The sequence below is a fragment of the Acipenser ruthenus genome, chromosome 16 (genome assembly GCF_902713425.1).
Source record: "Acipenser ruthenus chromosome 16, fAciRut3.2 maternal haplotype, whole genome shotgun sequence".
Lineage (NCBI taxonomy): Eukaryota > Metazoa > Chordata > Actinopteri > Acipenseriformes > Acipenseridae > Acipenser > Acipenser ruthenus.
Genome location: NC_081204.1, coordinates 23843737 through 23903643, shown reverse-complemented (window position 1 = coordinate 23903643; position 59907 = coordinate 23843737). Strand labels below are relative to the sequence as shown.

Below are 59907 nucleotides of genomic sequence, written 5' to 3'. Positions count from 1 at the left end.
CCAAAAAGCCATACCTCCGACGTGGAAACAAGGCCAAGCGACTCAACTATGCACGAAAACACAGGAACTGGGGTGCAGAAAAATGGCAGCAGGTGCTCTGGACTGATGAGTCAAAATGTGAAATATTTGGCTGTAGCAGAAGGCAGTTTGTTCGCCAAAGGGCTGGAGAGCGGTACACGAATGAGTGTCTGCAGGCAACAGTGAGGCATGGTGGAGGTTCCTTGCAAGTTTGGGGCTGCATTTCTGCAAATGGAGTTGGGGATTTGGTCAGAATTAATGGTCTCCTCAATGCTGAGAAGTACAGGCAGATACTTATCCATCATGCAATACCATCAGGGAGGCATCTGATTGGCCCCAAATTTATTCTGCAGCATGACAACGACCCCAAACATACAGCGAGTCATTAAGAACTATCTTCAGCGTAAAGAAGAACAAGGAGTCCTGGAAGTGATGGTATGGCCCCCACAGAGCCCTGATCTCAACATCATCGAGTCTGTCTGGGATTACATGAAGAGAGAGAAGCAACTGAGGCTGCCTAAATCCACAGAAGAACTGTGGTTAGTTCTCCAAGATGTTTGGGCCAACCTACCTGCCGAGTTCCTTCAAAAACTGTGTGCAAGTGTACCTAGAAGAATTGATGCTGTTTTGAAGGCAAAGGGTGGTCACACCAAATATTGATTTGATGTAGATTTTTCTTCTGTTCACTCACTTTGCATTTTGTTAATTGATAAATATAAACTATTAACATGTCTATTGTTGAAAGCATTCTTACTTTACAGCATTTTTTTACACCTGCCTAAAACTTTTGCACAGTACTGTATATATGTATGTATGTATGTGTATATATATATATATATATATATATATATATATATATATATATATATATATATATATATATATATATATATATATACAATGATGCGTTATACTGCCCATAATCATTGTCATAAATAACGGAAAATTGTCTTTATTGCAACTTGTATCTACACTTTTTAAATGTACTATTCATGTATAATTGGATGTTTATTTCTTTCAGCCATTGTACACGGTAAACATGTGCTTAAATTATTATAATAATTAAAGTGTTCACTAGTCCTCTTCTCACTGTAATGAATATATTTGTGTTCTTCCTGGTACCTTTTTACTTCCTGTATCCCCATTGGCTACTAGAGGCCCTTTAGCCAAACCATGAAAATGTACCTTTACCACAGGCAGTGACAAGGTACGAGGAACATTCTCATGCTGGTATATCTATGGTCTGGCCAAGAGCTTCTCTCTGGTAGACCATGTGAGTAAGTTATCACAATGAGTTTTAACAACGTACCTGAGATCAGCATATGCTTCCTAATACTGCACAGAAAATCTGCATATTAAAGGATAAAAGATAGGACACTTTTATTAGATCGATATCGGATTGGGTCAGGTTGCTACAGCATTCGTTTGGCCATTCAGAGTAATCAAAAGAACCAGGGAATAATAGGACGCCAAAACCAATCAGGTAGACAGGTCCTTATAAAATTGCCAGGGAGTGTATCTCCAGTGTATCTACATCTTTATTTTATTACAGCTGCATCTAGGGGTTATCTAGATGTAAAAAAAATGTAAGAGGATGGCATATGTAAGTACTAATGGGCACCTCCTCTTTATCCCCATATACTATTTGTACACAGATTACTTGGGTATGTATAATTCCAAATAAAGACACGACAACTAACTCTTTCGTTTTAATGGTTTAAAAAGACTTTCACAAGATTTTTTTTTTTTTAAAGTTGTTAAAAATGTAAGAGGTAAACCAAAACATTTTGTTTGTACAGCACTGCAAGTCTCTAAGTAACACAACAGAAGCTCCTCAATAAAAAAAGGATCAGGCACTTTCCCATATTGATCCATTTGTTATAGCAGAGGCACATTAACTAGTAAAACAATTTAAAATCTTAAAAACATAACACACAATACACTCTGAGAACTATTGTTGTACATATTAAATTATAGCTGCTGAGTGAGATGCATTTGAAGGTACTATTGTAGCTCTATAACCCTGGAACTTGCAGCCTCACTGTATTTCAGGAAAGCTTACAAACTCAGCCCCCACTTTGCAGCTACACCAGTGTGATGCCTTCAAAGATGTCTGTATTTCATAACTGAAACAGGCAGATACAGGAGTCTTGGAGTGTTACAGAACACCCTGCAACGTTTTACAAGAAACATGCCATTACGTTTGCGTTGTCTGTATCACAGCAATGTATTTTTCAAAGTAATAGTCTGATATTTTCTATTTCCACACCATGGGTCATTAATCAACTGGGGAATACATTTCTCAGCATTATGATTAAAATATATTTATGTGATACAGACAACATAGGATCCCGCTAATGTTAAGTAATGTGTTTCTTGTATCACTTAATTGTAACAAAAAAACAAAACAAAAACAACTAATGGAAGTCTTGTCCTAACCATGTCCATCTAAAAGTCAGTGCAAATGGTAATCAAAGAAGTCAAGTTTAGTTTTATCATGGGCTGATCTATATTTTACTGATTTTGTGTATCTCTACCTTCTCTAGAAAATATCTAATTGAACTGCATCTCAGGATAACTGTATTCACATCGAAAGCCTTTCACATCATTCCTTTTCATGGAAATACAAGCAACTGTTCATTCAGATCTAATGTGACAGTCTGATAACTGTCTAAATACCACTACAATAAAACATTCAATGTCTTTCAGGATCATGCAGCTCATGTTGCAGAAAACGCACAGTGAAAAAACACAAAGATAAAAGTTCCTGTTTTATTTAAATGAAAGAAAGTGCAAACTTGAGCCTGTCTTTCTTTTATAAACCCTCAGATGCCAGTGGTTTGGTTCTCATGTTTCATTGCATTGCACAGCCACTGCTGGGTAGGAAGTCCTGCACATAAATTGCAACTGCTTTAGTGAGGTATGTCATGGTACCAAAGCGCCCGCTGGGAGCACTGTCGTATAGCAGAATACAGATTCCAGTGGCTGGATCTTTCTTCAAGATATCGTCACCTGCACCAAGAGCTTTCTGTTGAACAGAAACCAACAAGTCAGCAGTTATGTGGGGCAGTTTTTCTTGTAGGCACTATTGAAAACATTTAATAATGTATTTCATTTTTTCAGAATTCAAGTTACTTACACAAGTCAAACATCTCAAAATTAATCTACTTTTTTTTTTTTTTTTGAAATGCAAGCATATCATTTATTTGCATAACATTTCACTGCCATGCAAGTTATTTCACTATACACGTCTCAAATGTGCTACATGTTGTAGCAAACATGCATTTTTTAATTTTAAAACATATCTGGTACTACACTAGGTTAAAGAAATCTGTGTTTGCAAGACATATATCCACAATACTATACTTTTCCCACTTATCATTCATTGCTTTTGTTTGTTTTCACCCTTAAAACTTTTTTAAAAATATGAAATGTTATCTCCTGAAAACCATGACAAGATGCTTCTACTTAGTTCTTCAAAAGGTCTGTGTAAAAGTCCTTTCACACCATGCGCGTCACATCAAAGCGTCAGCGTCCACCGTAACATTCATTTTGTAGAATACATTTGTTGGAATACATAACAAGAAAAGTACAGAGAGAGAGAGAGAGATAATGACCTGCTCTTCATAGAATAAGTCATTGGCAAGGTGTAAGATCCTCTCCACATGGATAATCCCCCCAATGCTTTGGATCTCAATGTCTGCCAGCATGGTGAGCACCAGAATGACCTCCACCAGAAGCTGCCGATACTCTGGCTGTGGCACTCTGTTCAGGACTGACTCCACGTGAACCGAAAACTTGATTTCTCCAGGTGTCATCTAAAAAGGAAGGGGAAAAAAGGTCACTTTTCTGGCTAATAGAAGCCAACCGATGTTTTATGTGCAGTTCTCAATTCATCCGCAAACTGTCCCAAGCAAAGAAACAGAAACAAAAACATAACCATTAAAGAACAGGAGATTTTACAAAAGAACAAACATAAAACATTTAAAGAAAACATTAAAGTCAATATAAAAGAGGGACACAGAATAAATTCCTCCTATGGGCCTGTAAGAGGCGACTCGTTACACGTGATGAAATGATGACTTGGATAACATGGACAGGAGACTAGAAGGTTGGGATTGACACGCGCAGGTTTCAATTTACATATAGTACAGATAGGAACCCCACCAGACGCTACCAGCAATGGTAGCTCACAGGTGACATATGGCTTAGCGTACAAAAGGCAAAATAAACACTGCACAAAAGCTATCAAAAGGTGCCGTGAAGATGGCTCGCGCTACTCCGCTAAAAAAATGGAGGTCCTGCTTCCACACCTATCTGCTATACTGGGTGGGATCTACTATCCCGAAACTAACTCCCTGTTGCTCGGGCAGTTCACCCAACTCCAACCATGGACACACACACAGTCGTCGGCAAGTTGCAGCTTCCTTCTCCCGGAACAAAACCCCTGTCCACTTCCCGACCTCGGAATATGCACACGATCGCCGTTAGAGGTGGTCACTTCACTTCCTGAACCCAGTCGTTCAGAAGCACAGATGGACCGATGCTTCAGCAGCAGCAGTCTGACCTCTATGGCTTACAGCAGCCTTGATCTGTATAATTGGGACCCTTTCATTCCTGGCGCTCTGCTGCACAACGCCCACCTGCTGATTAGGAGCTTGCAGCTGGTAAACACACACACACGAGCAGCAGGTTCCCCATTAATACCAATCTTGTTCTTATTTATACACAATCACAACACTCTTATTTACAATCATCAATGACAGATGCCCCTTCCTGATGTGCAGGTTGGAAATTAACAAGAGATTGAGAGTGCTGAGGGTATGGAATGGGCTACCTAGTCCTCTTGTTTGCAAATGCTCTTATGTTTTCAATTTGCCTGTACGGACCTGGAGTGATTGAAAACATGGAGGTGGATTGATACCAAATTCAAACAGATGCAGGTGAGTGTCATTGCCACTCAAAATGCTTTTTGTCCTACCTCTCGAGTTGTTGATGACGGGAGAACAAACCCTTCAATGGAGAGTCCGTGGCACTGTAGGAACAGAAAAAGGGTAAAGTTAATGTACAGTTACTCTTTCTCAAATAATATTTTTTTTGCTCAAGAAAATCTTATTTTTATACATGCAAACAACATCTTCATGTGAAAACAGGAGTAGTATTGAGGCTGGGGTTGTTTTCAGATGAATTGCTATGAGTAAAAAAAATATTTTGTTGAAACCTTTCATGATGTTTCCCTTTAACAAACAACAATATGTAGATCAATAAAATCCAAGCAGGACACCCAACCATCTCACCTTCTGTAGGATTTTCCACACTTTCTGATAGAAGCCCACTGGCACTCTGTTTAGGGCCCCATCCAGCCTCCTCCTGCGTAGCCACTGCCCCTGGCGGCTATCGGTGGCTGCTGAAGCTGGGAAGGGGAGCCCATCCATACTGGGAGAAGAACTGAATTTCTACAGACACAAAACAATAAGAGAGCTTTTAGTACAGAAAAGTACATTTAGATCAACAGCAAGACCAGGCAATTGACATGTACATGCTATTTCTAGTGATCTGTATCGTCCATATACATTTATATACAGAAAAAAAGTTGTTTATGGTTGCGAGTTGCGTTGTGAGTTGCGTTGGCTAGCTTGTCAGCTCTTTGGAGTCAGGGAGGTTGTAGAGTAAACGCTGAGCCAGTGCTGTCAACAGCCGTCATCGTTGAGATTAGAAAAGTTTTTTGTGGCGTTGCTATTCAACGTTCTGTGCACCCTTATATAGTACTAGGAATGTGATTTGTGAACAAAAAAAGCATTCCCCTGTCATCATTTGCTTTACCAATGGAAATGATGTAAACACAAACTAAAATCAACAAAAACCTTTTAAAAAGACACTTACCATTGATGAAGACTCACTGATATCAACGTCTGTGACTTGTAAGTTAGAGGACTGCAAGGTAAAACAGGAAAAACAATTAGGGAATGTACACAGCACATGGTAACCCTTGAAATGCTTTGTTAGTTGGCAAAGCTGTTTAACATTCAAATAGCACAGAACAGCCTTTGATTTGAAAATGATCAAACATCTTTAAAAGTCACTTTGTTTCTCAAAATGTTAAATTGAGAGCGTTGCTATGTTAGAAAATACAAATTGTTACCGTTTGCTTGCTATGAGCTGCTAAAGCTGTACGGTCATGATCAGGGTATTCCCATGCCTCTCTGGTCATACGTACCTTGAATTATTTTATTATTAATTAGTCATTAGCAGACGCTTTTATCCATGTAAAATGGAGATACTGGGTTGGTGTACAGTTACTGTGTTGTTCTACTCTCATAGTAACTAACTTGGTAGCGCAGCTCTGCAGTAGGATTAATTAAATAGAGAATTGGTGAACTCACTTCTGGTGTGAACAGTGAGAACAGCAAGTCTAGCCCAAGGAAACTCTTGCTGCCATATTAAAGCCTACTGTACTATAGCTACAGTGATTATAAAAATAATTATTAATTACAACAGCAGCGCTTTAATGTATTAAACAGCTAGACAGAAAACCTGCAGAGAATTAGAAACTGATTGAAGTTATTGCTCAGTTATAAACCACAGGCTGATTTAACCATTTATTAGCCTGATGAACAGAGTACCGGGGTGCATGCAAACGCCAGAGATGATGCGTAACAATTAAAAGATGGGAAATTAACCCCTATCCCAACAGCTCATGTGTGCCAATCACCTTAAGGTCACTTGGCAATGACAATCTACGCATTTCCATCTGGAATCAAAACACAGTATGAATCACAAACTGAACTCAGGAAAATATAAATGCGAGAAACTTCATTTACATATTTTATATACATACAATAGACCTCAAAAATAAAAGGGTAATGGTTAACAGAAGCTCTTTTGGATGAAGGTTTCACACCACCATGCTTTACTCATCTTTTACAAAACCTGTTAAACGTACAACAGGTTGCAGTGGATTTAATACACAATAACTTTCAATCTGTAAGAGTCATTTTGATGAGTTACACATTCTAGATATGTAAAATGTCTCCTACACTAATAAGATTACTACACCCTCTCCCCACTTAGTGAGGCACAGGGTTTAATGCAGCAAAGAATACATTCAAATGTATTGCATTAAGTACCCAATTCACTGCACAAGTAAAAGATTTGAATTAAGTTTCAATTAAGTACCCGTTTCTGCTCAACATATACACAGTATTTTACTCCAAAAAACAGAGTGATTTTATCACAGTATTTTGGGCACAGCTGAAAAAAATTAATAAACCAAAAACCAGAATCCCTATTCATAATCATGAACAAAAAATATAATACAACTAGTGAAAATAGTAAAGTAAAGGGCACACATAATGAGGCTGCAAATCTCTTTTCCTCTTAATCTCTTTGCCCAGACGTATTGGTCAGTTTCATTTCCAGCCAGTGGCACCAGTGTGATTTAGTTCTGGTGGTCACAGATTATTGAGTGAATTTCCACCAATTCTCACCCATTTCCACACCAACAATAAATTGGACAAGAGACAACACGTTTGTACAACATGACTTCTGCATTTCACCTCAGAGATCACTAGATTTCAGCTTCCCTTCACTGATTCTGTGTTCTGTGTGGAGGAAACGTGCTGTATAATTTAAACTTCTATTACATTCTGACAGGGTAATAAATAGAAAATAACCAAGGTAAGCTACCTGCTTCATATCCAGCTTGAGTTTACTGATTCCTGCTCTCTCACTCTTGGTTGCTCCCACATTGCCCACCTCGTGGATTGATATGACAGGGCTGATTGCAGAAACAGAACGCACTGAAAGACACACAACACAAGCATGATAACTACTAAGAGAATTTCTTTAATCATTTTTCCTGAATCCACAACTATAAATTCCACAAAATAGCATCGCTTAAAAGGGTTGCAGCTTTGCAGCCAGTGACCCTGAAAGACATTTCGGAGGTGAAATGACGCCGGTAGTGAAGCAGTAACAGACTACCGGAAAGTAAACTTAGCGCTCTCTTTGACTTGGTGTAGTACTTTAATAAAGGCAGCCCTTTATATCATGGGGCAGGTTATAAAGCAGTATGGTCATGGCTCCCATTTGCACCACATTGTAACACCATTACTGTAGTATTTGTGTTCTCTTTACATGGTAGAACACAAACTGCTTATCTGTGGATCCTGACTTTTTAAAATGGAAATACATGTTTGCTATAACCTGTGCCTTTCAATACTGCACATTTGAGACCTATATAGTGAATAAGAGTATTATTTCAATCGCTATAACCACTTAACTACAAGGTTTTTGTCACTACAAATGTGCTCCAAGGTGAACCTCTCTCCTCTGTATTTTTCATTTGATTTAGTAATGTTAACAAGCAAGTTACTAAACAAACCCTAGGGTAAAACATGCAGTCCCAAGCAGGAACCCTAAAATGGCACATGATATGACAGCTGTATAATGTCAGGGGTTAAAGTGAAGGGAAGCATTACATATAATAAAACACTTAATAATAAAAACAGATATTACAGTACTTACTGCTTCTTTCAACCCCAAACTCCTTTCCACTCAGGATATGATGCAGAAGATTCTTCAGATCTGATGGACTTAAACTCATTAAACTCTCCGTGGCCTCCTCGCCTGAAAGAGGTGAAAAAGACTTCAAAACAGCCCTGGCAAACTCAGCATTTAAAGTTTAAACATACAGATGGAAAAAAAAAAAAAAAAAAAAAAAAAAAACTACCAACATGCCTATTGCAAAGGAGTAGGAGTGTCAGTACGGTCTTTGAATTACAAAATGTTATGCATGTTACTTGAAACTTGGTTTGGAAACCAGACTGCGTTCTATGGGAAAAACATGTTTGAGTTAAGATTTGAAGAAGTCCTTCCTGAATATCACAGATGATATTCAAACTGCATTATAGACAGGCTGACGAACATCTAGGGATGTAGTTCCCATTAGGATTCTCACTATTTACCTGAACAGTTGAGGGACTGGGCAAGCTCTGTTGTCATCACCTGAATGATTAAACCAATCCTCAGACGGAACATTTCAGTAAAAAGTGATGGCTGGGTCCTAATGTACATTGCCAGGTACACCATAATTTCCTGTTAATAAAACCAGCATCGTTAAAACACCTTTGAAACAAACACTCAAGTTAATTTCTTGGAACTTAAACATCAATGAAGTTAATCAAAGCAAATAAATATTGCTCCACAGCCACTTTAGTTTAGCAAGCATGTGTCTTTTGAGTATGTTAGCAGAAATGCTCATTTTGACTTGAAAGGCTGTAATCTGTTTGTGCATTTCAAGTGCAAAGTAGCTATGCTAGTACTTTGTCATGTACACGTACACAACTCAAAAAATAATGTATAAATGGGTAAGGTGGTTCTACCGAACACTGCTGACCTGGGTAAGAACTGCTATGTTGATATTCTGCTCACTGGCATCATCAATCAGTTTTGTCAACTCATCTAGAGGCAAAGGTCTGTTGAGAGATTTATACAGATCAGTTTACTTTGCTTTAATGCTAGTAAACGTTTCCTGTTAAGCATGTTCAAAGAGAGTAACTACTCACGCTACAATAGTCTTCTCACGAGGTTCTGGAGGCAGACCCACTGTTAAGTGCTTCTGGTGTGACAACAGATCTGAGCAGGCCTAACAAAACACAAAACAACTTGCACTGTTACAACAGGAATAATTGCTTAAAGCGATACACAAATAAACACTGGGGCACATTTCTTTAGGCCAAATATACATTTTCCTATCCCCCCCAACTGTTAATGTTACAGAAATAAACAAGTAACTCTAAAGGTTATGTAAATTACTCAAAATGTACATTTAAATGATATGCCCAAGGTGTTTGTTACGGATTTTTAGATTTTTAACATTAAATAGTGTTTTCACATATAATGGTTGAAACTGCACTTTGGAATTCCCTCTACTAAAAAGACCATAAGGAGAAACAAGAGTGCCAACATTTTCGTAAAAAAAGAAACGGCTGCTAACTGCTCAGTGTGACCGAGAAAGAATCCTTGAATGACGTCACCTCGTCTAGTGCCTCCACTTTTTTCTTTAACATGCCAGAGATCATGCGGATGAGCCCCCACTGACGCATGGCACCCGCCTTGTTGTAGAGCTTAGTCAGGAGATCCTTCACTGTGGTGCCGGGCTCGCCATAGTACTCTGTGTCCCAGTCCGCACCCCTGCATGAAGGAAACAGCAAACAGCAGGTTTATGGCTGAAATTTAGATATTTATTTTTTAGAAACAATTATATTTATTTATTTATATATATATATATATATATATATATATATATATATATATATATATATATATATATATATATATATATATATATATATATATATATATTATATATTAGACACACACACACACACACATTTATATACGGTACAAAATATCATATCCGATCCTGTAAGCTACAATACCATTTATTAATTGATGGATCTCTGGCATGTGAAATTTACACATGCTGCTACCAACTGAACGGTACAGATGGAAACTGATCAGTGCACATTTTATCAATAGGATTTACACCAACAAGAAAATAATGCTATGCCTCTTGCAAAATAAAAGCCTCACTTCAAGTTGAAGAGAATGTAGAGAATGTCAGCCTGATCCTGCAAACAAGGGCATTCCTTCAGCTGGTCAATCAGAGCCTTGAAGTCAGTTTTACCGGATGAATCTTTGGGCAGATTCATTTCAGAAGTTATAACCATCCGAGGAATCTGTGAAAAACGTCCTTCTGTGAAAAACTTGCACATGGCATTCTTGTAATACTTCAATTCCCTAGGTTTCAGTTTTGATAACAGTATGGATAAATATTAAAGAAAAATTGAAACACCTGGAATCGATTCTTACAACAAATGCTCACAGGGTTCATCAAATCGAACAAGCATCCAATAGCAAATCCTACATTATGTGAAATAATGTCTTGTAACAAAGGTTATTACAAAAGCTCATTACATACAGGCAAGCACTTGAAGAAAGCAAAGCATGCCCAGAGTAACAGATGGGTTTGTAAACATGAAGTAAAATACCTTAATATCCTGAGCTGGCTGAGGCTGAGTTGAGTCCAGAAGGTTGAACGAGGGCTGAGGGACACGGTACAGCTTGCTGGGAAGGTACATGCTCACATCTGGAGGAGAACTATGTTTTAACACTTAAAAAACCCTGCATTTTCAGAAACACATGCAGTCTTTAAATCTTTTACATATTTTATAGGAGCATTCATATTGCATCTCGATTTAATGAAAGTATTTGATTTCAAGAAAAATGGAACTCACTCTGTATGTCCAGTTCTTTTGCCTTGTTAATCAGAGACACCATTTCACAGGTCTGGTGCGCAACCGCACGGAAACGACTCACTCCTCCTTTCTTGGGACCCTGCGACGGCGTGGGAGCTGGACTTTTCAACAGCTGGTCTAAATACTTGGCAAGATCATCAATGGTGTCCACTGGAGAAAACACCCAGTGAATATCACAAAAAAAAGTTTATATTAGAAATGCAAGAATATAATGCACTTGTATTTCTCTATTATGTATTAGGTTTCTTTTGGTATTTCTAACTTTGGTGTTTTTAAGTAACAGTTATGGAGCTCATATCTATGGAATCACCAAATCCACAAGGAATGCTGCATGGGCTTTTACATTCCCATGGGGAGTCTGTGGAGAGGTTACCTCACCGCACTTCAGCGACCCCTACTGGTCAGACACTCAAGTACAACAGGAGACATCCTTGGCTGGGTTCTTGCTTCCATGGCTTGGTCACCTGTTGATCTTCAGTCCTCCTGATCAGTAAGTGAGTTACAAGGGTGGGTTGAAATTTGAATTCAAAATTTCATATTGGGTATAAAAGACAGATCGGAAATAAATCAAAAGAAAAAACAAAATGATGAGAAAATGATCTATTACACATTCGAAGCTTCAAACATACAAGCTACTGTATAGCAAGTAAGCAGGCACTCAATAGCTTCATTAAATCAAGCCCAGTTCATTCGCAGATACTAGATTGCATGAAGTAGCACATTTACAGGCATGCTATTAATAAATTATCCAGCTTCATCAGCCAAGTATGTTTCTTTTAATTGCAGAAATGATGAAGAATGCTTTCCACACAACCAAACCACAAACCTCTTTACTTCCTGCAATGATGGCGAGGATGCCGGAGTAAGCAGGTGTTATTTTTTTTATAACTAATGAAAAGAGTTAGGAATAGGTTAGCAACTGGTAATGCACCAGTCAAAAACTAGACAGAATGATATGTCTAATACAATAAACGTGATGAACATTAACCAGTTTTTATAGCTAGAACCACTAATATATAGACTATACTTTTTTTCCATCAGTACATTTTACACACTATTTTTATTTAATTGCCTATTTAGCTAACCACTCAAGATCAAAAGGGATATGGGATTTTGAAGGCTTATACTGTAGACTTCTACATGGGTCCAGTAAAAGGTAGCAAAACCAATTTTTGTTACAGAAATGCTTCTATTACCCTCCTGGGGTACAACATCTCCAATGGAGAGCCTGCTGGGTATTATAGATCAGTGTGAGAGCCGAACACAAGGGCCCTTTGAACCCTGGATTTGAACCCTGGATCTCCTGGGTTAAAACTTGACTGAACAGAAAACCAATTACGTGCTTCCAAAATAGGTTACATACGTTATTTAAATTTGTTTTGAAAATTGTTACTGACTTTGACGTGAGATTGTTATTTTAGAATGAGACATAACCAAAGCCGAAAAAGTAATGTTGTTGAAATGTATCCGAATCACATCCTTACCATGATCTGCAAAGTGAAAGGCATGCAGAGACTCCACCGCGTCTAAAACATCATCATCATCATCATCATAGTCCTGATGAAGCATCTTACCGTCAGGTTTGGGGTCCATGAAACTAAGATGTGCGCAGCAGGAAGTTGTCATGAACTCTGACAACTTGCCTGTCTGAACCCTGCCAGGAAAACAGAGAAGGACATTGCCACTCGGTTCGGCACTATTACCTTAAATTATTTTACCTAAAATAATACATCAAGTACCATAAAACAAAGAGTCACTGAAATCCATTAGACAGGCTTTTTGCTGTGTAAAATGTAACCTTTTATTTTTAAAGCACTACCAATGAATGGAATTTATATTAATGTGAATGTACTTTATTTGATTTACACATGAGTATGCTTAACTCTATGCTTTCTTAATTTAACAAAATAACCGCTTTGTATACTGTGTTGAAAATAACAGGTTAGTACAGCTCATCATCTAAAGAATCACAGGACTAACTTAATACCTTGTTTTACAGTCCTCTAAGGGGCAGATAACGGATACATTGTGTTCATTGCAATTGAGAACCTACCTGCAGACTATCTGGAGGAGTACGATTTGTTGCAATTGAAACTATGCTGCAGACTATCATTAGTACAGTCCTCCATACTAACCACAGGATCAACTGACCAATTCTGACAGTGACAATGTCTGTTTTTTTTCATACCTAGCTCCACCAAAATATCCATCTTGTAGTTTCCGTAGTGTTGCTAAGATAACTGGATCCAAATCTAACCGATCTTCAGCTGCAGGACAAAGAACACAACATTAGAAAACATATTAGTAGGATCAACAGTAAGTATGAGGCCCAATCTTGTTTGATCAAACCCCCAAAAAATCTTGAACTTGACAGCTCCCATGTGGTCTGCTGCACTATGCTTGATTAATCGCAATGGGAAAATTATAATAAATGGCAGAAAATCACACCAGGGTAACTGTTTGAAAATGCTATAGAAATAAAAAGGATATACATTTCAGGAAATTAGATTTTCATGAGTGAAACTTTGCAGGACCAAAAGCAGCGATCTAATGCCAGTATTTAATATTTTCAGTAAATCTCAGGACACTTTTTGGAGTAATAAAAACCACACATCTGCCTGAAACCAATGCACTGAATTGTGTCCAAGGCTAATTTTCTATATGAAGTGGTTTAATCGAGGGACAGATATCGTTCCATCTGGGTTGATAAGGCTACACTTACTCAGCATGGTTTGTGAGATGGGGAAGGTAACTGTGGGTCGACCGGTCATTCTCCAGCGGCAGCAGAGGTAGGAGAGGTCAGTGCGGAGCATCTCTACAATCATCCGGCTATCCAGGGCCAAATAGAACTGCTGCTGATCTATAAACTACACAGCCCACACCAGTCACAAATAGTGCTTTGAAATGCAATACAAGAAAATGCCCATGGTGGCACTGTAAAAGCCTGAAAACCAGACACGGACCCCTTGTAGTGCGGAGGTGGCAACTTTGTAAAACGATCCCTCTGGACCCAGACAATCATAGAATACAGACTTTACCAAGTATAAAGAATGTCCATGAACTCATTCAAACAATCTCATTTACAAGCATGTTACAGGCATAAAGAACTGATCTATGTAACAGCGCACTGGTGCCATCTGTTGGTAAACAAAGGCACTGTAAGAAAGCAAAGATACTTGTTCTTTAAAATGTGTCTTAAATAATATTAATTTCTTACCAGGACTGTATCTCTTATAGAACATATTCATAAAAGTTAAACCTGCCATTTAATTTAGAAGGAGTGCATTCTGAGAATAAAACAGATCTTTCAGGGTTGACAAAGCTGAATAAAACTAATACAGAGTCTTATACTTAATTTATTAATTTGAACTATATATATACAGACGTGCTCAAATTTGTTGGTACCCTTACAGCTCATTGAAATAATGCTTCATTCCTCCTGAAAAGTGATGAAATTAAAAGCTATTTTATCATGTATACTTGCATGCCTTTGGTATGTCATAGAATAAAGCAAAGAAGCTGTGAAAAGAGATGAATTATTACTTATTCTACAAAGATACTCTAAAATGGCCTGGACACATTTGTTGGTACCCCTTAGAAAAGATAATAAATAATTGGATTATAGTGATATTTCAAACTAATTAGTTTCTTTAATTAGTATCACACATGTCTCCAATCTTGTAATCAGTCATTCAGCCTATTTAAATGGAGAAAAGTAGTCACTGTGCTGTTTGGTATCATTGTGTGCACCACACTGAACATGGACCAGAGAAAGCAAAGGAGAGAGTTGTCTGAGGAGATCAGAAAGAAAATAATAGACAAGCATGGTAAAGGTAAAGGCTACAAGACCATCTCCAAGCAGCTTGATGTTCCTGTGACAACAGTTGCAAATATTATTAAGAAGTTTAAGGTCCATGGAACTGTAGCCAACCTCCCTGGGAGCGGCCGCAAGAGGAAAATCGACCCAAGAGTGAACAGAAGGATACTGCGAATGGTAGAAAAAGAACCAAGGATAACTGCCAAAGAGATACAAGCTGAACTCCAAGGTGAAGGTACGTCAGTTTATGATCGCACTATCCGTCGCTTTTTGAGCGAAAGTGGGCTCCATGGAAGAAGACCCAGGAGGACTCCACTTTTGACAGAAAAACATAAAAAAGCCAGACTGGAATTTGCTAAAATGCATATTGACAAGGCACAATCCTTCTGGGAGAATGTCCTTTGGACAGATGAGTCAAAACTGGAGCTATTTGGCAAGTCACATCAGCTCTATGTTCACAGACGAAAAAATGAAGCTTTCAAAGAAAAAAAACACCATACCTACAGTGAAACATGGAGGAGGCTCAGTTATGTTTTGGGGCTGCTTTGCTGCGCCTGGCACAGGGTGCCTTGAATCTGTGCAGGGCACAATGAAATCTCAAGACTATCAAGGCATTCTGGAGCGAAACGTACTGCCCGGTGTCAGAAAGCTCTGTCTCAGTCGCAGGTCATGGGTCCTCCAACAGGATAATGACCCAAAACACACAGCTAAAAGCACCCAAGAATGGATAAGAACAAAACATTGGACTATTCTGAAGTGGCCTTCTAGGAGTCCTGATCTGAATCCTATCGAACATCTATGGAAAGAGCTGAAACTTGCAGTCTGGAGAAGGCACCCATCAAACCTGAGACAGCTGGAGCAGTTTGCTCAGGAAGAGTGGGCCAAACTACCTGTTAACAGGTGCAGAAGTCTCATTGAGAGCTACAGAAAGCGTTTGATTGCAGTGATTGCCTCTAAAGGTTGTGCAACAAAATATTAGGTTAGCGGTCCCATCATTTTTGTCTATGCCATTTTCATTTGTTTTCTTATTTAGAATATTATGTTAAATAAAAAATCAAAAGCAAAGTCTGATTTCTATTAAATATGGAATAAACAATGGTGGATGCCAATTACTTTTGTCAGTTTCAAGTTATTTCAGAGAAAATTGTGCATTCTTCGTTTTTTGTGGAGGGGTACCAACAAATTTGAGCACGTCTGTATATATATATATATATATATATATATATATATATATATATATATATATATATATATATATATATATATATATATACACACACACATATATACATTATATATATATGTATATATGTAAGTGTGTGTGTGTGTATATATATATATATATATATATATATATATACACACACACACACACACACATATATATATATATATATATATATATAATGATTAGAGCGCCAATGCTCACGAATTTCAGACATAAGTTTGGATGCTACAATATAGACAAACTGATAAGGCACCTTGCATCCAAATGTTCAAGAAGATATCTTGAGTTTAAAAGGTAGGCCTCTACATTACAAATGATGACTTTTTATAATAATCATTTCTTATGAGGCAGTACCAAAAAAGTAGCAAACGTCACAATGTCGAACACATAACTTTTTTTACAATGACAAAATTTGTTTTTACTCATTAAATGCCTCCATGAAAGACACTTTCTGTCCCTGCAGCTAAAGGACCATAGATATGGTAAAAATAAAGAAACCCCTTTACATCAAATGAGTATCACATATTCACAAAACATCCATAACCTAACATAAGGGTGGCGTGATAGCTAATGATATTTTTTTAATTCAAAACATTATGTTCAATGTCCTTTACTGACTGCCAGACCTTTGATCGAAGCTTACTAATAAAGTCTTCTCACCTGTGGTGTGAAAGAGAAGATGGTGTTTCGGATTATGTACAGTTTGGATGTTCCCAGGACGCCCATGCGGCGGTAAGGTCGCCCGGTCAGGCCAAGCCTCCTGTTGCGACCTGAAACACAAGGTCTGGATTAGCCATCTTTAGAACACCAAACAAAGTGGGGGATGAGCCTGGCCTGCTGCTACCACTTGACAGAGGGCCAAGGTTTTTTCCTCCCAGAAGATTCAGGACTCAACACCCACACAGACATGCTGCCTGCACTTTAAATATCCAGACACTTTACACGCCACCAATATTAGAAAACAACAAAGAAACAGCTTAGTTGTAGTTAGGGGCAGTTACATGATTGCCAAGCTGTTTCTTTTATTCCATTGGAAAAAAATGGAGGCAAACTTTGCAGTTGCTTCAAAATATATTCCATTGTGTTTCAGGAGACCAGAAATCAAAAGGTATCTATACGCACATCCATTACTCAAAAGAGATGCAGGGTACGAAGTAGTCAAAACAAGAATAAAGAAATTAAATGAATACCTCCTAGAAATATTTATGAAAATTAAACTGAATATTCCTTGCGCTTTAAGGACGTTAAACAAGCCTGCTGTTTATTCACTAAAATAATCCAGTACAAAGTTCCTGATTTTTTTTTTTTTTAAGAACCACATTTTCTCTTCACACAACATTATTTGGCTCATATGCAGCATTTAAAAACATACTTACCTAGCCGTGCATAGATGTGGCTGAGGATCCGAGAGGGCTGAAGTCTAATAGGGTAAACATCAGCTACCGTTTGTACATTAAACCCATGCTTCTGTAAGATGGCCTTTATTTCCTCTGTCTCTGCTAGTATGGACACTAAGCATACAAAAGAACACATAAGAGAAAAAACACATTAACTGGGATGCTTACTGGTATAAAATACATTATAAAAGCAAAGAATTCAGGCAGTGGCTGTTCATTTTAAACCATGAGCACTTTAATTTGTATCAATATTAAAATAATAACAAAAAGCCTACCTAGGGGCATAAGGGTAAAGCCATCTATGATGAAAAGAGTGTAATGTGTATCACTGATATGGCATTTCTTTGGATAACACTGGTAAATTGAATTTAACTGAGGAAGCCTTAGTATACAGCTTTGTACCAAACATCAATAATATTATGGCAATCATATTAACTCAGAGGACAATGTTAAGGTCACCAACACAGTATACAGTGTTAATATAATAAATTATCTATGACCACTAGGGGCTTGTGAGTCAACAGCCACCATAGCAGCACCATTTCCCAGGATCCACTTTGAGAACAGGTGTAGCTCAGGTAACAAACCTTGGACAACCACATCAGGCTTTGGGACTGTAGAGAACTTCCTGTTTAGTGGATCAATTTCACCTGGAGCCAGGAATCCCTTAAAAAACAAAGGGAGTGATGAGCCAGGGATATGTGACCTGACCGGAGAAAGCCTCTCTAAATAGTAATGTGGCAGTTCACTTGTCATGCTTACAGTACTTATTTTTAGAACGATATGGTTAAAACGCATTAATAAAACCACTAGAGGCCAGCAACCAGGCCTGTGCTAAACTTGCACTTTATGAAGTAAAACATTTCCCTGCTAGGATCAATAAGACAAATCACAAAGATTTTCCCTGATAAAAACTGATAAAAAAAAAATCTCCCAACACTAGGTTTCTAAACTAAGTAACAGAAACATATTCTTGCATATATTAAAACGGTTTTCTAACCAATTTCAATCTAATATTGATTTCATAGATCAATACAGTACAGTGTACAGATAGATTAGATACAAAGACATAGGAGTATGTGTAACACAAGTGAAATAATTCTGTAATCCATGAAACATCTCTCAATTTTCAAATACTAGCATTGCAATTCTTTAAACAAAGAAATCTTGCCATTACCTCTGCCAATAAGCTGCCCACAATATACAAAGATTGTCCCCACATAATGGGCAGCTTTCCCATGGGAACTCTGTCAACGGTGTGAGGGTTCCTGTACTCTTCCTCCACCTGCAAAAGGGATCAGAATTAATGTTCACTGTGTACACAATATGAATGCTGCCATTTAACTCTCTCTATAAAAGAAGCATTACTAAAAGCACCACTAGCTGGTGCTACATATAGTAAATAAATTTGGATACATAAGTGTGATCAAATCCTATTCTACCAACCAACTTTTACTTCATTCAGAATTTCATGATCATAAGCTCTGAGATTGTACAGATTTCTTCGCAGCGTTCCAGATAAGCTGCGTACTCAGTGTTTTGCGCACTGAAAAATATGAATTATGTATGATATTTAAATGCAATACGCATAGGAATTTTGCTGCACAGCTTGAGTTTGCATGTTATCAAGCTTCTTGTACTGCGTTGGTTCCCAGCGTCTAAATGGTCAATTGTGAATATACCACATGCGGTAACTTGAGAATGCACATAGAAGTGCTGGGGCAGCTAACTGTAGCCTGCCTGGGAATTGCAGGAAACACGTGACCAATAAGTCTGGGTTGAATCCACTCACTTGCAACGCGTGTTTGCACCAATTCTCTCGTTTTTTAATTGATTTCTAACCTTGTCAGGAGGGACGCTGTAAAGCTCTGGTACCAGTCGTATCCCATTCTTTCCTTTAATCAGAATCCCTTCCAGAGCATCTCTGTACTCCTGAACCTGTATGACAAAAACCAGAACAACTTTGATTAGCATCTAACATCATTGCAACAGCAAACAACAGCATTCAGAAACACTGTTAAAGCTGAGCACTGTTCAATGATTTAGCATCTAACATCATTGTAACAGCAAGTAACAGCATTCAGAAACACTGTTAAAGCTGAGCACTGTTCAATCTGGCACGATTCTTAAAAGCAGGAATGTTTACCTGCTCAGGACTATTACTGAAGATGCCATCCAGAATGAGATAGGTCCAGAACAAGGGCCATTCACACTCGATGTTCTCAAACAGCTTTAGTTCAGCAGGCTCATAGTACAGCCTATTGGGGTCCTAGTGGAAACAAAATGAATATAACAGTTTCTAACATTTTTTTCAATAATGACTGGAACAATAGGGCTGATTTATTAGTTACATTATTTCATTTATTTGTACCTCTTTTGGAGTTTTGTGTCCATCTCTAAGAAACCGGCAGCAACCATACCGGCCCTGCAACAAAATCACAAACAATAAAACAGGGGAAAAAACAACTAAAAAAGGTAAATGTTGTATGTACACTTATGAAATACTTGAATGGCCTGTTGATATACACAAACTGCAGATGACTTTTCCAAAATTGTACATACTTGCCAATGTTAATAATTGCGTTGATACAAATATTTCCAGGATAGTGCCCGCTAATAAATTACCAACTGTTCTTTCATTTATTATCAATGGAAAAAGTCCAATTTTAAAAATATATTCAGCATAAACAAAAAAAGGGTTCCACTATTAGCTTTCTGATTGCCTGTTGGCGATCACATGACCTTGGAAGAATGCAATACCACATAGCTCAGATCTAATTTAGTAATCACAGCGAACACTGAATTTTGTGATTTTAAAATCCAGGGTGTGCAGCAGCTGTGTGCCTCACAAAGTACCAATGGCATGCAGTAATTTAATAACTACTGCATACCCTGTCGTGTGATATTACTTACTTGGACAAAGTCAAGTGATTTGAACAATGGTAGTAATACAGTAACAGCCCTTACAAAAGTTTACCAGTCATGTTGCAGTTCTCCTGTGCTTTTGCCATGGTTATAATATACATATACCACAGGTTATCTTAGTTTACTAGGGTTGATTATTTGCTTTCCCGTTCCTCTGTGGATTTCACAATGCTTACCTGTGCTTTACCATGGTTTCACTATGTTTTATTATACTTTGCTATGCTTTTACTATGGAAAACTTTTATAAGGGTGGAGTCTCCAATGGCAGAAAAGTGGCATAGTCTCCGATACTCTGAGGAAATATCACATTATAACAGCCAGGAAGCCAGCTTGTGGTCTGCAAGTGTCCATTGGAAGGGCTTTACAGACTAGACCAACTTTTACTGAAATTAAAAAGGTGATAATGAAACCCTGGAACAGCACACACAAACTGCACCAAAACTGACCTGTAATTTTGAAATGATTTCCTCCTTTGTTATATTTACAAGCTGAATATCTTCCACTGCAAAGGCTGGGTAGGAGATAACTGAAAGGATGCCCGCGTCAATTTCTTTTGAGTTTGAAGCCCTTGGCAACATAGAATGAAGAATTGACTGGAATACAATGAAAAGAACATAACCCTATTAACAAATGGGGATTTGCATAGCGATTCAAATTCCACAACTTTACTAAGTCAAGCCCTGCTTCCATTATGAAACTTCATCAGCTACTTGATCTATTTAGCTTTGTTTATCTAATATGAAGAGGGTATTACACAGAAATATTATGTACAAGTACTCTATAAAGTGTATATGCAGACAGAACAAATGCTCCACCCAGTCATTTAGCATTGTTAGTAAAGTAATGATATTTAGAGTAGGACTGAACTTGAGATGGGATTGCTCATTAAAATCCTTAGCGTGTTCTTAAAGAGGAGACAACGATCTATTCGGGGATCCCAAGATATTTAGTGAGCTAGCAGTCTCTAAAAAGTGAAGTTATCTGAAAACAAACTCCCCATCCCCAGTTGTACTGCTTTTCTAGAAAAAGGGGAACATTTCACTGGACCATTCTACTTTGAGATGTCTTGCTCATTAAAATGTTTAGCATATTTTTAAAGAGGAGACAATTATCTATTCAGCGATACCAGGGTATTTAGTAAGTTAGGGGTCTGAGAGAGGAAATATATAGTCATTGAATTATAGATTCTAATTATAAATTAAGGCCATTCTGGAATATGACATCCTAATAAACTTGTGCTTAAGGCAGTCCATAAAGATTTTCCTGACTACTAGATATTTGATTCTCAGTATATAACTAAAGGTGCGACATGTGCTTCCACATTGGTAAGACTTCCTTTGTATCAGAGTCGGAGCCATTATTGATTGAAAAGACAAGTTGCAATATGGTACGTCATGGTATTACTTTATTCACTGTATTGCTGTATACATGTTTGTAGTGCTGAAAGAAATCTTAATGTGAAAGCAGGACTTTTGCAACAGTATAGTGTAGTCGTTACCTGACAGTGCTCCACTTCATCAGATAAAGCATGAACTACTGATGCAGGCCCACCGTTAGCACCAAACAGGTTCAGTTCATCTAAGGCCTCCAGTGCTGCCTGTAGATAGAGAAAATACATCTAATGTATTCTATAGCACTTACAAAATTCCAAAACACTGATTCATCTGGTGTAAATGGTCCGCTGCCATGTATTCTGTAATCTATCAAATCTGTGTGCCTCCCTGGCTGCCCTTATTGAAAGTACTGTGGCTGGTTTTTCTCACTTTTTTGTCCAGTCCTTGTATACATCTTCAATGTGAAAAAGTTCTTTAAAGTATATGTTGATGGGCTAAAAAGTTTACTCCCGTTTTGCTCGCCTTTGTTTTGTGCACATCTAAACTTTTCTTGGATGTGTTTAGTTTCCTTTTGGCCATTTCAACATCAGCAATGATATAACTCCCTAACATCCAACATCAGTACTGCAAGCTTTGTTTATCTTTTTAAAACTTTAACATATAATGTAATTTCCTGGTGTACCAAAAATTGTCCCCTGCTTAAACTGTTTTTCTCAGAGAAGAGAGCATTCTGTGCAGACTAGTCACGTGCCGAGCTCTGCAACCTTGACAAGAAATACAAGCACTGATAGATCACAAGGTAGATTCATTTGTTTCAAGTTTTATATTAAATAGCACTTTGATGTAGTATATCTTTCTATATACTGTATATTGTGTCATTTTAAGGTCATTAATATGCATCACAGGAAGGGAAAACTTGCACGCAATGTTGGTAAACTTTTTTGGTTAAACTATAACACCTATAAATATTCCCTTTAAATTAGAGTTAGCTTACTTTAGCCATGCCTACTGAACTGGCATTGAGTTCTGGGATTCCCTGGTTTGTCTTGTCTCCTCGTTCCCACATCCCATAGTCCTGTAGATAAACAAAGAAAACCAGTGTCTTACCAATATATAGTGCAGGGATAAAGCAACAAGCAACAGTGCAGCTAAATATACAAATACAGGGAAATGCATTTCTGTACAGTTCCCTCTAATTGAGAAACAAATGTGTTCAGCGAGTGATTGAAGCATGACATTTGATACAAGGGTACTTTTGTGTGTAGATTCATAAAAAATCCTCCATGAGGGACACAAAGTACTCCACTTTTCCTACGTAATACATTCATTTGAATAGCTGTCAGTTACAAAATAGTCTGAATTGATGTATGGCCTTCTGAAATAGTACAGGGTCAAAAATATCATCTTTACTGATAAAAACAGATGGTCTCACAGACCTGATTAGCATTAATCTTGGACTACCAAATGTAAGCGCCAGTCGGATCTGTGAAACCAGCCGTAATACTTCAATTAAGTCTTTGGTAGATATTGCTGTAAATTGTACTATGTATACATATACAAAACTGCATGGGGTCATGTGATATGGGCCCACTGAAAAAAACTGCTCACTAGTTAATATATACAGAATACCATATAGTGTACAAGCTATGATAAAAGATAATATCTACCCCAGGAGAAGTCATAGTGGGATTTTTGGCTGCTTAGACCTTGATGATATGATGCCACTGTCCTTCCAGTATTAAAAAATAAAAAAAACCATGATAACCAAGTGCAGTGTTTAATGCTAACATTAGAGATGTAGCAGACACTGCTTTATGCCATCAATGCCACTCCCAGTCAGTGAACATCAGGCCCCAGGAGCGAGGACACTAAAACAGTACTGTCAGTGGGGAGCTAAGCTGAAACTACTAAAATCAGAAGACACTTCTTCCAAAATGCATTCAGTTTTTCAATTTATTTCTTCAAAAAAGTTTAAGTTTTGTAATAACATCTGATAATGCCTCTCGCAAACTACAGGCATACTCACTGCAATTTTATAGGCAGCTTCTATGTAGAACATAAGATTCTGGATGATGTCTACTTCATCCTGAGTGTATATTATGTGAAGACCTAAAAAAAAACAGCTTCCAGTTAAGACATTTAAACCATAAACACAAATTGACTGCATAGTTCATGAACCCCTGTAAACGCAGCGCTTAAAGGGATGATAACCAAGGCTTTACAATCTATTGTCTTACCTACTATTAGTAAGGCTTTATTTTTTTCAGTTATTACTGATTTAACGATTTCTGTGAAATGTACCCATTGCTGTGTAATATGTAGTTCCCCCGTCAAAATTCCCACTTGTGAAAGAATAGTATAAATATATACATTTTTATCACTTAAAAATAATCACAGCAAACGTTTGCCTTTTTGATGCATTACCTGTTGCACTGCATTTAGGAACCTGGCAGCCGGTTCAGTTTGTTTTAGGTAAATGATTGAACACTTTGCATAGAGCTGAACGATTTCTTTCAAATGTCTTCAAAGAAAAAGACACCAGCTGCATCAAAGATCGGAAATATTTGTGCTAAACATCGGTCTGTCCAACGCAAGATGAGGACATTTCATGTACTAATGTGCTAATTTCTACATGCATGCTTGTATTCATACCTGAAGCTGTCATCTGGGCTACGAAGAGCAGATAAAGGGAGGTGGCGTCAACTTGTAGGTGGCCCCACTGATCGTCCCCCACCACAGTGGCACATGTTTTGATGTTGTACTTCGCATGGAGGGCATCCATAGGGCTCTGACTATACTTAAACTTCTCCACTTTCTCCAGCTTTTCAAATGAAGAAACAAAATAGTAAAAATCAAACAAAATGATTGAAATGATGTATCTATTCATTATTCATTATTCATTGTCTAAGCTCAATCCAGAAAAACAAACAAACATGGGAACTAAAAACAGCACTTTTTTAACTTTATTGAGAGAGTCATAGAATAGAGCTTGTAAAGAAAGAGAGTAGTCTGTATCATTAATATGGTCAGGACGCTGAGAGACCGTGACACTGAAACGACAATGACAGAATTGCAAACTCATACATCAAATGTCATTTATACCTGTGTTCAATTACACAGGTACAAAAGCTTATACTAATCTTTGACTTCCTTGAGCACTGCTCACCACTGTTAATGTTAAGGCAAGCCAGTTAACTGCACTTGCCCTGTAAATGCACCTGCCTAGCAATGTCAACACTGCAGACCTCTGACCTTTCAGAGTTTATTTGAATACTGAGAAGGTAGAGACACATACTGAAAACTGTGGCTATATTAAAACATATCCTGCCTTGAATCCCAAGAGGTTCCCTTTAGAAATCAGAGGATGGACAAGTCAGAAATGCTTGCAATAGCACTGTCAATAGGGTGTAGGGCCACCATGGGTAGCCAGGACAGCAACGATTCAGCTGGAAGGTGTTGAAATTGTTCTGGAGAGATACATGACCATTCCTGAATGCAATTCCCCTTATAATTCATCAAGGAACATTGGGACGGAAAGCTACAGGTGAAGTCTGTTCTTCAGAATGGCCCACAGAGTTTGATATTTTTTGATTATTCTAAAAAATATACAGTCACTGCCAAATTAGCAGAAAGGCCATTTTGAATTACAAATGAACTAATAATGTTCGGGATTGACTATTACTTAAAAGTGTGCCTCTAATTTTACTCTAGATACTCTTCATATGAAGTTTTATTTGCATTTCTGTATTGGTGTTTCGTTTGTGTTTAATTTAGTAAAAGTTAGTGGGGGGGGGGGGGGGGAGGGCTGAGTGTGCAGAAAGGCACAGGTCTCACTTAGACATGTTGCATTTTTCTACTCTGATGCATTATGAGCATCAACAATTTACTCAAAGTCTCCACTAGTGTTTTCTACTATTATAACAACCTTGACATGCATAAAGAAGGAAAAACATTAAATGAAATAGCTTGCATCGCTCGATTTTCAAGGTGTGGTATCTGAAACATAATCAACAAGTACATAGAAACACCATCTGTAATTGACAGACTCAGGACTGGAAGACCCAAAAAGCTGTCTAACAAGGATAAGCAACACTTGAAGATAATATCCTTAAGGAATAGAAAGAAGACAAGCATTGAACTGACAACAGAACTGGCAGAAGGCACAGGTGTCGTTGTCCATCAAATCAACAGTACGAAGGTCACTCTTGAAATCAGGACTTAATGGATGTGTTGCAGTAAGAATACCTCTGTTAAGAAAGGGGAATAAGACTAAAAGGCTAAAATATGCACTATGGAATATGCTTACATATAAAATACCATACCTGCCTCATCATGCACTGAAGAAGCCCCCTCATCAGTTTCACGACGCTCTGTAGAATGAAACACAAACCAGTTACAGGGTACACAGATCTCTTAAGTCAGCAACTGTGCCCAGCAGTGACCTTTTAGCTGACCGATGCTGTAACATTATACCGGGCTCACTTTATTGCATGGCATTTCCCCATAATGTTAGTCACGTCAAAGCAACACACTGGAGAGGATGGCTTTTCTCAACAGATACATTCTGCTTTAGTGCATCAAAGGAAATGGTTACTGAAAAAAGCATTCTACATGGGTTGAAAAAGGACAATTTTGTCAGCACTGGTCATTTTGATTTCAGAAGAGAGAGAGTTTGGAGGAGTACTGAATTTTATAAATAATACAACACAAGTTTTACTGACTGCTTGAATCAAGTTTAGCCCTGCTGCACTGCAATGCGGATGTTATTTCAGCAGTTGTGTGCACCTGTTCAAGCTCGTATGCTTTTGCCTTGTCCTCGTCCCGGTCTGCGTTTTTCCGGTAGGCGAGCGCCAGGGCCCACACAGACAGAATGCTGTAAACATTGTCTCGAACCCAGGCATGCCTCTGCTCTTCACTAGCAGGCAAGAGCCCAGTCACTGGATCCTAAACAGAAAAAACAAACATAAGATTCTAACACTTCTAGATTTACATTCTTATAACCACTTTATTCATTTATCTATGTATTTATTTAAAACAACACTGCTATACTTTAGTGATTTTGAAAAGTTTCAGATCACTAATATAGCATAGCCTATTCAATGAGCACATACTGGCTATAGGCCCCAAGTGTACTTTTGTTCTGCTAATCACAAACTCCATATAGCATATGAAAATGTACAATATCAGACATATGTTAGAGGTGTAGGAAAAACATATTTTAAGAGAATATCATCCGGAGAAAAGGGCTGTCTGGAACCAAATTATTATTTACACATATATTATGATAGAATACATGATTGCAGAAAAACATGATGTCAAATAAAATATCTAAATAATGTTTAACCCTAAAATTCTAGGTGATACAAAACTTTTGGTCATAGCTGTAGAGTACAAATAGTAATGCATTAGTAAAAGCACATTGAGAATACTGAAACACTGCAGCTTGGAGAGAGAGTCCATCAAACAGCAACCACAGTAACCCTACAAGGTACGAGCTATGAAGAGTTGAGGGAACTGAATCTAATTAGCCTAGAACAAAGAAGGGTTTGGGTTAGACTTGATTATTAACACGTAGGGCAGAGGGTAAGAAGCATTGATGAGCTTCTCCTTTCTTATGATCTTTTGCTGATGACATCTTCCTCGTTTACTATGTTGGCAGGACATTGTCTATTTTAAAATGGGCATGCTGACACAAACGTTTCAGAAACAGGTGCTAGAGACTTGGCCCCTTCACAGTTAGATTTCGCTGCCCTCTTCAACGTTTTGCAGCAGGTACTACTGTACCAATATTATGTTTAAGTTTGTATGGAAAACAGGCAGTTGGAGCAATACAACCTTTTAAGATAATTTCCAAACTAATAACATTGCCACAGCTTGAGTATGCCTTTTAACGATGGGGCAGCCATGAAGGTAGTATAGAGGCACCAGATACAGATTGTTGACACAAGCACAGAGCACATTTACTTTAATAGTCAAATGTTTCAGACCATACATAGCCTACAGTAGTTCCACAGTTACATTCTATAACATACATGTCACAGAGTCAGGTACTTCTACTATTAGGCCACTGGTATCCATGTTACTCTTAATACATCTGAGGCATGTCTTGACTCTCCACCCTCCTCCCGACAGAGATATTCCACGGTGTACAACCAGTACCAAATGAACTACATTACTTAAAGGTACAATGATCAAGTAATAAAGGCTCATTACAACCTCTGTGAAAAAATAAAGATGACAGACTCAGGTGCTGCCAACCATCTTCTTTCAAGAGCACCAAGTACGCTATGTATTACTACCTATGCTAATACAATTCACACCATATAGATGGCTAGCAATACTGTACACTTGAAAGATGTTTGCTTTCTCTGGTGTCGGTAATGGGGATTGGGCTTTTCATTGACAAGACATGTCCATAATCCAGGTTTACAATCAAGTGGCTGCAAGACCCATTGTCAGAACTATCTTTCGTGATTTAAAATCTGATTTTATATATATATATATATATATATATATATATATATATATATATATATATATATATATATATATAATGGTGTTTTTTATTTATATATTAATGTCTTTTCATTACAGAAAACATTGTGTTTTTAATTAGATATTGTAAGTAAAACAAGACAACGGTTGAGTTGTTCAACACTTATATCGAAGTTATATGGTACAGACTAGTTTTCAGTTTGTTTGGATTTAACCACATACAGTATGATTATAATAAGAGATTCATAACAGGTCTCAGCTCACAGGCCCCTGACCAAATGTTTGGGTACAAAGTCTGTCTGTGGGGTACATTAAATACCCTCCCATGCCCCAAATTCTGAGTTAGTCATGCGACTACATCCACAGAATGAGGTCCTGAACTGGAATGGGACCACACTTCTTAATTAACGCATCCCAGAAAGTAAATAGGTGGCAAACTTTGTAACCATGCTAAATTAGAAAATTACCACCACAGTGTAAACCAAACATCAATAAAAAAATACCCTGAATAATGTATAAAATTGGTTCTTTTGTCAACATATTGAAAAGGACACAGTTTTACTGGAGTAATGCTATTCCAATCCCCTTTGTTTGTTTATTCCACAAGGTGACATATTTATCAATAACAAATATATAAAAACATAATGTTTGATATGTAAAGCTTAATATTGTTTTCTAGAACACTTTTTACGCAGGCAGACCAAATACAAACTGTGATATTTCATGTCGTGATTACTGTCTCCACACCATCTGAGGAGACGTGTTATCAGACTCCTGGTGGGATAGCCCTACGTAAATACGAACAAGGTAACAAGGATTTCTTTTTTTAAATAAGTGTTCAAATGCGTTAAGAAAGTGCACAAAAACTACAGTCAGTAAATACAAAACGACATACAAGGATATCACCAATATGTCACAATAATCTGCAGCTACAAAACTGTAGTAACACAAACACCACACCTTCTCAGTTGCAGTCATTAGCTCATACAGCAACACTGGTGACTATTATTAGCTGTAAAACAAACACAGATCGTTTGTGTACTCACTCACCTGGTGACACAGGATGGTCTGTTGCACCAGTCTCGCATAATTATCAAGCTTAACGCCAGAGTTGCTTCGACTTCTCATGTCAGCGTGGTTTTGTAGCTTCACAGGTAATTCTCCAAAAGTGGCATATGCAGTTTCACATTAAAAATAGAACAGTGCATAAAATAAACAAACACAAATCAACCATAAATAAAGTTTGATTTCGTTTTCTAAGATTAAAAAAATAAAGCAAGAAAGACTTTCACGTTTCTGTTGATGATAAGAAAGACGTTCGCTCAGTTTTGACAGCTTGCTGCTCTTGTTTTGAATTGTTGACGTTCCCGAGTACAAAAATGTCAACTGCCGGTAAAATAAAGATTCGCTATTTTTATTTATTTATTTTCTAGTTTATTTTAAACTCATGCAGCCATTTTACTTTACATTTTAAAATAAACGACATGTAATCCGAGAAATATATGTTGTTAAAAAAATGCCTTGCAACAGAACAGGTATCGTAGTAACTATATAAACTGCCCTCCGCTTAGTCAAAACTTTACATTATCGATATCCAGTGCTCGGGACTTTTGTATGTCATTTATATGTAAAAATAAATAAATAAGCAAACTCCTTTATACATTTTGAAAAGCGTTCTTATTTTCTTACGTTTTAATTTCTTTCGGTAAAAAAAACACTAGTATCTACTCCCCGTTTGTTTCCCTCTTCCCCTTACTTTTCAACCCGACTCGCACAGAAACATGCCAGAGCAGACAGCGAGCAGGTCCTGGAATACATACAAAAATATATATTAAAAAAATGATGATAGAAAACCACCTGCAACTAATTTTATACTTGGTACCTCACTTAAGTAGTTGTTCAATAGCTGTATTTTTCATATATGTTCTTTGTCTGATGATGTCATATTATTTAACCTTTTTTTTGACCCTGTAAGGATATTCAGGTTTCACGCGACACTTCTAAGGTCAAAGAGGCACGTGCTTTCGGTGCAAATTGCAAAAGTTTGTTGGCTTGCTCTCTGAGAAGATAGAGTCGTAAAGGAGTCAGGTCTAAAATAAGTGCAATTTAAGCGCACGAATTATCTAGTATTTATTTATTAGTACAACGACACTGGCTTGTTTAAAGTTTAAAGTACCTAACACAGCCAGGACGAAAAACATCGTGAGGTAGTTTGTCCAATAATATTAATTGATATCGTCTGCCATCTAGCTTGGCTGGTATGTGGAAACCCAGTACTTTAGGTGCTTGGGGTTAGTAATGGCATCTTTATTGCAGTGGAACAATTTCATGTATGATACTAAAATTAATATACTGTTGTAAAGAAAAACTAGGAATTTACAGAAATATGTGTTGAAGTTGAAAAAAAGAGTTTGGTTGTTTAACTATAGCGTATTTAGTAACTGAGTATACTGTTTTAGTTAATGCCTGTTGTTTTTAGTAATAATGACCATATTTTGAATACAATACCCCAGTGAATCTGGCAAATATATTTTTGAGGCATTAAAAAAAAACTGCTGAAGCTTTAATTTGTTTTTTTAGCACATTTATTCTTTACCTCAACTTCTCTATTTAAAACTGCTCAGGTGGTCCAATCTGGAACACCTGTATAACCAACCAGAATTAGACAACACAGAACTGCACGTTGCTAAATAGTAACACATCTAGAGCTAGGTTTTTAAAAACGTTTCAAATACATTTTAATTGAAAGGAAAATAATATGTGTTTTTGTTTTTTTGTTTGCTTCACACGTACTATTCAAGAATGTGATGTTTGTCGTTCCAGCACCTGCGATGTCAGATGTTATCATTATCTGAGCTGGGGTTTAATTCACTGCTGTGATTGTAATGAACTAAACGCTGCACAGCATTGTTCCAGTTTCCAGTGCATGTAATGTTAGAAGTGCAGCTTCTAATTCTGACCACATGGGGGCAGAACTAACTAACAAACAGTCAAAGGAAAGAGGGTCATTGTGCATTCAACACGAATGCTTAGTCATTGAAAATCTTGAGTAGACCATAAGGTAAACCACGAGGTACCACTGTATAATAAATGCATGGTAAATTGTGTAAACTATGTCATATTTAGAGTATTTTACCACAGTGCAAATACATTCTCCACTCTTGTAAATGAAATTTAAAAAACTGCTAAAATGTCATAATTAAGCATTAACAACTCACAGCTAATTTAAGGGCTTCTACACAAACCAGTTGTTATTATTTTCAATTTCTGATTTTTATTTCACCATGAAACAAGATTATATCTGGCCCATAGTACTGAAATGACAGTTGCAAGTCAGTTTCAGCCACGATGGGCAAAACAGATCACATATATTTCACAAGGTGGTCTCAAATGCATGCTGCAGAACACATTTTTACACTGATACCCACCCCCAACTCCCTTTAAGGACTCTACACACCAATATATACATTCCAGATGACATTTATTAAAATTAAAATACATGTGTGTTATAACATGACCTCAATAGTGCATGACAGGTATTGTATGTGTAAAATCCAAATTTGCATAGCTTGGGCTGGTATGGCTGACGCGTATCCATCTAACGTTATCCAATCCACACAGACTCCGTAGTAAAATAAAGCAATACAACTTTTATTCCTCAGGTTTCCACAGGTTAGTATTCACAGTTATTTTACAGGATCTTCAGCGTAATAACAGATAAGTTATTGACTGGTAATTTCCACAGAATAACGAAGATTACACGACACGGTAAGAAAACCGTGAGGCTCCAAAGCTATGTCTACAACAGAGTAACAAGTGACAGTTATTTAACGAATTTTTACAAAAGCGCACGAGCCCCAGAACCTAACAAAGCTCGCTCTCTTAAAGATATACTACCCTATTACTGTAAATGCGTAATAGACAAATATAATGTATCAAAATATGTCTTCTCATAAATAATATAGGCAAAAAATACTAATTGGCTCCTACAGGTATATTTCATGAAATTGTTTAGTTAGCTACTACCACTGTGTTAGTTTTGTTCAAAGGTACAAGAAGACCGATGTCTGAAAGTTTTTGAATTGAGCATTCATTACTGGCTGAGTGAGGGCAGGGATTTATCAATATGAGCTGGAAGCTAGTCTATGATAAAGATCTTATTATATTTGCTAAAGATAAAGGTTGGTTTTGTGGTTTTGTGGCTGGCAGCCATCTGGGCTCAAGAGTGGGGGAACAGCCTGGAGCTGAGATGGCGTCCCTTTTCACAGCCACATGTTAATTAAGGTGAATTGCTTCGGTGTGCTGCCTTTCTGGGTAGGTTGATTGACTGATTGATCGGCTAGACGTGCAGTTCCTGGTTGGCTGATCAATCAGTCAATTAGCCACCTGGATAAGAAAGAAATGTTTTGTGGGCAAAGAAGAAAGCGAGAGAAGGATGGAGAGCAGCACATGTCCTCTCTGTCTATGCAGCGAGATAGCCGTAGAGTGGGTACTGTTTTTGTTTTACATAGGGTTTTGAAATGTGTGTTTGTTTAAAAACGTTTGTTTTGGGAGTTAATAAAAAGTGTGCGAAAGCGCTGAATTGCAGTTTTCAGGGTCTCTGTTTGCTATTTCTGCCGCTGGACAGCCTTGACTGCGACACTGCTTTACCACAGTTAAGTTAAAAGAAAACGTGATAGCGAGGATTGGGAAGACGTACAAGATCTCCCTTATCTTCATTTCAGGGTTGGTACCATGGCTAATATCAGTTAATGTGGCGCCAAACAAGAATCTCCTTCAATCATGTGATGGTTTTCCATAGGAAATCAACTGGTAATTGTATTGTACTGTATTCCAAGGTAATGCTTCAGCGACAAGATAATACCAGTGGATGCTAAAATGTTTTTTTTTTTTTTTTTTACAAGAATATGAAATAGTAACAGCTTTAAAGTAATTGTGGCAAACAAAATAATTCCATAATTTTACATATTAGCATATATATATATATATATATATATATATATATTAGCATTAATCATAAGGTACCTATTTTGCACCTCCTTTCGCTACATAGGTCTCAAAATGCATTTTATATAGCAAACATATTTTCATTTGCAAAAAATAATTATTATATTTTAGGTTAAAAGTTATAATGTTCTCTCTCCTTTTTTTCACAGGGTCGTAACATATTACTTACTGGCTGAAAGCATGTCACTCAATGGGGGAAGCAGCTCATTGGTTATTGTGGCAGGGACAGGTTCCCGTCATTGACTTCTCAGATGCAAACGAGGCACTTGCAGGGGGAGGCATTCCTCAGAGAGGGAGAGGGAGAAAAAGAATCGCATTCAATCGGCCTTGAAGCAAGCAGTGCTCAGACACAGCAGTCACAATTCTGTATTGTTTCATGGTTTTAGAAGACACTGAGTGTTAGCCGGAGCGTCTGAAACATGAATAGATTAGAGTTAGTTGAGGGGATCGTATGATCCTGTTATATAGCCCTTATTAATGGTCTTACCATTGTTGGTATACCCTGGGAGGGTTACCACAGCAACCCCACGCTTGCGCTTACCATTGTTGGTATCCTAGTGGCAGCATCCTGCCACTGCTCTAGAGACTGCTTTCTAAACAATGTTTGCAACCCTTGTTTCAAATAACGTCCCTGTGTTCCTCGTCTTTACTGAGGATAACCCACCCCTTTTATAGTTATTCACAGGAAATAATCCATTGAAGGGATGGGGACAATGTCACCCTCCAGGTGAAATGACCAAGCAACTGCAACACCATCTGAAAGCACTGAGGTTTCTTTAGCCACGGGTAGAACCAGACAACATGTTCTACAATAAAAATACACATTTACAATAACATAACATTAAGATTCATGGAATTATTTTGTTAGTTACAAACACTTTAATAGAACATCATGATATGGGGGTGAAATATCAGAGACACCAAAACTATTATATTTTTGTTTTGTTTTGTTTTGTTTTGTTTAGAATCACTTTGTATAATTTTCTGTTTCAGTCATCATATTGTGCAAACCCAGGGCCTCCACAGAGCTCTCAGAAATGCTTTACAGATGGTACTCCAGAGTTTTACTAATACTCTGCCCCTAGTGGATGCAATAAATACCACATAGAACAAATGTTATATTTTTTACATTCACTCGCTCTACTGAAGCCACAAAGGTGCTTTAAACTGTTGAGTGTGATGACTGTGTTTTAAAAATATGAAATTTGAAATTTGAAAAATATGAAAATTGAAAGTTCATGCAATAAACAGGGCAAGTACAATAGTGATATGAATCATAGATAAATGACTAATACTCTTTGTTTATTGTATAATCTTATACATTTCCCAAATTGTTTATCGGAGCTAAAGGGTTTTTAGAATTAGATCCAAAGTCTTGGCTTCTTTCCTGCCCTTGGGACAGCACCTGGCTTTTTTAATAGAAAAGAGAGGAAATGACAGATTGCATTTCCCTGAGGTCACCAGGTCAAATAAAAGACTCTTACAATGAAACATTTAGTGCTATAAACCACAATACCAGATTTTTTTTATGTATGAATTCTTAATTAGTACACTGAAGGATGCACCAGACAAAAAAACATGTATCTATTTCACTGATAGTTTTACATTAGATCTGAGCATTTTACATAAGAACATTTACAAATGAGAGGAGGCCATTCGTCCCAGCTAACTTCATCTGATTCCTAGTAGCTGACTGATCTCAAGTTGGGTCTTAAAGGATCCAAGTGATTCAGCATCAACACGACTAGGTAACCCATTCCATCCCCTCACCACTCTCTATGTGAAGAAATGTCTCCTTACCTCTGTCCTGATTCTATCTCCCCTTCATTTTCATCTGTGTTTGTTCTGTGCTGTGCTTAAAGTATTTGCTAGGGTTAACTTTGTCAGCTCCTTTTATGATTTTAAATACATTAATCATGCCCTTCCTGATCCATCTTTTTTCCAGGCTAAATAGGTTCAATTCTTTCAGCTCATCTTCGTAGCTCAGTCCTTTAAGCCCTGTGATTAGTCTATTTGTTCTTTGTTGGGCTGGGTCTAGGGCCATAATGTCCATTTAGTACTGCGGTGACGAGAATGGGACACAGTACTGTAAATGCGATCTCACCAGTGAGTTATACAACCTCATCATAACCTCCTTGGATTTGTACTCTACACTTTTGGTTACATACCCAAGCATTCTGTTTGCCTTTGGACAGCAATGAGTATATTACAATACCAAGGTCTTTCTCTTGGTGAGCAAAATCATGATACATACAGGTGATCTTTGATTTGTGTGTAACGTCTGGTTGCAGATTGGATTGTAGACTGCAGATGTGTGTGCCTGGATTGGCAAGGTTTGTAGAACACTGCTATTTAAAAAAAAACAAAAAAAACAAAACAAAGTATATATATATATATACTTTTTTTAAATAGCAGTGTTCTACCATATATATATGTATAATTCATATTTTTCTATTGATTTTTAGTTTATACAGAAGTAAAAAAATTGGGTGTGGGTAACACAAAGTTCATCAGATATTTAGAGTTCCCAGTGTATTCAAGGTTGCCAGTTTATTTTTGGGAAGCAGGGTATATGAGGTAAGGGTCTCTCCGTCAGCTGTTTTCTGTTACGGATACCTCAAGGATATTTAAACTGCCAGAACAAGGATTTAAAAAAAAAAAAAGCTTAATCCTTATTTGCAAATACTAGATTTTTCCAGTTTGTTACCAGTATCCTTTTTGTAACCATACAACCCACAAATATCAGTTTTACTTGGGGTCCTGACCAATGAATCATTCATTTTGTAATAATTATTATATATATATTTCTCCGTTAGGGTCCGACCCCATGGCAGTGGGTAGTTCTGATACTGATTTAATGAAAAATATTATATAATTCTTAGAGACAATGTGGCCTAGTATAATGCTTTGTGGTCTGAAGGGCAATATCCACTAAGGCTGGCTGACTAAAGGGAGATTCAAAGGGGAGATAGAGACAGTCCTTCTCTTGCAAAGAAACGAAACGTACAGCAGTGACTGAGTTCTCAGAATTTGCTGAATTCCAGCCAGTTGGCTCACACATGATCATAGATATTAGGAGACAAAACAAACAAATCTATGTAGACTCTGTCACTTTCGACCTCAAGGCCATTGCTGTTCGTTCCTATCTGCAGAAATGTAGCTGCACTGTTTTGCATCCTTTTCATTACTTCATTCTTGCCTGCTAAAGGAGCCCCTTTCCTCTTCTGCAGACCACCGCTTCACTCCACAGGGATCCCCAATGGCAGACCCGGGAATGACCATCTTTAGGCTTGCTCTCCACTGTAGTCAAAGAACACCTTGCTATGAACTGTTAAACCCTGAGTAGGGTGGCCATATGGCTCCAGGTCAAGCAGGTCTATTTGAGACAATGCAGTTTATGCAATGCATTGTGTTGTAGTTCACTGTGGGAAAAGGTACCTGAATTTGTAGAAATTAAAAAAAAATAATTCAAATATTTCTCTTCACCTACCCCCTCGAGGGCTCTTTATAGAGGAATCAAATTTGAACAAAATGTTTTGCAACCCACATCCTTGTTCTGCAGATATTACGGCGCATGCAGTTGGCTTACAATTGGGTTTGATGATTGCTTCTCATTGGCCCGGCATTGATGCCGCTGGCAGACCCAGAAAAACTGGGGGAATCTCGGCACACTTTTTTTGTAGCTAGATCTCAGAAGGCGAGGGTCATGGGGCTTCCAGAGTGGCTCACCTGGTAAAAGCATGGCCTCATGGTGTTATACAGTCAAGGGAGCATATGTTGGCTTCCTGGCTGTGCCAAGCTGGCAGTCTTAGCTAGGACCTTCAGTTCTCCTGAACTGTTGTTGGAATTGCAGTGGTGACGGAACATAACTGGACATTCTCAATTAGGGAGAACATCCAGGGTACTCTAAATAAAGCTTTAAAAAGAAAAACAAAATCCAGGTTGTCACTGTATCAGGAGCAACGCTCATCCCATTGTCATTAACAAATGCAATCTGAAACATCTGTAGGAGGATAGGAGCGTATGATAAAAGTTTGCATGTCTCAAGATCAACAGATACAGTGGATGTGTTTCAGAGGAGACAGGTGTGACAACTATTTTTATAACAAGAACCAGCTGTATTAGACCACCCAAGTTAGACCCGCAAATTGATAATAACCCATGACAGTCATTGTACAACCCACAAAATAAAACGTATATGTGAGATCACTGGGTGATGTAAAAAACTGCTTTGTCATTATCAACATACAATTGTACGTACACTCCATTCATTGATGGGCTCTGTAAATGTAAATGAACCAATGTTGTAGTTTTCTTTTTCTTTTACTGAATCGAAATGTAATTTGAATAATTTAGATCAGATTAATCATTGTCTAAAATGTTCCAGAGGAAGGGAGATACCCTGAACACCTATCCCCACCCCTCCACAGCAAATAGTCTGGACTAGCATTCCAGTTGATGAAATCTGGGAGATTACAAGTCAATACTTTTGTCAAACCAAAGTTACATCAATGAACCCACCCAATTGAATGTATGATAATGTTAAATAAATACAGTCTGTCACTTGGCTGCCCATCAAAACAACTTTAGACAGGGTCTGGTGATCAACTGTGACTTCTTGGAATGATTCCAAAGAAGGGCTACTTTAATTAACTGTTACGTTTTCAAAACATTCTGGCTGTTTGTCTATATTGAAGTAAACTGAAGCAGGATGTGACCACATGTAGCAGGAGAAGCATTGTTCCCTTGCACAATAGCTGTCAGTTGCCAGGCCTATCAACCTCCTTAATGGTACCTTAACTCTGATCACAACCCACTCCCACCCAATATAGTCCTTAAGATTTAAAAAAAAAGAGTGGAGATTTACAGGATGTACTCCTAGTAAAACTGTTTAAAGTACATGGTGCTAACACAATCATTCCAGTAAATACTTACTTAATACAAGTATACGGTATATTATCATCACTTTTGCACTCTTTTCCATAATGCACTTCTTATTAAAAGAACGCAGTCGACAAATGTAAGTTTCTTTTGGGAGTTTGAGTTCTTGCAGGGAAAACTACTTAAAGAGTAAGTAGTGGGGTTCCGAAAAAAATATACTTTTTACACATAACTTTCAAATCTGTTTCAAAGCTCTTTTCAAAACGGCTGCTCTAGTGCACTGGGGTTTGAGATCTGTACTCTAAATCACTGCAGGAAGAGCAATTTAAAAACAAACAAAAAACAAGTTCTCTGGCTTTTCTGTTCCATATCACATCATGTATCATTACTACTGTGTTACCTGTTTGACAATGTGGGCAATAATCTTTACACTATCAGTGCACTAGAGCAGCCATTTTAAAAAGAGATTTGAAACAGACTTTAAAGTTATACGTGTAAAAAGTTGTGAGGATGTTAACAATGAAAAGAAAACAGGTACGTTATTTACAGTTGTAGCAACACGTGAGGACATGTAACGCTATATTTTTCAGAACCCCACTACTTACTCTTTAAAATGCTTGCTGGTCAATCACTCTTCCTTCCTTTTTTAAATATATATTTCTCATAAAAAATAATTATTAAAAAAACAAACATTATAAATGGCTGCCATTTATTTTCTTTAAAATAACTCAAACTCCCACAAGCTTCATGCATTGGCTTGCTTTGAGGACCAATCGTTTCTGTTCCTATAAATATCAACTTCTTGCAAGTTGACCGGAAGTGCAGTTTTGAAAGTGTTTTGTAATATTTATTGTACGTTTTTTTTTTGTTTTTTTCCTGTCCCAGTTTTTCTTTGAATCTATGAGTGAAAGCAGGAAGTGATGAAAGAATTCCTTTAGACAGTTTTTTTTTGGCCACAGCTGACCCTCAAACTAGGCGTGTGGGGTGACGTCAGACCAGGAAGAAACGCAGCACTGCGAGGTGATCTGGTGAAATGTGCTTGCCTGCACGTTTTAATCATACACAGAAAATAAAACAGTTGAACAAAACAGCACACAGCACTTTGAGCCAAACTAAATAGACAAACAGAACGGACTAACACTAAACAAACAGTGAATGAACAAACAAGTATCGTGCTGGGTTAAAAGCCAGCATGCTTAACAATTGTCAGTCTCAGTCTCTCTCTCTCTCTCACCTCTGCTATTCTGCACTACAAAAAGATTGCTGAGTTGACAATACCCATCTTCTCTCTATATTTGAGGCTATGGTGTACAGTGTGTATACAAACAGTGGATGATTTATTATAGCATGTATTATACCAAATGACATGACTGGATGTCTGACAGGCTGCTGCTGGCAGGCTTGGGTAAAGGTCTCTCTCTCCTCACAGTGGCTGCATTGGAACATTGAGCTTGACATTTCCAGCCACATTGTTCATATGGATTACGGTGACCTACTTTGTAATGTACTGACTGGCTGAAATTGTGAATTGGGAGCCATGCAAAAATACCTGGAGTGCATTCCTTTTTAAAAGGTCCGTCATGGTTAATTTGCACAGAATTTGCAGTTTAATTTGCTTTTCCATGCTTTACCATGGTAACCTTAATAATTAGCTGCGGCTTTGCTATGCTTTCACCATTGTATACTGCAGTAATCATTAATTAGGGATATTTCATTTTAACAAAAGTGCTCAATAGCTTTGTTTATGCTTTAAAAATGTTTTAATGACCATTTCCCTCACTTGAACAGTTCTGATCGACGTTATACCAAAAACAAGTAGCTTTTTTTTTACATGACTTTATTAAAACAGTTTACACCCCACTCTTTAAAACCATTAGTTCAAGCTACCAAAGTCTTAAGTGGCTCAGAAACACAATGACTGGATTTGGAGAAAACCGAACCTCTTGCTGGTATAAAAACCTTGACTCCGGCTAACTTGTCTTCTCGTACATTCAGGTCTTTTCAGTTTTTAAAAAAAGGGAATTCGATGTCTTCCATTGTCTATTGTATTTACAAATCTGTTCATGTCAGTTTACTAAATATTGGGGCACTTGTCTTTATCTACTGCAAGTTTCCTATATTACAAAAGGAAGCTGGAAATCGTATTATTAACATTTATTAACTTATACAATCTGGACTACCCAAGTCAATGCCTAGCATACTTTTTGCTTCCAGGCGTCTTGGTAGAATACAGCATTTTTTATAAGCATTAAACAGCAACCCTTTTGTTTTTTAGTACCTTGATACCATAACAAAGTGCTCTACACATGAGTTTTCATAATAACCTTTCCTCATAAAATTTGAAACAGTCCTGTTTTCCAATTCACATTGATTATATAACATAGCAAATATATATATATACTGTGAAAAGGTTTCACCTAACACGGGTTCGTGCCCCTTTAAAATTACGACCCAGGACAGAGAAATGGCGTTTTCAAAGCGCGGTTGCGCTAATTTTTAATAAACACAAAATAAACAAAATACAAAACAAACACCTAGCTCTGTACGAGCTCTAACTAAACAGGTAATTTCCCTGACTAACTTGCAGGACGGCTAAGCCGTTTACCTGGCACCGACACAAACTCACCGGTTTACCCAGCACTTACTCTTTTATGACTGCTGGGAAGCAGAGCACCTCTTTCTGCCTCCCTCTATTCAGCAGCCTTGAGCAAACTGACTGCTCCTCGTAAATACCCTGCACCTGGCTCTAATTTACAATAGCTACCAGGTGCAGGGGATAATTAATAATAAAACAATTAACAAAACTAATTAACTAAATACAAAAAGGTGCAATTTTTCCTTCAGGTAGGTTTTAACCCCCTCCCTGCTGTCTCACACAACACACTGCCTTACAATACATATACAGTACTGGTATTATTTCAATATTTCAATAACTGGAGTAGTTAAGAATTGCCGTCCATCACTTGCTCGTATTTCTTCATGCTTCCAAATAAGACTCCTCTCTCACTCCTCTTAGGATTTGAAGTTCTGGTTCAATGAACAATGGCCCTCCCTGTCAAGAAGGAGAAACAAACTCAGTCAATGAAAAGGCTTCATGTTAAACCAATGCTGATTTCAGATAGACCCTTCTGGACCTATATATGGTATGGAGTAGGGGTAGCACCAAATAGTGAACTACTGAAATACAAAAGTAACGGTCGACCTCAGAAACGGGTCGTCGACAGCATGTCATGGAAGTTTATTTGCGTTTGCAAATCTATTAACATATAAATAACATCTGAGAACATGAATACATAGTTTTAAAAAAAACCCCAAGCAGTGTTGAAAGTGCATTGCACAAACAGCATAGTGTTACAAAACAGTATGTTCACAAACAGAGCAAATTTTTAAAAAAGTGTCAACTAGTGGACTTATCCCAACTATACTAGGAGTTGTTCTCCCCATAGTAGGAAGGGTTCATTTATATGAAATATACATTGTGATATGCACTTTTATGTAAAGGGGACATCTCTCACAAGACTGATTCATTTGTTAAGCTAGTGGGAGCCCTGATATATTGTACAGATGATCTGACAGACTGCTATACAAGACTGCTTGTACAGCAGGTGAGTTGAAAGATGCTTCAGTATGTAAGACTGACACTAGTTACTGATGTGTAAAGTAAAATGCTGGCCATATTTTGAAGTTACATTTCAGAGAAGAAGATTTTTCTTTATTATTATCATAAAAATGAATATAATTGCTCTTTCGTGCATCCAAGTTGTTTCTTTCTAGATATTTGCTGTTACAATTACTTTCAGTCAATCTGGAGAGCAGTCTCCACATCACCCTTAACGTCCCTGAAGGAATCAGTTATAGTACTCTTATATGTACAGTTTTCCCATGCTTTCCCCCATGGTTATCCTCTGCATTTATCATAGTTTACCATGTTCTGCAAAGTTTCACCATACCTCTCTGTGCTTAACACTGCTTACCTATGCTTTACCATGCTTTTGCTGTGCTGTATTACATTTTGCTATGCTTTCACTAGGGAAAACTTTCATAAGGGTAATCACTGAGGATTGGAACCATTTAAACACCTTGCAGGTGTCGTCAAGTGAAACCAGTGTAGTCCTGGCTACCCCTGTTGACCCACAGCCTGTATAGTTAAGCTCTCATTTGCTCACTGTATGAAACAGATGAGAATAGAGTATATCGCACACAACAGCACAAGCACTTGGCCATGCTAGACTTGCCTGCAGATCTTGGTTGAACACTCGTGGTGGTGCTGGCAGTACGCTCCGTGGGGTTTGGTACCAATGTTTCTCCAGAGGGGGGTCATCCGAGCGAACCGCTTTACAGCCTGCCAGCTGAGGGAGGCTGGACTGTCAACCACACTGGAGGAATCAGCTTTCTGGATGGGACTTGAGCAGACCTGGCAAAAAAGGAAATGCAGTCAGTTATACTTCATACTGTGCTCATTCAATGCATGTTATTCCTGTAATAGTCCACTGCTTTTATTAGTATTTAAAATATACCTATATAAATATGGAATTCATAATACAGATGTTCATACTTCTACATGATATGCAATAGGAATTCACATCCTGCTCATTTGATCTGAGATCTAAAAACAGTAAAACAAGGAAACTCCTGTTACAGTGTGTGTGAGTCTCTTGTAGTAAAATGCCAAGTTCGGTCCTATTTTTAATATTTCAACGCTGGCGGTATTTTGATTCCCCACTGTTTAGATTAACCCAATACACCCCACTATCTTTAGTTTTCAAGAAATAGGATTGATTTCAATTTCACCCCAGTTTACTGCAATGTAACCTTGTGAGACAAAAAGGCATTAAAGTGCGTCTGAGTTTCTTATACTTTTGTTTTTAAATGTATGGGTGCAGTTTTACCCTGCCAAATTACAACTTTGACCAACTTTGGGTAATTAAGCTAATCAAATTTCAACACAAGTAAAAAAAAAAAAAAAAAACTAACAAAAAAAAAAAAGAATGTAAGTAACATTCAGTGTCTAAATATCGTAATCCTCAATGCTACCATGTGAATGAAACACAGGACAGAAAGGGTTAAGGTTCAGTTAGCTAATCAACGATTAAGTTGTTTGTTTAGGTTCTGTTCATGTAGACGACCTTCCTCTGTGCTTATTTCCACATCAGTCAAACAGTCGAAAAACTGAACTGAGCAAAGTCTACGGATGAATATCCCAATATCTCTGGTCTTTCCAGCTCTCTTCAGCTCTGGGGCTGCAGCGCTCAAAAAGAAGCTTCCCAATGCGCTGCTCATTTACGTGCAGCAGGCTAGATCTACAGCACAGGAATAGCTCAAGAACACTACAAGTGGAGCACGGTCATTTACCCATTTTTTCCCCCATGCTTATATTGTTTACTGTGCTTTTTAAAGTTTTCACCATGCTTTCCAATACTGTAACTTACCATATTTGCCCTGATAAAAGTTTACAACAGTAAAAGCATAGTGAAAGCATGGTAAATCCCAGGGAGGTATGGTATAGCAAATCATGGTAAACTATGTTAAATGCATAGCATAACCATGGGAAAAGCCAAACTGCAACATTGCCATGCACATTTACTGTGGTACACTTTCACAAGGGTTTATACGCATTAAAAAAAAAAGCTTATATGCATTAAAAAAGCTTTTACCTTGGTCTGCAAATCCCAGTGTATTAATCATGAAAGGAACTGCATTGCATTATGATATAATCTTGTATATTACCTGATAGCTGAGCATTAGCACCCCAATGCACACCACTATAGCCCTTGAGTTAAAGATGTCTGACAGCATTGTGAAGGAGGTGGATGGAGTTCTTGCTAGCAATCCTGCTGGGTTCCCGACCTCACTTCATCCCTCACTCTGATATATGTACCCAGGCTGACGTCACACATTTGTTAAATACTGGAATCTTGTACTGATTAACTGTTACATTACCCCAACTGTGAGCCAATTGCTCTCTCTGGCACAAGCCAGCTCTTGAGTAAGATAGAGACTGCTGTCTTTATTGTGAATGATGTGCTATCTGAGTGAATAACTGCCAGAACTGTTTTGAGGTTTCAGTGAGTGCATCAAGTTAACAGTCATTCATCAATTCTCGTATATATGCTTATATATTTCAGAGGAATTGAACTGGCATGTTTGCATACTTTGCTAAAATTCTTTTGGATGTAATGTACATAATGCAAAGAGCAGGGATTCTATGGATCAGAAGGTACAGTACACTTCATGAAGCATGTGCCTGCTGAACATAGTTGTATGAGGCTGGAACCAAATGTTTGTGTCTGCTTGCTGCTGTCCAAACATTTTAAGCACTTGATTAATTAGCATTCTCTTTTCACATTGTTCCGTGGGTCCCTTTATCCTAATACGTATGTTATAAACATACATCCCCGGCCATGACTTGTAAGTATGACATGATCATAAACAGTAGACCCTTGTGACCTACATCCACCCTGCATGCACATAAGAGCGTTAAATACTGTGTAATAAATGTCCTCAGAGTGGCGTATAAGCTAATAAGACTGACATCAGCATAAGAAACATTGCCCCTCGAAGACAAAGCTTGCCCTTTAGTTCAAGGGTAAGAGTCTTTAACACTTATGGTCAGCAGTTTGCATCTATCGCTTGCCTATCTATTCAATTCAAAGTTGCCAATTCATTACAACTGTACGTACATATGGACAAGTTCCGTCATTGATCCCCAGACTATGATACTCTCAATGACTTGTGGTAAAGATTGTCATATCTAAGTTGTATTGCAATTGGACAAGCAGTTCTGAAGATATAACTCTATAAGTGTGGCACATAGTATGTATGTGCATGCATGGGGGTTACATATGTGCAGGTGCCTTAGCTCTCTTATAAATGCATAGTCTTTAGCACAGTCTTTATATCACTCTTTATGAGGCCCATTGGATATGTAACTTTTATACAGGGAGGATCATAATTTTGGCTGTAGGTAGAAGCTGCTTGCACAGGACACTGTACTTTGCCATCAAAACTCTGCTGCTCATGAATCAGGGAAAATTCTACTGCCAAACAAACAAGAATGCAGCAGCTAAGGTCAAATAATGTCGACAGTCCCAAGTTCTGAACAAACGGTTCAACTTTGATCCTCATTGTCAATAGTGTTAGATGAACTGGGCCAGGGTTTAAAGGCACGACCATGTGGTGTGCAGGGGGAGTCGTACAGTCAGGAGTGTCCAGGCTAAAAATAGAACCAAATAATCAAACAGTATTCTTAATTATTGTGCACACAATGGACAGGTATGGCTGTCAAGTTAGGAGTTTAAAGAAAAAAGTTTTAGCTTAATTTTTAAATATTGAATTTAACAAGATCATCCAAATGAATGAGATTTGAAAAGAACTAGCAAAAGTTGTGACATCCCTTCTGCATTGTCATTTCATTTATTTTAGGAGTGAGACTACTGAAATGACCTTAAATGGGCCTCACTCCAAACGACTGCTTGACTCATGTGGAAAGAGACTTGGCATTTCTGGTATTAGTGTCTCACGACTATTTCAAAACGAGAAATGCACAAGATCTTCAGGACAACCATTTCTGAGAGGATGATTTATTTTCTCAGCCCTTTATTTGCAATTCCATTATTGAGCAATAACACAACAGCTGTCTTCCATAGAAAGTAATGGGAGAGCAGTGTCCGATTGTTGTATAATGTATAAAAGACACTTGAGGTCATCCGTATTTATTTCATTAGTTCAACGGTATAGATTGCCAATCTGTTAGATCAATAGATCTTGTAACAATTCTCCAATTCACCTTTTGTTTCCTCAGCATTACCAGCTTGAGAAGCTTGTCATTTTTATGTGAAGGGTGATACAAGATGTGCTTATTGTCAAATTCATGTCTCATCACATTGCATCACGCTACAGGAATGCATCCTGATCTTTAGCTTTGCCGATCATTCCAAGCTCATTACAGCCAACATGACAATCGTGCAAAGGTCACAACACGACATCCCTACCAGCAATGTTCCTGTCTGCAGTGTGAAGGACAGATCGCGGCAGTGCTGTTCTTTGAACTGTTGCTTCTGAAGGACAGCGGATTCCACAGACTGCAACTTAATATATAAATAAATCTATGCCTATATGCTGTGAAAAATAAAATAATGGGAGATATATAAAAGTGTTATGAAAGGGACCGTAAATGCAAAACTTGAGATGTTTTACAGATTTGCATTGCTAATAAAACATGTAAAAAAACAAAATATGCACCTAACCCGTTATGTTGCTAATGAGAACTGTTTCTAAATTGACTGCTTTTGAGATTCACACATAACACAAATAAGTATTTCCTCACGTATTTCATCTCAGCTATTTACTGAGTTTTGTTACACATCATCTTTACACCCATCAGTGTTTTTCTTATTAATATGTATCCCTCTATCACCCCCTGCTGGTCAGTTAAACTCAGAACATTAATTCACAGGCTCCTGTCTGCATCTAAGTTTATCTTTTCTAACTTTCATAAAAATAAAAATAAATACTTTGAACAATTGCGCCCTGAAGTAAACGCTTAGGACTCAAAGAGGGACATCTTTTAGGAAATATATAAATCATAAATGAATAAATCAATACAAAAAAATGAAAGAACATTGGCAGGGGGGTCAGTATTGATTTTTGTCTCAATTATAAAGCTGATTATCCTCTTGAATTTGGAGCAGACTACTTGGATTGGAAATTTCAATTTACAGTAACAGGCTAAATGACGTGACCACCAGGCAATAGGAGTTGATGAGACTAACATATAGAATACTTCAATTCAGTGCAAAGGTCTCAGTTTAAGAGCTATACATATTCAGAGCTTTAAAAATATTAACTGGCCAACATCAAAAATAAATCACAGCACAGGCGATATTCACATAACCTTCTCCCCAAATTTAAAAGGGAATGTGTTTCACTGTAAAAGTCACACTGTCAACACTGAAGAAATCAAAGTTGCCAAAAAAACAAACACTTTTGAAGAAGTTGATTTATGATGACAAGTGTAAATACAAATCAATATTTTAATACATTTATAAATAGAATCTTTCTACATCAATGTCAGTCATACAGACCAAGACTCACAGAACTGCTATTGCTAAAGCCTTCAGAAAAAAATCCCTTTATTTAAATTTAGTCTATTCCTAAAGACTTTTGAAGACATACAATTTGTGCAAAGTAGAACAAGAAGCCAGTAAAAGCTGTGCAAAAATAACTTTATACACAAAGTATTGCACTTTCCCAGAAAACTTTTCCACCTTTGAAACTGTCACGGGCTTTCTCAAAGAGACAGTCCCTTGATAGAGAGAATGTGCAAGAAATGCTATTTGGAAGAAAAAAAAAACGGCATCCCTCTCTGATTCCCCCTCAACACTTGGATTAATTAAAAATGATCAAGAATGGTCTCCTTCATAAATGCAAGCACTGTTTAAGCCTGGATTACAGCAAAAACGGTCAGCCACTGTACCTGCAGCACTGCTGTACTACTAGTATGGCTACAATGGTGCTGTAACTTTGATTGAGTGCAGATCTAAACACGACAAACTTGGGGAAGCAAAGGATTCAAGTACATTGTTTAAAAAGACAGATTTCATTGTGAGTGGAGAAGGAAAGGGAAGCGGGATGACGTTTCAAAGAATCATAGTTTTAGCCTTCATTCCTAGTGTCCCATTATCTGCAAGTGCAGGACTCTGCAATCATGTCTTCATACTCTTTGTAGACGATGTTGCCATTCTGCTCCATCATCAGCACACTGATGGGCTTGTACTTGTAGGGGACGCAGGAGGGCCGGGGGACTCCACTGTCCACCAGTTCGTTAATAAAGTTCTGGACGATGGCGTGGTTGGGTGAGTTGTAACCATACTGAAGGATCCGGGGGCAGTCGCCCTTGCAGTACTTCGGGTTGTAGTTGTGGGGGGCTATGATCCAGTGTTCCCACCCTAACTGGTGAAAGCTCACCCTGAACATATGGAGCTTGCATTCATTTCTCTTTATGTTGTTCTTGTGCAGGTAATTGGGGATGTCTGAGCCGATGTTGCTCAGCTGTCTGGTTCTCCTGGAGAGCAGGTGATCTTTCTCCTGGTGAAGCACCTCCTTCTGGTTGCTGGTGAGACTCTGCCCATTAGTCTTTTGACTGTCGTTAAGGTAAAGCAGCAAGGCCGGAACCTGCAGGCAAGATGATCGGAGCTTCTTCTTAACCCTGGAAGCGCGTCTCGTTCTTCCTGCTTCGGTACAAGAGTACTGTATACACAGAGATAGTCTTCCTCCGAGACAGTCACCGGGCGCAGCTATGTGGGAGGTGATGTCCGTCTCCACCCACTTGTCTTCTGGCTTGAACGAGACGACCCATCCGTCTTTCTGAGCTGTGGTAGGCTCGTCCTTAACGGGTGGATCTTCAGACAGTAACTTGAGCTGGCAGGTAACCTGGCGGTGGAGAGAAGACTGCGGTCGGGAATGGACAATGGCTGCCTTCACCATTTTCTCTGTTGGAAGGATTTTCAGCTTGTATTCAACAGTATGCATACACCAGGGATCTAAAAATAAATTAAACGAAAGTGTTGGTCTTTAATAATGGTACACATTCTGTCAAAATGTAACAAGCCTCAGGTTTTCATAAAGCTCACATGATTGTGTAAAAACACTGAATGACAAGATTTGCTGGTCACTTGACATGGTTTAGAAGCAAATATGTTACTTATATGAATGTATACCTTACAGGATACAATAAGGACAACATGGGAAGTGAAACCCCATACTGTAGGTGACAGACAGTAGGTGGCAGACAGCCACCAGACTGATGCTGCAATAGAAAGTTATGAAGTGTTCTTGTGTCTCAGTGCAGCCATAAGCAATATAATTAAGGACGGTTTGTACCATCACCAAAATGTTCAAATGGCCCCTAATTTACTGCATATTAGTAATTGGCCTGACCAAAATAAATCAACATTAATTCAAAACAAATAAATGGTCTGTGTGCAGTGCACAGAAGACATTAATATAATCTGCTCACCTCATTTTAAAAAGTAATACCAACATGTTGCATTGTTTAAAATGATTACACCATAAACATTTCAAAGCAACCAGGTACAAAAAACGATTCATTTATTAAGACACAAGTAAATTTACGCAAATCAATATTTAAATACATTTAAAAATAGAACAGTTCTACATCAAATCTCAATCGCAAGATGTAATAACGAGAGGAATTCATTGGGCCCTAAACTCGTCGGGTTCTACCAAATTTGTTTTAGCTATAAGAAATCCATCACTCTATCAACGTCACGTTACCGCTTATACCGTATTTAAAAAATACTGCATACAGCAAGTTTTACATTTAAAAACGTTGTTAATGAGCAACAAAGGCTCCCAAAGAGACTATGATTTTGCGACAGGCTTTAACAATATTACTTTAGTAACTACAATAGATTTAAAAAATCAATAGATAAAACAATTAAACAAAAACTGAACAAACCATGTTACCCGTTATATATCCATGCCATTTAAAAAATAAAACTACATGTAAAGTGTCTATATGTACACAAACGTTTCGGAGAATCTGAACTGGTAAATACAAACATATACCAGATCTACCCGATTTGCTGTGGGTACTAATACTATTAGTAATAGAACACAATTGTGTGTTTGTATTTTCAAAAGGCCTACGCTAAACAAACTACACGCTATCATAAAAGTTGCAGGATATTTTAGAAATATAACAAGGCTGTAAACGTGCATGTCTGCATGGTTTAGTAACCTGATTGTGTTTTTTACTGACACGGAATATCATTATTCTTTGCTTACGCATTCATTAAAGAGTCATGTGATATCAGGTCGTGATCAATATGCGTACTTCGTTACTTTTAAATAGGGCGGGCGGCATTGTTCTGTATATTGCTAGTCAAACTGTGACACTTACCTGTGCCTGCTCTGTACCGCGTATCTGTTGTAGATGACTTGACCAGTCTCACCGTGTTTGCTCCCACGGTTCTGTTCTCCCTGGGCCTCCCGTCCAGATCCGCTGCTCTAGAATACAGACTCATCATGTACTGTAGGTTTGGATCATTCGCCTGCCTCTTGATCATAGTTCTTTGCGGTTGATTCATCCGTTCAGATAAAACGTGATTGAGCAGAGACGAAGGCCGTTCCCCAGCATTCTCTTCTCGGGTTAAAGCTGCAGACTTCAGTAAAACCATGAAAGTTAAAATATTGAACACGTTGCAATGGTGGGTAGCCTTCATGTTAAGTCTTCTGGTATGAGTATGTCTGCAGGTTAGAAGGCTACCATTACACCCAAAGCAACTAGGTACTGACCCTGGCAGTGATTTTGCGGACCTGTGTTGTTGATGGAGTGTTTCGATTCGGCGTTTACTGTGACCCCAATTAACCCCTTGTCAGATCAGGTGACCTTGTTCTTTCACCAGTGGTTTAATTTACCGTACCGGTAAGTTATATCTCAGAAGTGTTTATTTTTAAATTATATATTTTTAAGCCATAGGTAGACTGTATGTAAAACATATATATACAGTACTACGAATCTGCAATGTACTGTTAAAATCCTGCTGAGGTATTATGCATGCATATACAAAACAGTTCCTCCTGTAGCTTGTATGTTTGTTGCATATGTTGCGTAGTATCATTACCAGTGTCAAACCAAAACCCTATCAATTTATGACCGGTGGAACATCATATGCGAGTGGCTTAGGGTGCAGGGTTTATATTTTACACCAGAGGGCGCTGCATACTGTATGCTCGGGATTGAGGCGCGTAACATTATATGTAAATATATAATGTTATATATGCATTATACACGATAGGGGTCATATGCAAAAAAACACTCATTATCATATAATAAACGTACTCCCCCAACTCAACACCACACGACCATCATGACAGTAAACATAGACATAATGAAGCTTTCTTACCTTTGTATAGTGATCAGCAGATGTGTCAGAATATTTTTTTTTCTATGGGTAAATATCAGGACTTTCTTCCTATGCATCGGGACGAGGGACATTAACTAAGAAATCGGGACTGTCCCGACCATATATGGACTGTTGGCATGTATGCATGACATATATCAGCAGCATGTATAGAATAGCGAAGTCGCTGGTCTTGGCTTGGAATCCCAGAGAGTGCTCCCCCGGGTTAGGGAGACAAAACCTGCAGAGACTATTTCTCCTCATCGTGGTGCAGCGAACCCTGCTGGCCAGGCGCATGGAGCGCTGAACCGGACATCTGCAGGACTGGGCTTTGTCCTCTGGAGGGTGGGAGCTCTCTGACATCCACTCTCCAGTTCATGGGTGGAAAAGAGGAAATTTGCTTAGTCTCTTCAGCTGTGTGGGAAATTGCTGTGGTGAGGGAACATAATTGGACATTCTAAATTGGGGAGGATTGGGGTCAAAATAATTGGGCAGTATTATTAAAAACAAACAAAAAAAGATCTTCTGGAGGTCGCTATCTCGAGTTATACTTGAACTAGTAAAGACATTTCAAACACAAGCATTTAGAATATGCTGCTGTCTCTTTCTACCTGCACTGTACTTTCACTCAATTGGTCTAGATGCATTCCGACCATGTGACAGACAGCACAGGAAGTGTTCTGATAACATAAAACATGTGTTTCCACTATTCTATTAGACCAAGGAAAACTAGGGTGTCAAGGAGAGGTTTCATGAGAGATAGTGAAATGACCAAGTCACAAACCATTTTTATGTTCTTTTCAGTCAAATAGAAAAATCTGAAACTCGCATCTAGCCGAGAGTTGTGTGCTGAAAGTCTGTCACATTAAGGATGATACATTTGACATAAAGAATGATTGCACAAAAGGCCATCTGTCACTGTAAATCTGAGGTCCCCTTGGCATTTGGAGATACAGAGTGGGGGGTATTCCCTAACCCTTTTGACATTTTCCCCAATACCTTCCTTCCATTTCCTCCAGATAATGAGGTAAGGATGTGGTTGCAACAGCATGGTTCTCTGGTTTAGTCCCCCAATGTGTGTGGGCAACTAACGACTGAATTATTTCATTGAGGATACTGTGGGAAACATAATTTACTTTATACACCCCCCACCAAGTTTGCACATAAAGCTGAAGACTGTCTGCAGGCAAGTTTACTCATTCTCAAGAAACATTATTAAAACAAACCCCCTGGATTGCAAATTACTGTCCGTCTCAAATGATATCAAGAGGAAGTGGAGGAACCACTTAACTTCACAGGAATCAAAGGTCCTGCGAAGAGCAGGAGGGTACAGGAAACAAAACCATTCTTTAATACTCAGATTTCTAATAAAGATGTGTTGTGGAAAATGAAGCCTGCGTGCAAAATGATATATATTTATTCTGATTTTTTTGGTGCTGATGAAAGATTGATAGCACTGGAGTGAAGTCAGTTTATTTGCAGGCCACAGCAAAGACAGCAATGTAGCACACTTCACCAGTGGGAAAGGGGATGTTTAGAGTCCATGTCCACTAAGGGCTAAATGGAGACCCATGACTCCTGAGATGAAAAGCCAGTGCATTCACCCTAACTCACATTGCAGCAAAAACACATGTCATGTCAAACTACCCATATATATTTTTCAATAATTAAAAAACACGCTGACATTTTTAGAAAGATTAAAATCAATGTAGCCACTTATTGCCATCAGTCATGCTAGGCATATATGTGTTATAAATACAATAATATTTTTGGCACTTCTATAAAATACTATAGGAAATGAAATGCTGAAGTATAAAAACAAAATGTTTTATATTGCTTTTGATTTTAATATCTGTGTATCAAACAGCAGAATCGGTGTTTGTTTATGTCAGGTATAGGAAAGTACAAAATATAAAACCAAAATGCATCTTTTAGCTATAGAGCATAGCACATGCTGCAGTAGTATTTTGCAGATATCAAATGACCCACCTAATCGATATAATCTTGATTTATACTCATTGGCACACAGCTATAGTGTTGTACCTTCAGACAGGGAAGAAAGTGTTTTAGTTCATTGACGGTACTTTACGGAACACACCTTGAAGTCCTTTTTACCAAACTCTCTGAATGACACAGTAAGTTCAGGTGTCAATGCGAGTCTTTGTAGCTCCAAAGCTAGTGTGCATGGGGAATATGTTGCTGGTACACGAAGCGGTTGTGTTTATGAGTGTTGCAAGTGTTGAAACTACATGTCTGGGAGCTGCATTTCTTACAGTATTCCAGCACCATTCAACAGTATTTAAAAGCAAGCAGATGGATACAGTTACCTGGGGAGTAACTGTTACACTGAGGTGTCTAGCAAGGCTGTTTCTATGCACAGTATAATGGCTATGCAGGTATCAGTCTGGTATCTGTCTGGTTATGCAGACAGTTAGTTTTGTATTAGCCCACACCACAATAAAAAGCACCGCTTTGTTCGTGATTCAGTTTCACTGGAAGGAAGTAGAATTCCGGTTGAGTAGGAGTAATGGGCATTGCCAGGGGTAATTAAGGAATTACAGAGGAAGAGAAACAGACTGATAGAATGGAATTAGGTGGAAGGTTCAGGATACCTACTGTACAGCAACAGTAAGTGTTTGGAGGGGTGGTTTTGGCAGACATTATGTTTATAAATTCTGAATTATAAATTAATCATTTTGGTGTTATTATTGCTACTTCCCCATTTTTTTTAATGCAGTCAAACCCGCTTAATGTCATTCCTGTTAGGAATTCAGAATTCTGTAATGTGTGTATTTATGTGTTGTACGCAGTATAGTATATTTTGCTGATTATTACTGGACACCATTGTAATCGATGCATTATCCAGGACTATATCTCAAGTTCCATAGCGCTGCAGGCATGTTCGTTACATCCAGACTTATTTTCCAATGCTTATTTTGGCAAGTGAACTCCTGACTTGGCAACTTGTTTCCATTGACAGTAGAGTGATAATGACACAATTTGAATACCCTCCTCTAATGCTATTTTCTAGCAAGATGACATGAAAAGCGCATTCATGTGACATGTAAGGTTTGACTAGCACTACTGAAGTGTTTTCTGATTTTCATGTAACTAGAAGTAACTGCTATTTTTTAACATTAATTGTAATCCATTTGCACATATGAAAAAAGAAACCTTCAGTTATTGAAAAATGTAATCAGATTACAGTAATGTGTTACTCCACAACATGGTACAGATAGGGTGAACTTAGCTTCCATATTGGTGAAAGCAGTCTCAGACAGGAACGGTAATCGCTGACTGTGCACACCTCCTGCTAATTGCTGGTAAGCCATCGGCAATGCCTAGCGTCCCACCTAAGCCCACAGCATAAAGGGAATGATAGGGTTTGTTGATGACTCTTCTCTAGTGATTTGTGGCAGTTACCAGACTGTAATTATTTCTGCTTCAGGATAGCATACTGACGTCTCGGAGACAAGAGAGATTTTAGTTCTGAGGCCCTCCAGAGTAAGAATCAAGGTGCCACACAAGTACAGTAACCCTGTTGCTGAACTGTTTGAGCTCCAGACACCAGATGAATTAATTGCAGCTGCTGAAGGGCTGTGCTCCCAAGTCTGCAACTGACCCAGGCTCCAGGATCTGTAAGGGGATATAGGCCTGAAATACCTAGCTTTCATCTGGTTGAAATAAATAAACGACTGTGACTGATATTTGAGAGATATGGTTACGGTCCCTTACACCAGGCCTCCAATATATTTAGGAACACATTTTTTTAATAAGAAGATGTATCTCATTGTGTTGCCTTTTTTGAATAGACATTCTCTGGCACTTTCCTTTTATTATCACTGAATGGCTGCACAGTGTAATTGAGCTTTCTCATTGGCTCAGACGCTTTCTGATATTGAAATTACATCTTTGTAAGCTTTGAGGAATTTTAATAGGAATAAAAATGTGTATTTTTATTTAAAAATAAGAATGAGGCAGTTAAAGAGTAAGTAGCGAGCTTCCGAATAATATAGTAATCATGTTCCCATTCACTTTATCAGAAAGCATCCCTTACAGTCTATTTTCTCTGAGGCCCTAATTATTTTACCCACATTTTTCTCACCAATTTGGAATGTTCAATTAGGCTTCCTCGTCACAGCTACTCCTATCAACAGTTCAGGGGAACTGAAGGTCTGTGAACGTACGACGATCCCACAGCCAAGCCAATCACCTCTATACATCCGGGACAAAGACCAGCCCTGCAGGGGGAGCTCACGGCGAGCCTAGTCCCAGACAAGAAAATAGACTTATATAGGCCTGGCCAATAGGAGCTTTTACTCCTTAACCAGTGGGAGCACTAGAGCCAATGCAATGCTCTCTGCAAAATCCCCAAAGACTGGCAACTTTGCACAGCTCGGAAGTGAACCTGCATTGCCCTGACTGTATGACTCCCCCTGCACACCACGCATCCGTGGTCTTTACCAGGTGAGCCATTCGGAGAAACACTAGTTCATCTACAGTGAAAATAAAATGTGCTCATGTCACCTTTTAAAAACGAATTGAGATTGTTTTTATGATTTAAAAACTATTCCAGCCTGTTTTCCATTCACGTTTCAAATTGGTGAACTGATTCATTCTAAAGTTGATATAACTTGCTATGCGACAGATTCACTCCAGTGGTCTAACAGCAGTAGTACCATGTAACCCAAAGCACAGGAAGCAATAAAACAATGACATATCAATCACTGTATTTGAAAAACATGTCGAGGAAAAAAAACAAGCCAAGAACCAAAGGATATTTGATACAGCACAGGACCAGTGATAATGCTGCTATAATGTTAAGCCTTGGTTGTTATCCGTTTAAGCCCATTATTTCTTTTACTGCTGTTGATATGGTCTGCAAACTGTGGTTTAAGCCACGTGGTTTCCAGACTTATCTTGTCTGCTTTTTTATGAAATATAAAATAAGTGGTAATCTTAAAATAATAATAAACAACAGAGTCCTGCTGTGGCACGCTTGCTGTATAACATCTATTTAAACTTGCTGCAGTGACAATCGTAAAACCTACCTAGGCTTACAATGAATGAAGAGTCTGTATTTTTATAAAAAGGTTTACAGCTGTACACTGGCAGCATGCTGTTTTGCAGCCAGTCTTGCTGAAGCCAGGTGAATTTCTTAAACAAGCAGTAATGTTTAGTATATAGTTTTAACCAAAACTATGTCAAGTTAAAGAGGTTCCAACCACGGTTTAAAAACATGTTCTTACTTCTTATTGGGCTCTATTCACAAAAACCTTAAGAGGCTTCATCATAAATGGTTTCTTTATTTTTACTGATACCATTTTTATCAGAAACACCTATAGATCTGTTGTTTATAATGTAACCTTTTAAATTTAGTATGTATAACATTTTTTTTCCCTAAGAAATGCCTTTTTTTCATTACAGATTTGTGGCGTAATTGATTTGAAAGTTGATATCACTTGCTGTCGAACAGATTCACTCCAGTGGTCTAACTGCAATCTGACTTTAAAGATTTTTTTTAAGAACTGTTTTTTAGAAGAGTGTTTATAATCATTCTTGTAGGCTGCACAGCACCACAAATTTCTGTGTACATGTATATAGAATTTTTTTAAGGAAAAGCCAGGGATATGTCTTAGCTGGGTTTTATTAGATCATTTTACAGCACTGGAGAATCACCCAAATTGCATCAATCACCTCATTTTTGAGACAATCCTGGGATAAGCACAGATAGGTGATGCTATGGAGGGTGAGTCTCTAGTGCTGTAAAATGATAAAATCCAGCTATGACATATCCCTGTGGGGTATACATATACACTGGTAAAATCAGCTCCCTCATAATGCTTTCCCTTAAATTAAAGATATACACATATACACAGCAATTCATGCTGCACGCAGTTATATAAAAAGATTATTCGTCAATAATTTCTTTACAAACATTTGACATTTATTTTCAGATCCCTTTTCATGATCTGCTGAAGCATTAAACTTGCCACTGATGACAAGGTGGGGTTGCACTAATGCAATAATAGCTAAAAAAAACTGTTATTACCTGCAGCTAATGATGGGTTTGGTAGTTAAAATCCTATGGCGAAGATTCAGGCAATTAATGTTCTCAAACCGGTCATTAAATGCTGCACCGATCAATTAGGAAGATGTTATTACAATTACTACCTAGTTATTTTACTTTCTTATTCTGAGTGATGAAGGATAAAGAATATCTTAGATTCATGACTTTTGTATACACCCACACACTCATGCCTCAATCAAACCTGTAATATCTGTCCAACTACAATCTGAAAAGTTACTTACTGGGTAGTTTTGTCTTCTCTCCTTCCTGAGGCCCTGTCTGTTACCTGTTTCCACTATCTAAACCTCTGAATTGAGTGTCATAGCCCGTTTGCTCAACATTGTTTTGACAACTTTGGCTAAGTCAAATGTTGATGCAGAGAAGCAACAGCAGGGGTCCTAGCACTGCTCCCCACTGAGTAAATACACGGTCCCAGCTAGATGTTTCTTTCTTTACAAGTAGTCTCTGTTTCCTGTTTTAACCAGTTATGTGTCTACTTCCAAATACTTTGTTTAATTCCTGCTGATTTCAACTTTTGGATTATCAGTAAGAGCCAGCACCATCTACAGAAAAGCTTCTTTGAATAAAAAATAAATAATAATCTCATTCTATAGTAGGTTTACTGTATATGCGGGCCAAGTCACGATGTGCCTCGCACTTTTAAAATAATGGTCACCTTATTGTTTATTAGTACTGACCTCGTTTTGACCAATTAGTATCAACTGCACTTCTAAGAGTGTTGTCTCGTGAAATAATGGGAATCCAAGGAACTCTTTCCTGAATGGTATCCCAATGGAAAAATGGAACCTGCAAACAAAAAAATTCTCCAGATACTTTAGAACAGCAATGCTATCTGAAATAGAAGAGAATGAAAGACAATAGAAGAGAATGAAAGGAAAGGAAAGGCAGATCACAGCTACATAAAATACACTTTATTTTTGTAGCAGCAAACATCTGTATACTATACATGTCACACATAAAAATATACATAACTTCACAAACATATTAGGAAATATTTTCATGTTTGGTGATGACAGTTTTCATCTTGCCGTGCTGGCTGGCTCTTGTTACTACCGGCAACAGCAGGAGGTTTGGAATGGGATGGAAGCAAAACAAAGATGTAAAAAATGGAAAAAGGTTTTTTTTTTTCATTTTTTGCCAGTTGAGTTTTTGTTTTACTCATAATATTTTTCAGGAGATGCCAATTCAAAAATCTCTCCAGCATTGCTCCTGTTACCAAGGCTGCCATTGTCTACCATTGCTCAAATCTACGGAAACACTGCAGATAGAATATACACCCTTGGGAAATGTATTGGGGTGTTTCACCACTGACAGCCTGACAACCTGCAGGTCTTGGCAATGAAATCTTCAAATCAGCTGTTTAAAGATGTGCTGGATAGATTTGGGGGAGGATTGATTTCATAACTGATTCATAGAACGGACATTTGGAAAAGAGGGTTTGAAACAGACTTTAAAACTGCAAGTGTAAAAAGCTGTCAGGATGTTAACAATGAAAACTTACAGATATGTTATTTAAACAGTTGTAGCAACATGTGGGGATGTGTAACGCTATATTTTTCAGAATCCTGCTACTTACTCTTTTAGAGGAAAGTCTTGTTATTTGGTGCTGGCACAACATTTAGAAAAGGGGCTTAACTTTACACAGTTTTGAGGGGCTTGAGTTATAGCCAAGGACGCCTATCAGTCCATGGTGGGTGCTTAACCTCTCGCCCTTTATCTGAATTTGTTATAAAAACAGCAATAGCACTCTTCTCTCACTCCTTGTTATGATGCCGCTATTGAATAACTGTGTGCTCAGGGTTATAATTTGAAGATGCCTCAACATGCAGCTTTCTTACCTGCTCTAAAGTGTATTGATATTTTGATGTAGACGCAGGTCTGGTTTCTACAGTAAACAGGGGTTATACTGCATGTAGGAGAAGAGAGAGTCACACCCATTCTCAGTGCTAAAATAAATCTGTTACAGTTATATTGGTTTGGTCAGGCTGCAGCTCAAAATATTCTTTGAAGATCCAGCTATTGAACCCACTCGTTCTCTCCTCTGACACTGTTTTCTAGCAAGATGATATAAAAAGTGCCTTCATGTGACGTGTATAAGGTTTGACTCACACTGTTAAAACTCTTTCTGACTCCTACATTATGCATTAGCCGGAGTCTTTTTTTTTAAAAATGTAACTAAATACATTTTTTCACATAAAATGTAATGCATTACGCATTTTGTTACCTGTCTAAAAAAGGAACCATTACAGTTACAACCCTTATAAAAAGTTTACCATAGTATAAGCATAGCAAAGTGTAATAACGCATAGTGAAAGCATGGTAAAGATGAGGTAAGCATTGTAAAGAATAGCAAGATATGGTAAAGGATATTATTAAACATGGCAAACCAGGGTAAATGATGCTAAATGCATAGCATGGTAAAAGTGCAAACATACCATGCAAAAATGACCGTGGTAAACTATTATAA

General features: G+C 37.9%; 3 protein-coding genes across 4 annotated transcripts; all 3 read right to left on the bottom strand.

Moving 5' to 3' along the window:
- Positions 1–1714: 1714 nt before the first annotated feature.
- On the bottom strand, positions 1715–30727 carry LOC117412393 (phosphorylase b kinase regulatory subunit alpha, skeletal muscle isoform-like). Of its 2 annotated transcripts, none has more exons than XM_034020776.3 (32): positions 29586–30727; positions 26826–26984; positions 26363–26410; positions 24693–24861; positions 24067–24149; positions 23035–23115; positions 22205–22303; positions 21153–21299; positions 20153–20206; positions 19928–20050; positions 19624–19719; positions 18959–19066; positions 18369–18447; positions 17761–17895; positions 17045–17154; positions 14062–14206; positions 13528–13606; positions 12824–12993; positions 11319–11489; positions 11073–11170; positions 10615–10760; positions 10056–10212; positions 9585–9664; positions 9416–9494; positions 8985–9114; positions 8545–8646; positions 7705–7817; positions 5902–5952; positions 5316–5474; positions 5000–5053; positions 3636–3836; positions 1715–3046 (listed from the first exon to the last, which is right to left on the bottom strand). In XM_034020776.3, the coding sequence occupies exons 1-32, from the start codon at positions 29661–29663 to the stop codon at positions 2873–2875; spliced, it is 3678 nt and encodes a 1225-aa protein (XP_033876667.3). In that variant the 5' UTR covers positions 29664–30727; the 3' UTR covers positions 1715–2872. The 2 variants fall into 2 exon arrangements, with proteins under 2 accessions (XP_033876667.3, XP_058845093.1); XM_058989110.1 differs by having other exon boundaries at positions 12914–12993.
- A 10161-nt stretch (positions 30728–40888) lies between these two features.
- LOC117411768 (liver-expressed antimicrobial peptide 2-like) lies at positions 40889–44289 on the bottom strand. Its single transcript, XM_058989109.1, has 3 exons — positions 44151–44289; positions 42655–42837; positions 40889–41471 (listed from the first exon to the last, which is right to left on the bottom strand). Exons 1-3 carry the CDS (start codon positions 44217–44219, stop codon positions 41436–41438), a joined length of 288 nt encoding a protein of 95 aa, XP_058845092.1. The 5' UTR covers positions 44220–44289; the 3' UTR covers positions 40889–41435.
- Positions 44290–47003: 2714 nt separating this feature from the next.
- On the bottom strand, positions 47004–50836 carry LOC117411787 (bone morphogenetic protein 15-like). The gene is made up of 2 exons (XM_034019553.3): positions 50347–50836; positions 47004–48964 (listed from the first exon to the last, which is right to left on the bottom strand). The coding sequence occupies exons 1-2, from the start codon at positions 50666–50668 to the stop codon at positions 48102–48104; spliced, it is 1185 nt and encodes a 394-aa protein (XP_033875444.2). The 5' UTR covers positions 50669–50836; the 3' UTR covers positions 47004–48101.
- Positions 50837–59907: the final 9071 nt, after the last annotated feature.

Coding starts and splice junctions, on each gene's coding strand:
- LOC117412393 (XM_034020776.3), bottom strand. CDS start 29,663: ATGAGAAGTCGAAGCAACTCTGGCGTTAAGCTTGATAATTATGCGAGA. Junction 20,207..21,152: donor AAATCATTTCAAAATTACAG/GTCAGTTTTGGT, acceptor ATTTTGTTGCAG/GGCCGGTATGGTTGCTGCCG. Junction 11,490..12,823: donor CTTTCACTTTGCAGATCATG/GTAAGGATGTGA, acceptor TGTTTTCTCCAG/TGGACACCATTGATGATCTT.
- LOC117411768 (XM_058989109.1), bottom strand. CDS start 44,219: ATGCTGTCAGACATCTTTAACTCAAGGGCTATAGTGGTGTGCATTGGG. Junction 42,838..44,150: donor TGCTAATGCTCAGCTATCAG/GTAATATACAAG, acceptor CTTTTTTGCCAG/GTCTGCTCAAGTCCCATCCA. Junction 41,472..42,654: donor CAACCAAGATCTGCAGGCAA/GTCTAGCATGGC, acceptor CTTGACAGGGAG/GGCCATTGTTCATTGAACCA.
- LOC117411787 (XM_034019553.3), bottom strand. CDS start 50,668: ATGAAGGCTACCCACCATTGCAACGTGTTCAATATTTTAACTTTCATG. Junction 48,965..50,346: donor GCGGTACAGAGCAGGCACAG/GTAAGTGTCACA, acceptor ATTTATTTTTAG/ATCCCTGGTGTATGCATACT.